A 72,089-nucleotide genomic window follows, 5' to 3' on the forward strand; every position below is an offset into this window, starting at 1 on the left:
AATATATAAATTATAAATATATAAAGTGCAAGAGGATTTCCCTTTCTCTGTATCCTCACCAACATCTGTTGTTTCCTGAGTTGTTAATTTTAGCCATGCTGACAGGTATGAGGTGGTAGCTCACTGTGTGTTTGATTTATATTTCCATGATGATGAGTGATGTGGAGCATTTTTTTCATGTGTCTGTTAGTCATTTGTATGTCTTCTTTGGAGAAATGTCTGTTCATGCCTTCTGCCCATTTCTTGACTGTTTTGCTTTGTTTGTATTGTATTTTAGGTATTGAGTTTGATGAGTTTTTTATAGATTGTGGACACTAGCCCTTTATCTGATAAGTCATTTGCAAATACCTTCTCCCATTCTGAAAACTGACTTTTAGTCTTGTTGGTTGTTTCCTTTGCCATGCAAAAGCTTTTTATCCTGGTTAAGTCCCAATAGTTCAGGTTTGCTTTTCTTTGCGTTGCATCTGGAGACATGTCTAGCAAGAAGTTGCTGCAGCCCAGGTGAAAAAGGCTGCTGCCTGTGTTCCCTAGGATTTTGATGGATTCCTGTCTCACATTTAGATCTTTCATCTAGTTTATTTTTGTGTATGGTGTAAGAAAGTGGTCCAGCTTCATTCATCTGCATGTGGCTGTCCAAATTTCCCGGCACCATTTATTGAAGAGACTGTTTTGTTGTTGTTGTTTGTTTGCTTCCATTCTATATTCTTTCCTGCTTTGTCAAAGATTAGTTGACCGTAGAGTTGAAGGCCCATTTCTGGGTTCTCTGTTCTGTTCTGTTAATCTATGTGTCTGGTTTTGTGCCAGTACCACATTCTCTTGATGATTACAACTTTGTAATACTGCTTGAAGTCTGGAATTGTGATGTCTCCAGGTTTGCTTTTTTTTTTTTTTTTTTTCCAGCATTACTTAAGCTATTTGTAGTCTTTTCTGGTTCCATACAAATTGTAGAATTGTTTGTTCCAGCTCTGTAAAAAATGCTGGTGGTATTTTAATAAGGAGTGCTTTGAATGTGTAGATTTTAATATTTGTTCTTCCAATCAATGAGTATGGAATGTTTTCACATTTCTCTGTGTTTTCCTCAATTTCTTTCATAAGTGTTCTATAGTTTTCCAAGTACAGATCTTTTACCTCTTTGGTTAGGTCTATCCCTAGGTATCTTATGGTTTTTGGTGCAATTGTAAACAGGATTGATTTCCTTGATTTCTCTTTCTGCTACTTCATTGTTAGTGTATAAAAATGGAACAGAATTCGGTGCATTGATTTTATATCTGTGACTTCGCTGAATTCCTCTATCAGCTCTAGCAATTTTTTGGTAGAGTCATTCAGGACTTTTCTTTTTCTACATAGAATATCATCTTGTCCATGAAGAGTGAAAGTTTAACTTCTTTGCCAATTCAGATGACTTTTATTTCTTTTTGTTATCTGATTGTGAGGCTAGGATTTCCAATGCTATGTTAAACAATAATGATGAGAGTAGACATCCCTGTTACATTCCTGAGCTTAGGGAAAAAGATCTCAGTTTTTCCCCATTGGGGATGATATTAGCTGTGGGTCTTTTGTATATGGCCGTCATGATGTTGCTGTATGTTCCCTCTATCCCTATGTGGTGGAAGGTTTTTTTCCCAAGAAAGGATACTGTATTTTGTTAAATGATTTTTTCTGAATCTATTGAGAGGATCACATGATTCTTTCTTTTAAATATTTTATTTATTTATTTATTTATTTGAGAGAAAGAGAGCATGAGTGGGGTGGGTAGAAGAGGAGGGAGAAGCAGAGTCCCTGTTGAGAAGGGACCCTGACAGGGGGCTTAATCCCAGGACCCTAGAATCATCACCTGAGCCAAAGGAAGACACTTAACCAGGTGAGCCACCCAGGCACCCTGATCATAGGGTTCATATCCTTTCTTTTATTAATGTGGTATATCGCATTGATTGATTTGTAGAGTTTGAACCACTCCTGCAGCCCAGGAATAAATCCCACTTGGTCTTGGTGAATAATTCTTTTAATATACTGCTGGATTCTATTAACTATTTTTGATAATTTTTATATGTATGTTGATCTGGGATATTAGCTGTAATTCTCCTTTTTAGTAGGGTCTTTGCCTGATTTGGGGATCAAGGTAATACTGGCCTTAGAGAACAAGTTTGGAGGTTTTCCTTCCATTTATATATTTTGGAAAAGTTTCAGAAGAATAAGTATTAGTTCTTCTTTAAATGATTGGTAGAACCCCTCTGGGAAGCCAACCAGCCCTGGACTTTTGTTTGTTGGGAGATTTTTTATTATTTCCATTTCTTTGCTGGCTATGGGTCTGTTCAGGTTTTCTATTTCTTCCTATTTCAGTTTTAGTCATTTATATGCTTCTAGAAAACATTTTTTCAAGATTGCCTAATTTGGTGGCATAAATTGCTTACAATATTCTCTTATAATTGTTTGTTTCTTTGGTGTTGGTTGTGGTCTTTCCTCTTTCATTCATGACTTTATTTATCTGGGTCCTTTCTCTTTTCTTTTTGATAAGTCTGGCTAGGGATTTATTAATCTTATTAATTCTTTCAAAGAACCAGCTCTTATTTTCATTGATCTGTTCTACTGTTTGTTTTGTTTGTTTGTTTTTGTATTTTTTCTGTATTATTGATTTCTGCTCTAATTTTTATTATTTCTCTTTCCTGCTATTTAGGCTTTATTTGATGTTCTTTTTTCCAGCTCCTTTAGGTGTAAGGTTAGGTTATGTATTTGAGACTTTTTTTGCTCCTTGAAGAAGGCATGTATTACTATGTAATTCCCTCTTAGGACTGCCTTTGCTGCATCCTAAAAATTTTGATCAGTTGTGTTTTCATTTGCTTCCATGTATTTTTTAAATTCTTTAATTTCTTGGTTGACCCATTTTTTCTTTAGTAGGATGTTCTTTATCTTCCATGTATTTGTGGTCCTTCCATTTTTTTTTCCTTGTAGTTATCTTCAAGTTGCATAGCATTGTAGTCTGAAAATATGCATGGCATAATCTCACTCATTTTGTACCAGATGAATCCAGAATTGTGACCTAGTATATGATCGATTCTGGAGAATGTACCATGTGCACTTGAAATGAATGTGTTTTCTATTTCTTTAGGATGAAATGCTCTGAATATATCTGTCAAGTTCATCCGGTCCAGTGTGTCATTCCAAACCTTTGTTTCCTTGATGATCTTCTGCTTAGATGATCTTTCCATTGCTGTGAGTGAGGTGTTAAAGTCCTCTACTCTTATTGTATCATTATCAATAAGTTTCTTTAAGTTTGTCATAAATTGAGTCATATATTTGGCTGCTCCCAAGTTAGGCACATAAATATTTACAATTGTTTGATCTTCTTATTGGTTAGACACCTTTATTAGATATAGTGTCCTCCATCATCTTTTAGTATAGTCTTCACTTTAAAATATAGTTTTTCTAATATAAAGATGGCGATTCCAGCCTTCTTTTGATGTCCATTAGCATGATAAATTGTTTTCCACCCCCTCACTTTCAATATGGTTGTGTCTTTGGGTCTAAATGAATCTCTTGTAGGTAGCGTATCTGCAGGGCTTTTTTTTTTTTTTTAATCCATTCTGATACCCTATGTCTTTTGATCGAAGAATCTAATCCATTTACATTCAGAGTAATTATTGAAAGGTATGAATTTTGTGCCATTGTATTGCCTGTAAATTTGTTCTTCCTGTAGATTGTCTCTGTTCCTTTCTGGTCTTTGTTACTTTTGTTCTCTCTGCTCAAAGAGTCCCCTTTCATATTTCTTGCAGGGCTGGTTTAGATTAATTTAATTTTGGCTATCATGCCTAATACTGTTTTTATCAGTTTGCATACAATCTTGGTAAAACAATGTAGATATTTGGTAAGACTATGTAGACATTTTATTTGATATATATTTAAAGGTTGGAAATTACTATAACCTAGTTTTATGTATATATTCAGTTTTAGTGGTAAAAGTTACTTATTTTTACTTAATTATTTAATATAAACAAATATTCTTATGATATATTGTTTGCTTCAGGAGAGGAAGAGGAGAGAATGTTCTGGTTACTTGGGTCTAAGCTAATTAAATTTTGTTTTACTTGGCTTAAAATATTACTATGTTTTAAATTAGAAACCTAGGAACACATTTTATATTATGTTTTAATTAAATTTTTAATTTTGAGATATAGATTCATATGTGTTTTCAGAAATAATACAGAAAGAACCTATGTACCACATAGCCAGTTATCTTAATGTTAACATTTTGCAGAACCATAGCACAATATCAAAACCAAGCTGTTGGAACCCCTGGATGGCTCAGTCAGTTAAGCATCTGCCTTCAGCTCAGGTCACCATCCCAGGGTTCTGGGATCAAGTGTTGAATTGGTCTCCCTGCTCTGAGGAGACAGCTTCTCCATCTCCCTCTATTGCTCTTCTTTCTTGTGCTCTCTCACCCTCTCTGTCAAATAAATAAAAATCTAAAAAAAAAAAAAAGAAAGAAAGAAAAAAGAAAGAAAAAAAAAGCAAGATACCGACATTGGCATTGAGATATTCAAGGTGAAAATCATTTCCATTACCACAGAGATCCTTTGTGTTCCCTGTTTATAGTCATACTTCTCTCTCTCTCCTTTTCTCTTCCTTACCCCAGGTAATCACTAATTTGTTCCTCATTTTTCTAATTTTCTTATTTTAAGAGTGTGGTATAAATGGGATTGAGATTGGCTTTTTTTTTAAATTTAGCATAATCCCTGAAGATTTATTCAAGCTGTTTGAAGTATCAATAATATTTTCCTTTATATTGTTGTCTAGTAGTATATGGTATGGAAGTATCACAGATTGTCCATTCATCATTTGAAGTATATCTGGGCTGTTTCCAGTCTTTCAGTTATTGCTAAAGGGATATAAATGTTATGAACATTCATATACAGGTTTTTGTGTAGGTAAAAAATTTTATTTCTCTAAGATAAAGTCTCAAGAATGCAGTATGGTTGATGCATATTTAGTTTTATAAGAAACTGCCAAATATATTTAGAGTGGTTGTACCATTTATGTTCCTGCTAGCAACATATGAGTGATCCAGTTTGTGTTGATCTTGTATCCTAAAACATTGCTGAACTTACTTATTAGTCATAGGAATTTTGTTTTGTTTTAATTTATAGATTTTTTTAAGGGGTTTTCCATGTACAGAATCATGTCATCTGCAAAATAGGGACAGTTTTGTCTCTGCCTTTTCAGTCTGTTTACTTTTTATTTTTCTTCCTTATTACAGTATCTACAACTTCCTGTACTCTGCCAAATATGGTAGATACATTTTCTATGTTAGCCTTAGTGTAAGCATAATCAGTCTTCAATCATTAAATATTATATTCACTATATGATTTGTGTAGATGGGTCTTTATTAAGTTTAGGACATTGTCTTCTATTTCTAGTTTGTTTAGATTTTATGTGAAACACTTTTTCTGCATCAATTATTATGAACTTAGGGCTTTGCTTTTTTAGCCTATTGATGTGATAAGTTATGTTGATTGATCCTTGAATATTGAACTAGCTTTGTATATCTGAAATAAATCCCCTTAGTCATGTATCATTATCTTTATACATTGCTAGATTCTATTTGCTAGTATTTTGTAGTTTTACATGTAGGTTCATGAAAAATAATTAGTCTTTTTTTTTTTTTTTTTTTTTTGGTTGTTGTTCCTCCCACCCTCCAACCCCAGTTTTGGTATCAGAATAATGCCAGTCTCATGAAAGGAGTTAACAAGTATTTCCCCTTCTTTTATTTTCTGAATTTTATAGTTTCCATTTATATTGAGGTTTACTTACAACAATTGTATTCTGTACTTCAAAGGCTACATTTTTCTTCCATTGTTTTCTGGTATCGTATCAATTAGTTTTCCACGTTTTAAAAGAACATAGGAAAATATAAGAAATATTGTCAAGGAGAAAGGAATAAAATAAAGGACTCATAATTAAGGAATAATTTCTTTTTCAAGAAGAGTTAATCATTATTTTCTAAGTGTTGAAAAAATAACCTGCATTGTCAATAAAATGTAGTTTCCTATCTTTTCATTTTTTCATTGTGAAAAATATATATAACATAAAAGTTACATTTTATCTGTTTTTAAGTATATAATTCAATCATATTAAATACATTCTTATTATTGTGGGACTATTATACTTATTTAGAGCACAGTCAATCTCTGGAAGCCAAGACTGCACCTAACCCCAAATAAGATTTCCAATAAATTGTGTTCTGTAAATTAGAATTTTAATCCTGCTTGAGGCTGGCAGATGGTCATTGACTACACAAGGTATTTTGAATAGAATGGATAAAAACATCATTTCATTTTTTAAAGCATCATTATAAAAAATGAGGTCTTTGGTTAGATTGTTTTAACTTAAAAATAATTCTATAATAATGTAAATTCTTCTGTCATTTTTAATTGTGTCACAGATGTGATCTTTCCTATTATTTTGGAACATCTTAACTATCCATTTTCTATGATTGTCTTTATTTATTTTGAAAGAATAATTTGGCATATAACCTTGCTTCACACAATTATTATTGGTAGTAAAATTATCAAGAAAAGATAGGAGTCCACCATTGCCATCGTATTGATTTCAATTGCTCATTTGTCTTGTCAGTATTGTAGGTAAAATTAACACCATGTCCTTAATCTATTACTGTACCTTACTCTTAATTTTTGTTCTAACTACCTCTTCAATTCTATTGTTGCTAGAAGCTGGTTTTTATTATTTCCTGAAGGCAGATGAAGTGTCATCATTTATACTTTTTCTTCATTTTATCAGGTCTCATTTTGTTTCTCCCAAATACTTAAAACCTTACCTAAACCTGAAATCTGAAAGAAGATTTGAGACAATTCCATGAATAATTTTAAAAAATATATACATACATAAAGACAAAATAATGGATGAAATTAATATATCGTTTTGGTTGTTGGGGTTGAGGAGAGTGGTAAGGATCATAAGTATTTCCAAAACCCAAGGTTTATAATCATTCAAAAATCTTCATAATGATCCTTGGAACTGCATGCTATCATCTACATTATGTAGGTTCAGATGCAAAAATACAAAGAAAAAAGTTGCCAAAAGCACTTTCCTTTTGAGGCAGCTGGTATTTTAAATTATTTTTATCATATTTAATCAATTCACTTTGTTAAGAAAAAGTAAATCTATAAAATAGAACAAAGTATGTGAAAAACAAAATCTTACTCAGTTGTATAAATTCATTGTGTATGTAAGAAAGTAAGTTAGTGGCTATGTGTGCCAAGATATATATCTCTTTATATTTAACAACATGCTTTATTAGCATTTTATTGTAGAGAATTAGTGTGTTCTTCAATCTTATTTTTTTTTCCTCTTCATATAAGTACATCCATCAATTGCAAATGGATGAAAAAAAGTTTCTTGTCCCTTCTCAGAGTCATTGTAAATTTTTAAGACAAGAACTCTCCTTAATTACAGGGTCAAAGAACAGATGTTATGTTATTCTAACAGTGTGGAGTAGGCCCACTCTGAGCAAAAACTCTATATAGGCTTTTTATTTAAAAGTTGTTTTTCTTTTTTTTTTTTTTTTTTTGGATTTTATTTATTTATTTGACAGGACTCTGAGATCATGACCTGAGCTGAAGGCAGAGGTTTTAACCCACTGAGCCACCCAGGTGCCCCTATTTAAAAGTTTATTTCAGGTGCTTAGAGAGATAAAACAAAAGTGGAAGAAATATGGGACATTATTTGAAGACTGGAGGTCAGAGGTTGGAAAAGAAAAAAAATAAGATCACTTGAGGTACGGTAGCATGAACTATGCTTGAGTATAGTATTCAAGAGACACAAAAATGTCTCATATAATTATCTCTTATAAAACCTTGGACTCTAGAAAAAACTTTTAAGTCCCTATTTCTGAGTTTGGCCTCCAAATTTGAAAGGCCCACATGGAATGAAACTTTGTAGGAAGGTCATTGACTTTCTAAATTGTGGTGGCCAAACTCTGGGCCCTTTCTCAGTGTTCTTCACTATGTTAGGCCCAAGACTCTGGTACAACAGAAATGAGCAACAACTCAAATGAACTCACCAATCTTACTAAGTGGAATTCTCTAATAGAATTTAATTTGCTATTTTTATGAAAACATAAATATCACATGTATTGCATTATTTATAACTTTCTTTAACTAAGAAGATTAAACATAAAACAGTAAGCAATTTATTGAATATTCTCATATAAAAACATGTAGAATGGCAAAATTAACAGCAACTACTGTGATAAAAATTGTAATCAAGTCATTATTCAAAATGGAAACTCAAAGTCCAAAAACTTCAATTACTTTAAAAAAAAGCTAACTCTTCTAGTGATGGTAGCTCCATGAGCCAGAGAAATGTGCTCTAGGTTTTATATCATCTACTCAGTTCCATTATGTGAAAGACAAAAAGTGATGTTACTTTAATGAAATGTAAGAACCCATTTGCTAAAACCCTTTTGTACATGACAGTGTTGTCAGTTTCACGTAAGATCATTTTCTAAAATAACTTTGCATCCCCCCAAGGTAAATGCGCCCGTTCCCACTTCACAAAAAGGCAACGACACTATTGAAGGAAGCTCCCACCTTTCCATTGCTATTATTAATTCAAATGTCTACTGTTATTAATCCAAATACACCATCCCACTTTAAACATTGTGAATGCTTATTGTATATGTCCCATTACATTAATCATCTTTTGTTTCCCAATGTTATGTTTGAGTTCTTTTTCTATATTTTCACTCGTTAGTGAAAGAATAACTCCAGTTTTGTCTCTACTCCCCTGGGGAGTAATTTTAGTATTTACTGTAGCAGATTCAATCTGGCTAGCAATAACTTTCTATAAAAGTTAGTTCTTATCCAAATGGTAATGGCTTATATAAACACTACAAAGTTCTTCATGAGCTGCCCATAGTCTCATCAGATTTTATTTCCATCTTAGCATGTAATTGAGGTAGAACTATAATTACTTATAGATTTTACTTTTTGATTGATTCTAAGTATTTCATTTATGTTTGGCATTTTGTATTTTTTTTAATTAAGGTGTAATAGATATACAGCATGTTTGTTTCAGGTATATATGTATATACACTGTGCATATGTGCATATACTATGAAATGATCATAAGTTTAGTCATCACCATTCCCCACAAAAAGTTAAATTTTGGGGGGTTCCTGGGTGACTCTATTGGTTCAGGATCCGACTGGTGGTTTTGGCTTAGGTTGTGATCTCAAGGTCCTGGGATTAAGCTCCAAATTGAACTCCACACTCTGTGTGGAACTGCTTGAGATTCTCTGCTCTCTCCCTCTTTCCATCTTCCCCCCACACACTCGCTCTCTCTCTCTCTCTCTCTCTCAAATAAACAAATAATTCTTTTAAAAAGTTACATTTAGGGGAGCCTGGGTGGCTCACTGGGTTAAAGCCTCTGCCTTCAGCTCAGGTCATGATCCCAGAGTCCTGGGATTGAGCCCCGCATCGGGCTCTCTGCTTAGCAGGGAGCCTGCTTCTTCCTCTCTCTCTCTCTGCCTACCTCTCTGCCTACTTGTGATCTCTGCATGTCAAATAAATAAACAAAAATTTAAAAAAAAAGTTACATTTAAAAAATTTTTATTTGATGAAAACTTTCAAGACCCACTCTCCTGGCAACCTGAAAATATGTACTACAGTATGTACTATAAATATGTACTAAATAAATAATAATGTAGTCCATGAAAATGGACTGTTGTCATCATGCAACACTATACATCCCCTTGACCCATTCATTTCACAACTGGAGGTCTGCACTACCTGGCCACTTTCACCCATTTCACCCCACTGCCAAACCTCCTTTCTCCAGGCAACCACTACTCTGTCCTCTCTATTCATAAGTTTTGTTTATGTACTTTTTGGTTTTTAGGTTTTTTTGGTGTTTTGGGTTTGGTTTTTTTTTGTTTTGTTTTGTTTTAGATTTCATATATAAGTGAGATTATATGGTATTTATCTTTCTCTGTCTTATTTTATTTAACATAATGCTCTCAAAGTCCACTCATATTGTTGCAAATATCAAGATATCCTTCTTTTTTATGGCTGAATAAATTTCATTGTGTTTATGTGTGTGTGTGTGTATCACATTTTCTTTATTCATTCATTCATTCATTCACTGATGGACACTTAGGTTGTTTCCATATTTTGGCTACTGAAAACATGGCTGCAATGAATGGAGGGGTTCATAGAGCTTTTCAAATCTGTGTTCTCATTTTCTCTGGATAATTGCCCAGAAATAAAATTAATGGGTCATATGATAACTCTATTTTCTTTTCTTTTTTTTTTTTTTTTAATTTTTGAGGAAACTTCATATTGTTTTCCATAGTGCCTGCAACAGTTTACATTTCCACTAACAATGCACAGGGTTCCCTTTTGTCTGCATTCTTGGCAATAGTTGTTTGTATTTTTGATAATAGAAATTCTGACTGGTGTAAGGTAATATCTCATTGTGGCTTTGATTTACATTTCTCTGATTAAATTAGTGATGTCAAGCATCTTTTCATGTGCCTCTTGGGCATCTGTATGTCTTCATTGGAAAAACTGAGACCCTCTGCTTATTTTTTAATTGAATTTTTCTTTCTTTCTTTTTTCTGAGTTCTATGAGTTCACTACATACTTTAGATATTAACCCCTTATTGAACATATTATTTTCAAGTTATTTTTTTTTTCCATTCAGTAGTTTGCCTTTTCATTTTGTTGATAGTATTTTTTGCTATGCAAAAAGTTTTTCATCTGAGGGAGTCCTACTTGTTTCTTTTTACTTTGTTGCCTTTGCTTTTGGAGTCAGATCCAAAAATAAAAATAAAAATAAATCATCAAAATTGCTGTCAGGGAAATTACTGTTGATTTTTTCTTGTAGGATTTTTAGGGTTTCAGGTCTTAAGCTCAAATTTTTAACATATTTTGATTCATATTTGTATATAAGATAGTAGACCAGGTCCATTCTTTTGCATGTGGTTGTTTAATTTTCCCAACACCGGTTATTAAAGAGACTATCCTTTCCCCATTTCATATTCTTACTTGCTTTGTTGTAAATTAATTCACCACAAATGTGTGGGTTTCCTTCTAAGTTCTCTGTTCTGTTCTATTGATATATTTGTCCATTTTTATGTCAAACCATATTATTTTGATTATTATAGATCTATAATATAGTTTGAAATCAGGTAATGGGATGTCTTCAGCTTTCTTCTTATTTCTCAAGATTGTTTTGGCTATTTAGGGTCTTTTGTGGTTCCATACAAATGCTAGGATGGTATGTTCTATTTCTGTGAAAAATGTCACTGTTATCCTGATAGGAATTACATTCTTCCAATCCATGAGAATGGGATATCTTTCCATTTATTTGTGTCGTCTTCAATTTCTTTCATCACTGTTTCATAGTTTTTAGTGTATAGGTCTTTCACCTTCTTGTTTAAATTTATTTTTTAGGTATATTATTATGTCTGATGCAATTTTAAATGGAGTTGTTTTCTTGATTTCTCTTTCTGATAGTTTGTTGTTAGTGTATAGATTGTAACAGATTTTTGTACATTGATTTTTGTACCTATGACTTTACCAAATTTATTAGTTTTAAGACTTTTTTTGTGGAGTTTTTCAAGGTTTTCTATATACATTATCATATCATCTGCAAAGAGTGAATTTTATTTCTTCTTACCTAATTACTCTGGCTAGGACTTCCCAAACTATGTTGAATAAAGGTGATAAGAGTGGGTATCCTTGTTTTCTTGATCTTAGAGGAAAAGCTCTCAGTATGATTTTAGCTGATGTTACTACCTAGGGTTGGTAGCCTGCCAATAACTGTCTTTCCAATTTTTACAGTTCTGTGGGATGCAGAAACACAAGCCCCATGGCTACCAGAGCTGGGTGATCAATGAACATCTCCTGTGTGGACTATGCATGTAGTCTGGCTTTGGCAAGACAGGTTAAGAGTTCAGGACCAGGGCACACCGCTCACTTTCTCTGCATTGCAGGAGGATTCAGGGAAGTGGCATACCTTCCAACACTATCAAGATAGAGCGAGAGCACAAAAATGGTGTTTGCCAACACTTCTGTCCCCAGGAGAGCCCCAAAATTTCCCTGTCCCTTCAGCAGATGCTTTAAGGTTAGCAAATAAATCTCCACATATAGGTTAGGCACATTTTAAACTGCTGCTTTTGCACTAGACCCCAGTGTGAATGAGTCAACAAGCAAACACTTTAAGAGAAGTATCTCAGTACCTTACCAGCACTTTGGGTCTCCTGGATGTGAGACTGTTGGTTTTCAAAGCCAGACATTTTGGAAACTTGTCTCTACTGGAGCTCCCAGATTTTAGGGTGCCTAATGTGAGACTTCCTTAGGAAGAAGTTCTGGACTTGTGAGCTCTAAGATGCCTTCCAGTTGTGGGTCCCAGTGCCTAGCATGGGGTTTGGACAGTTTGCACTTCTGCCTCTCTTAAACATCTCAAGGTGATCCTTTTACTATTTATTGTGAAGAATCTGTTCAGCTAGTTTTCAGGTATTTTCTTTTTTTTTTAACTTGTTTTATTTAGATTCAATTATGTAAAATATTGTGTATCATTAGATTCAGATGTAGAGTTCGGATATTCATCTGTTACGTATAACCCCCAGTGCCCATTGCATCACGTGCCCTCCTTAATGTCCATCATCCAGTTACTCCAAACCCCCACCCACTTCCCCTCTAGCAACCTTCAGTTTTTTCCTATAGTTAAGAGTTTCTTATAGTTTGTCTCCCTCTCTGATTTCATCTTATTTTATTTTTCCCTCCCTACCCCTATGATCCTCTATTTTGTTTCTTAAATTCCACATATGAGTGAAATGATTTGATAATTGTTTTTCTTTGAATGTCTTGTTTTGCTTAGCATAATACCCTCTAGTTTCATCCATATCATTGTAAATGGTAAGAGTTCATCCTTTTGATGGCTGAGTCATATTTCATTTTATATATGTACCACATCTTCTTTATTCATTCTTCTGTTGATGGACATCTGAGTTCTTTTCATAGTTTGGCTCTTGTGGACTTTGCTGCTATAAACGTAGAGGTGCAGGAGCCCCTTTGGATCACAACACTTGTATCCTTTGGTATTAGACCATTGCTGGATCATAGGGTAGCTCTACTTTTAACTTCTTGAGGAACCTCCATACTGTTTTCCAAAATGGCTCTACCAGCTTGCATTCCCACCATGAGTGTAAGAGGGTTCCTTCAGATTTTTTCTAAAAGATATTGTTCCATACATAGTTTTGGTATGTCAATGGGAGGAGGTTGCTTCAGGATCTTACTATGCTGCCGTCCTAGACTATCTCCTTTGTATGGTTTTACATGATGTATTATTAATGGAACAACCTTCTAAAAAAATGCTTTAGAAGTAACAATGATAATAGGGCACCTGGGTGGCTCAGTCGTTAAGTGTCTGCCTTCGGCTCAGGTCATGATCCCAGGGTCCTGGGATAGAGCCCTGCATCAGGTTTCCTGCTCAGCTGGAAGCCTGCTTCTCCCTCTCCCACTCCCTCTGCTTCTGTTCCCTCTCTTGTTGTGTCTCTCTCTGACAAATAAATAAATAAAAATCTTAAAAAAAAAAAAGAAGTAACACTGATACTTATAAAGAAAAATATTCTTCCATCTCCTGAATGAGAATTTAAATACAAAGTAGTTGTACAAAGACAATGATCAATGATGCCTGGAGTGCTACTATGTACTACCCATTTGTGTTAATAGACAAATGCATGTCAAGATTACATGGTGAAATAAAGATGTGATACATTCAGTCAAAATGATGGAGTTTGAGTTTTGTAATTGTGATGAATGAGGAGTTTCGTGTAATCTGTATCTGTTCAACATAAAAACTGGTCTCTTTCTCTAAAAAAATAGAAAGAAGAATATTCATCAGTTCTGTACATTGTCCTTCTTACTCAACTCAGAGTTCTCAGATGGGTAAAAAACAGAAAAACACAGAGGAATGCCATTAGAGGACAACATGTGCCATATGTTCTGCTTAGGGTGTCAGAAGGATTTTTTTAAGCTATGTGAATTTAAGGGCATAAATAAGCATATCATGGAAATATAATGGATTAAAATGAGCCTTTAAAATAGGATTGAGTAATTGCAGGCATAGATACTAAGAATACTGTGCAATTAGTGTAATTGCTCTGATAGAACACAACAACATGGAATGAAAGTAGCACAAGAAATTGAAGAAACCAGTGAACCAAACAGAGAATAAATGGAGGTGGCATATTATATCTGGGCTGTACTGAGGTGGATCGATAGCCTTAGTACCCCAACTCCAGTTTTCCTTCTTTTTAGAGATGAAAAATACTGTGAATAGATATAATTCATTACATCTTCTAGGAAATTTTCACCTTTATTCCAACCTCCTTCCTTCATTAAGTGCATCAATGTATATCTTAAAGTTCATTTTTAGACAGAATATGTTAATATAATCATTATTACATCTTTCTAAATGAGAGAGCATAAGGGGCACCAGGCATAAATTAATTTAAGTTAATCTCACTAGTGTGTTCACCATTACAGAAAAATGTAAAGCTTGGTTTTGTTATTCTTTCATTCATTTGTTAATTCCTTCCTTCTTTTTCTCTTCACTTGTCTTCTCTCTCTCTCTCTCTTTTTTAATATTCTTCTTAACTAAGATAAAAAGCTAAGAGAGATTTATTGCCCACCTATCCTTGGAAAGAGTCCAAGGATAGTTTTTATTCCCTGTCTTGGAGAAAGGAGCATAACTGTAATTTTCTTAATTATGTGAGGTGCCACAAGTAAAAAGGTAGAAGCACTAGCTCAGTTCCCTGTGGGAGCATCCACATCTGTGAGAGTTTGCACAATTCTTGAATTAGTAAGCTTCTCAACAGGGGGGAACTAAGCTTGTTATTCTATTTTGGATCTGAGAAAATGTTTCAAATTTACCACTGGCATTCTGAAAATGCCTTACCAATCACCTAAGCATTGTTGTGTAATTCTGAAATGTGCTGAAAGAATGTCGACAAGATAGATTTTTGAAAAGTAGGTTTGACAATAGAATTCAAATTAGAGGAATTCAAACCTCCTTTTTTTTTTCACTGTACACAATTTTTATAAATGTTCTTAAAAGGAGATGCATAGTTAACTCCATATATGGCATTTGAAAATACATAAGAGGTTACAGGTATTTTTATTTAAATAGGTATTTTATTTTTATTAAAAACTTTTTAATGATAAAGAAAAGGAGAAATACACTTTTTTGTTCTCTTCTTTTCTTATAAAATGATTACTCTGTTACTCTGCAGAGTTTTAAACTGCAGGTTACAGGCATAGAAATTTGGATATGTCTATATTCAGTTCAAAAGAAAAAAAAAAGAAATGTAAAGAGGCAGTTAAGCACTTATCTTCCTATTCATTGTCAAACTACAGCAAATGCAAAATACTGCTTAAACTTCAAGTAATACTGAGAACAAAAAAGGAATCATATATGTTATATCTGTTCAAAAATAAGTTTTGATTTGCTATACATTATTTTTGGGGGGGTAGAAGGAAGTGGAACATGTTTGCAGGTCTGGGACTAGAAAGAGAATTGTTGAAAACTGTGTTGAGTTCAGTGAAAACTGGTGAACCATATCCTCTTCAGAGGTGAAGAGGATAGACACACCCATCAGAATTGTTTTGGGCTGCCCCCCAAAAGAGAAAACGTGCTTACTGTGGGTTAAGCAAATAGGGGTTTATTTTTTCTTATAAAACAGGAATTCCAGAATTAGGAGTTACAGTCATTATTTAGTGGTGCATGGGTGGAAAGACAAAAGTTTTTCCCACAGGGTAGGAAGGTGGGTGCTAGATCCTTAGGCATCCTGTTGACATTGAACAGGAATGAGGAAAATGGCCGCATCTGAATTCTGCTCTCTTATTCAGGAATTGAAATAACTTTCCTAGAGACTTCTCCAGCCAAAATCAAAGTAATGTCAATGAGAACTGGTCATATATGGACATAATTTATGAGGGTGAAAAAAAGTGGGAAATGACATTGTAGAGATTGGTTTTGAACAAACAAGATCATTGTCCTGGCCTTGATGCAAAATCAAGGTCATGTTAGCATGAAAGAAGAAAAGAATTGGGGTAGAAAACTGAGTCCCTAATTAGATGAAATAAGTTGGAGTAATTGTGGAAATGGTAGACCTTAACAATTAGTGGGAAAGCTTTCCACTGAGATTAGAAGTAAGTAGAAATGTTGATCTATTTTTGGTAAAAGGATAGATCTTGAGATAATCCATATCTTCCTATCCTCTATTTAAAAATGTAAAGGAATTAAAGTGATTCAAAAAATATGAAAAAGGGGGACGCCTGGGTGGCTCAGTTGGTTGGACGACTGCCTTCGGCTCAGGTCATGATCCTGGAGTCCCGGGATCGAGTCCCACATCAGGCTTTCGGCTCCTCGGGAGTCTGCTTCTCTCTCTGACCTTCTCCTTGCTCGTGCTCTCTCTCACTGTCTCTTTGTCAAATAAATAAATAAAATCGTTAAAAAAAATATGAAAAAGAGCAATCAGGAGAAAAGGGAGATGTATTGTGTTTAGGAGCAGTGTATGCAACTTAATTCTTAATGATAACCTGAGATTATTTAGTTGGAGACATTGGACTTTCTTCAGTAATTGCACATATAACAGAGTTGACAAATTTTTTTTAAATTTATTTTTTATAAACATATAATATATTTTTATCCCCAGGGGTACAGGTCTGTGAATCGCCAAGTTTACACACTTCAAAGCATTCACCCCAGCATATACCCTCTCCAATGTCCATAACCCCACCCCCCTCTCCCAACCCCTTTCCCCCCAGCAACCCTCAGTTTGTTTTGTGAGACTACGAGTCACTTATGGTTTGTCTCCCTTCTGATCCCATCTTGTTTCATTTATTCTTCTCCTACCCCCTTAACCCCCCAGGTTGCATCTCCACTTCCTCATATCAGGGAGATCATATGATAGTTGTCTTTCTCCGACTGACTTACTTCGCTAAGCATGATACCCTCTAGTTCCTTCCACGTCGTCGCAAATGGCAAGATTTCATTTCTTTTGATGGCTGCATAGTATGCCATTGTGTATATATACCACATCTTCTTTATCCATTCATCTGTTGATGGACATCTAGGTTCTTTCCATAGTTTGGCTATTGTAGACATTGCTGCTATAAACATTCGGGTGCACGTGCCCCTTCGGATCACTACGTTTGTATCTTTCGGGTAAATACCCAGTAGTGCAATTGCTGGGTCATAGGGTAGTTCTATTTTCAACATTTTGAGGAACCTCCATGCTGTTTTCCAGAGTGGTTGCACCAGCTTGCATTCCCACCAACAGTGTAGGAGGGTTCCCCTTTCTCCGCATCCTCACCAGCATCTGTCATTTCCTGACTTGTTAATTGTAGCCATTCTGACTGGTGTGAGGTGATATCTCATTGTGGTTTTAATTTGTATTTCCCTGATGCCAAGTGATATGGAGCACTTTTTCATGTGTCTGTTGGCCATCTGGATGTCTTCTTTGCAGAAATGTCTGTTCATGTCCTCTGCCCATTTCTTGATTGGATTATTTGTTCTTCAGGTGTTGAGTTGGCTAAGTTCTTTATAGATTTTGGACACTAGCCCTTTATCTGATATGTCGTTTGCAAATATCTTCTCCCATTCTGTCAGTTGTCTTTTGGTTTTGTTAACTGTTTCCTTTGCTGTGCAAAAGCTTTTGATCTTGATGAAATCCCAATAGTTCATTTTTGCCCTTGCTTCCCTTGCCTTTGGCGATGTTCTTAGGAAGATGTTGCTGCGATTGAGGTCAAAGAGGTTGCTGCCTGTGTTCCTCTCAGGGATTTTGATGGATTCCTTTCCCACATTGAGGTCCTTCATCCATTTTGAGTCTATTTTCGTGTGTGGTGTAAGGAAATGGTCCAATTACATTTTTCTGCATGTGGCTGTCCAATTTTCCCAGCACCATTTGTTGAAGAGGCTGTCTTTTTTCCATGGGACATTCCTTCCTGCTTTGTCGAAGATTAGTTGACCATAGAGTTGAGGGTCTATTTCTGGGCTCTCTATTCTGTTCCATTGATCTATGTGTCTGTTTTTGTGCCAGTACCATGCTGTCTTGATGATGACAGCTTTGTAATAGAGCCTGAAGTCCGGAATTGTGATGCCACCAATTTTCTTTTTCAATATTCCTTTGGCTATTCGAGGTCTTTTTTGGTTCCATATAAATTTTAGGATTTTTGTTCCATTTCATTGAAGAAAATGGATGTTATTTTGACAGGAATTGCATTAAATGTGTAGATTGCTTTAGGTAGCATAAACATTTTCACAATATTTATTCTTCCAATCCAGGAGCATGGAACATTTTTCCATCTCTTTGTGTCTTCCTCAATTTCTTTCATGAGTACTTTATAGTTTTCTGAGTATAGAATTTTAGCCTCTTTGGTTAAGTTTATTCCTAGGTATCTTATGGTTTGGGGTGAAATTGTAAATGGGATTGACTCCTTAATTTCTATTTCTTCTGTCTTGTTGTTGGTGTAGAGAAATGCAATGGATTTCTATTCATTGATTTTATATCCTGACACTTTACTGAATTCCTGTACAAGTTTTAGCAGTTTTCGAGTGGAGTCTTTTGGGTTTTCCACATATAGTATAATATCATCTGTGAAGAGTGGTAGTTTGACTTCTTCTTTGCCAATTTTGATGCCTTTAATTTCCTTTTTTTGTCTGATTGCTGAAGCTAGGACTTCTAGTACTATGTTGAATAGCAGTAGTGATAATGGACATCCCTGCCGTGTTCCTGGCCTTAGTGGAAAAGCTCTCAGTTTTTCTCCATTGAGAATGATATTTGCGGTGGGTTTTTCATAGATGGCTTTGATAAAATTGAGGTATGTGCCCTCTATCCCTACACTTTGAAGAGTTTTGATCAGGAAGGGATGCTGTACCTTGTCAAATGCTTTTTCAGCATCTATTGAGGGTATCATATGGTTCTTGTTCTTTCTTTTATTAATGTGTTGTATCACTTTGATTGATTTGCGGATGTTGTACCAAACTTGCAGCCCTGGAATAAATCCCACTTGGTCGTGGTGAATAATCTGTTTAATGTACTGTTGAATCCTATTGGCTAGTATTTTGGTGAGAATTTTTGCATCTGTGTTCATCAAGGATATTGGTCTGTAGTTCTCTTTTTTGATGGGATCATTGTAAGGTTTTGGGATCAAGGTGATGCTGGCCTCATAAAATGAGTTTGGAAGTTTTCCTTCCATTTCTATTTTTTGGAACAGTTTCAGGAGAATAGGAATTAGTTCTTCTTTAAATGTTTGGTAAAATTCCCCTGGGAAGCCGTCTGGCCCTGGGCTTTTGTTTGTTTGGAGATTTTTGATGACTGTTTCGATCTCCTTACTGGTTATGGGTCTGTTTAGGTTTTCTATTTCTTCCTGGTTCAGTTGTGGCAGTTTATATGTCTCTAGGAATGCATCCATTTCTTCCAGATTGTCCAATTTGTTGGCGTAGAGTTGCTCATAGTATGTTCTTATAATTGTCTGTATTTCTTTGGTGTTCGTTGTGATCTCTCCTCTTTCATTCATGATTTTATTTATTTGGGTCCTTTCTCTTTTCTTTTTGAATAGTCTGGCTAGGGGTTTATCGATCTTATTAATTCTTTCAAAGAACCAGCTCCTAGTTTCGTTGATTTGTTCTATTGTTTTTTTGGTTTCTATTTCATTGATTTCTGCTCTGATCTTTATGATTTCTCTTCTCCTGCTGGGTTTAGGGTTTCTTTCTTGTTCTTTCTCTAGCTCTTTTAGGTGTAGGGTTAGGTTGTGTACCTGAGACCTTTCTTGTTTCTTGAGAAAGGCTTGTACTGCTATATATTTTCCTCTCAGGACTGCCTTTGTCGTGTCCCACAGATTTTGAACCGTTGTGTTTTCATTATCATTTGTTTCCATGAATTTTTTCAACTCTTCTTTAATTTCCTGGTTGACCCATTCATTCTTTAGAAGGATGCTGTTTAGTCTCCATGTATTTGGGTTCTTTCCAAATTTCCTCTTGTGATTGAGTTCTAGCTTCAGAGCATTGTGGTCTGAAAATATGCAGGGAATGATTCCAATCTTTTGATAACGGTTGAGACCTGATTTAGGACAGAGGATGTGATCTATTCTGGAGAATGTTCCATGTGCACTAGAGAAGAATGTGTATTCTGTTGCTTTGGGATGAAATGTTCTGAATATATCTGTGATGTCCATCTGGTCCAGTGTGTCATTTAAGGCCTTGATTTCCTTGTTGATCTTTTGCTTGGATGATCTGTCCATTTCAGTGAGGGGAGTGTTAAAGTCCCCTACTATTATTGTATTATTGTCAATGTGTTTCTTTGATTTTGTTATTAATTTGTTTATATAGTTGGCTGCTCCCACGTTAGGGGCATAGATATTTAAAATTGTTAGAACTTCTTGTTGGACAGATCCTTTGAGTATGATATAGTGTCCTTCCTCATCTCTTATTATAGTCTTTGGCTTAAATTCTATTTGATCTGGTATAAGGATTGCCACCCCTGCTTTCTTCTGATGTCCATTAGCATGGTAAATTGTTTTCCACCCCCTCACTTTAAATTTGGAGATGTCTTCGGGTCTAAAATGAGTTTCTTGTAGGCAACATATAGATGGGTTTTGTTTTTTTATCCATTCTGAAGCCCTGTGTCTTTTGATTGGGGCATTTAGCCATTAACATTCAGGGTAACTTTTGAGAGATATGAAGTTAGTGCCATTGTATTGCCTGTAAGGTGACCGTTACTGTATATTGTCTCTGTTCCTTTCTGATCTACTACTTTCAGGCTCTCTCTTTGCTTAGAGGACCCCTTTCAATATTTCCTGTAGAGCTGGCTTGGTGTTTGCAAATTCTTTCAGTTTTTGTTTGTCCTGGAAGCTTTTTATCTCTCCTTCTATTTTCAATAACAGCCTAGCTGGATATAGTATTCTTGGCTGCATGTTTTTCTCCTTTAGTGCTCTGAATATATCATGCCAGCTCTTTCTGGCCTGCCAGGTCTCTGTGGATAAGTCTGCTGCCAATCTAATATTTTTACCATTGTATGTTACAGACTTCTTTTCCCGGGCTGCTTTCAGGACTTTCTCTTTGTCACTAAGACTTGTAAATTTTATTATTAGGTGATGGGGTGTGGACCTATTCTTATTGATTTTGAGGGGGTTTCTCTGCACCTCCTGGATTTTGATGCTTGTTCCCTTTGCCATATTAGGGAAATTCTCTCCAATAATTCCCTCCAATATACCTTCTGCTCCCTTCTCTCTATCTTCTTCTTCTGGAATCCCAATTATTCTAATATTGTTTCGTCTTATGGTGTCACTTATCTCTCGAATTCTCCCCTCGTGGTCCAGTAGCTGTTTGTTCCTCTTTTGCTCAGCTTCTTTATTCTCTGTCATTTGGTCTTCTATATCACTAATTCTTTCTTCTGCCTCATTTATCCTAGCAGTGAGAGCCTCCATTTTTGATTGCACCTCATTAATAGCTTTTTTGATTTCAACTTGGTTAGATTTTAGTTCTTTTATTTCTCCAGAAAGAGCTTTTGTATCTCCCAAGAGGGTTTCTCTAATATCTTCCATGCCTTTTTCGAGCCCAGCTAGAACCTTGAGAATCATCATTCTGAACTCTATATCTGACATATTACCAATGTCTGTATTGATTAGGTCCCTAGCCTTCGGTACTGCCTCTTGTTCTTTTTTTTGTGGTGAATTTTTCTGCCTTGTCATTTTGTCCAGATAAGAGTATATGAAGGAGCAAGTAAAATACTAAAAGGGTGGCAACAACCCCAGGAATATATGCTTTAACCAAATAAGAAGAGATCCTAAATTGTGGAGGGGAGAAAGGGGATAAAAAGAAGTTCAGAAAAAAAAAAAGAAAAGAAAAGAAAAAAAAACAATTAAAAAAAGAAAACGAATAAAGAAAAAAAATTAAAAAGAAAAATATATATGTATTAGATAAACTAGTTAAAATACATTAAAAAAGAAAAGGGTAAAAGTTAAAAAAATTTAGCAGAAGAAAAAAAAATTGAAAAAGAAGAAAAAAAATTAAATTAACTGCAAGGCTAAAGAATCATGGGGAGAAAGCCATGAGTTGCATGCTTTGCTTTCTCCTGGAATTCCGCTGCTCTCCTTGGTATTGAACCTGCACTCCTTGGTAGGTGAACTTGGTCCTGGCTGGATTACTTGTTGATCTTCTGGGGGAGGGGCCTGTTGTAGTGATCCTCAAGTGTCTTTGCCCCAGGCGGAATTGCCCACCCTTACCAGGGGCCGGGCTGAGTAATCTGCTCGGGTTTGCTTTTAGGAGCTTTTGTTCCCTGAATGCTTTCCGTAGAGTTCCAGAGGACAGGAATGAAAATGGCAGCCTCCCAGTCTCTGGCCCAGAGGAGCCGAGAGCTCGGGCCCCTATTCCTCAGTGCACCCTCAGAGAATATCGCCCAATTACTCCGGTCTCCCTGGCCTCTGGCTGTGCTCCGACCTTACAGAGCCTGCGACCGGTACAAGGTAACCTCGAGCTGAGAGCTCACTCCTCGTCTCTGTCTTTGTAGCCGGCTTCCCCGTTCTAATACCTGCAAACTCTGTGATACTCAAACACCTGTGATCCTTCTGTGACCCTGCGGGACCTGAGGCCACTCTGACCCCGTGTGGGCTTCACCCCGGTTTAGCCTCTGGAGTGATGTCCCTCAGCGGAACAGACTTTTAAAAGTCCTGATTTTGTGCTCGGTTGCTCCACCGCTTGCCGGGAGCCGGCTCCTTCCCCATAGTCTATCTACCCATCGTTTTGCATTCACTTCTCCACCAGTCCTACCTTTCAAAAAGTGGTTGATTTTCTGTTTCTAGAATTGCTGTTCTTCTTCTCTTTGATCTCCCATTGGATTTGTGGGTGTTTGTCTATGGCCATACCACCCTGAAAGCACCCGATCTCATCAGATTTGTGGGTGTTTGCAATCTTTAGATAAGCTATCTAGCTGATCTCCTGATACCTGAAGTAGTCTCAGACTGCTACTTCTCCACCATCTTGACTCCTCCCCCTCGAGTTGACAAATTTTTGCCTCTTCCAGCTCTACAACACCCTCTCCACCCATGTGAGAAAACATAGGATTTCTTAATTCTGCAAAGATTTCCATCATTTCCTTGAAAATAATATACCATTGATTTTCTGTAAATGTTATGATTCTAGTAAAAGGTTTTTCAACCTTCATAATACTGATCTTTTGGTTGGATAATTCTTTGTAGTAGGGATTGTCCTGTGCATTACAGCATATTTTATACCATTTTTGGGCTTCTGGCAGCAACCCTGGCTTCCATTTACAGGATACCACTAGTAACTACACTTCCCTTTTTCCTCTCCTCCCACCTGCCAAGTTTGTGAAAATGAAAAAGGATTTCCTGATATTGCTTAATATCCTTTAAGGGGTAAAATACCCAGGGTTGAGAACCACTATTATGGGCCCTTAGCAAAGGGATCACCTAGATGCTTGATGCAAATGGAGTCTCTAGGATTCTATTCCAATGCACTGTATCAGAATATGAATTTTAACAAGATATCCCACAGAATTCATATGCATGTTAAAGTTTGAGATACAATGATCTATAACATGCTAACAGACTTATAAGTTCTTTTCCCCTATCCAATCTCCAACATTTATAGTCCATTTGACAGACTGCAGCCAGATTAATCCACTAGTAACTGAACATTTCCTAAAGAATAAAATTGAAATTGTTTCCTCTTCCTGGTTTTTAAAGCTTTCCATGATCAAAACTCTAAATAAGTTTAGAATACAATTTCCTAAGTATTGCATTCAAAAATTGTACTTCCAGCCAAATTCTATTCACTAGTTAGTGCTATCCATGTCCTGAATCTTCTTGTTAAAATAGTATGTGCCACCTAAGGCAACCAAACAGAAGTCCAACCTCCCCCACAAAACCTTCCATTTTCTGTGTACTTAAACTCTTCTCTCTCTCTCTACTCTACATTTATTATGTGTGTGTGATTGTGTGTGTGGTGTGTGTGTGTGTTTGAAGTAGAATACAAAACATTGAATATTGAAGTTAAATAGACTGGGTTAAAATGTGATTCTGTCCCTTAATATGATCTGTGGCAAAGTTATCAATTAGCTTCCTTAAGTTTCAGTTGTCTTGTTTATAAGTTTGGTGTACTATAAGTCTGTCCATCAAGAATTGATTTGACAATTAAATGAGATAATGCATGAAAAGACTGACACAGAAAGTACTGAACATATAATGGCCTTTGCCATTATTAATGATAATAATAAAAATAACATAATTCATACACTTTATTAACTATTAAACAACACAGAAGTGTTTAAATAAAAGCAATGGCTTTTAAATTGTTCCACCATTTCATTCAGTAGCAGAAACTATCATAAAATATTAGTATTAGCTATCATTTACATATTAATTTAGAAGTATGTAATTCATATTTACATCCCCATATATTATTTACACTAGTATTTCCAGCAGACAGAGTAAGCAATTAATAAATATTTGTTGTTGAGAGTATATGCCTTAATTTTACTATCATAATTAGAGCCTGGATGTCAGAATTTCTGTCTCATTGCTTTCTAAAGCCCAAAGGAACACAAAAAGTGCCTGAATGTAGTAGAAGCTCAAGAAATATCTGTGGACCATATACATGGTTGACTAAATGGTTAACTGTGTAGAAACCTTTAAATTAGTGGGTATTCAAAGCCCAAAGGGAAACTCTATCCTGGAAAAATTAGTCTATTTATGTTTACATTTCACTTTCTATTCCTTTCAATGATGAGAAAGATGTTTTTTCTACAACTAGGTGGTTTGTGTTACAAACTTGACAAAATATTTTTCTTTAGCCATCTGCTTTCCCATTTACCACAAATGGAAACTTAATATTCAAGCGTAAACAGTCATCTTGAAGAGAACTATTTGCATCCCCAAATGTTCTTCTCCTGTTATGGATCCCAAGTAAATCACCTTCCTCTCAAAGATACAAACATTATAGATAATATGTCATAATTGTTTTCATCACCAACAATCACTAGCTATTTGCCAGTTGACAGAATACTATTTAACTTTTCCCAGCTGGAAATGTCAGTCAGCACTTGCTCTTGTATTATGTGCAAATGCATAATGACTTTCTATTAAAGATAGATAATTTTGAGGTCTGCTTCAAAGTGCATTATTACTTTCATTTTTTAAAAACTAACTACATTGTTGTTCTCAAGAATCATTGATGGAACCTGCTTTTTAGATGTGGGGAAAAAATGCTCATAATTATTCTACTTATCTTGAAAAATAAACTGCTTCCTCTAGTTATGTTTAGCACCTGTATTCAAAGCATTGAATTCTTTCCGGACATTAAATTATATTCATAGAGCTAAAGAGTTTAAACCTCATCAGAAAAGACGGTTTTTAGGGGAAAAACAGTGAAACTCTTTAGTTTCATCTCCAAAACAATGACTGTTTTCTCTTCAGGGGGCAACACTTTGTACTGCTTGTGACCAAAAAAAATAAGATGACCCAGAGCATTTTGTTCTTCTTTTCCCTTATCAACTCCAAATCAAATTCTGCCATTCGTAATCTTTGTTTTAAAAATTTCCTTAAACTCTGCTTATTTCTGCCTATTTTTGCTATTCAGCTTCTTTACTTTGAAATGCTTTCTTTGGCTTCTAGGCAACATCTACTTTCAGGCTCTGTTTTATCACTGACTCTCCCTCTTTTGTCTTTATTCCTCTCAGATCTTTACCCTCATATTTCCCTGGGGCTTAGGCCTTACATAGTATCTTTTTTCTATCTGCCCTCAATCCCTTTATAAACAATCATAAACATGCATGACACTCAAGTTTATGAACTCAGTTTTCTACCCTGAGCTCCAGATACTTAAGTACAAATTGCTACTCTATATGCCTGCATGAGTTTTTTGTTTTGTTTTATTTCATTTTTTTAAGATTTTATTTATTTATTTGACAGAGAGATCACAAGCAGGCAGAGAGGCAGGCAGAGAGAGAGGGGGAAGTGGGGTCTCCACCAAGTAGAGACCCCGATGTGGGGCTCGATCCCAGAACCCTGATACCATGTCCTGGGCTGAAGGCAGAGGCCCAACCCACTGAGCCACCCAGGCACCCCATGCCTGCATGAGTTTTTAGTAGGTGACTCAAAAGGAGCATGTCGGAAGCTGAGCTTGTGATCTTTTTCCTTAAGCCCTCTCCTCTCATGGATTTTCCAGTCACAGTTTATGGCAAGTCCATCTTTTTAAGACCAAAATTCTAGCAATCATTTTTGACTATTTTTCTTTCTTTCACATCCCACATCCAATTCACTAGTTCATCTGAAGGCTCTATCTTCAAAATATATCTTTCCACCTATTCTAGCCATGTTTTCATTAGTAATGTAACTGCCAATCTGTGTCAAATTTCCATCACTCTTGATAATGTTATTACTGCAGTAGATTCCTTACTGGTCTCATTTCTCTGTGTTCTTCCATTTCCCTCTATTCTCAATGGGGAAGCTAGAGTAAGTCTGTTTTAATGGAGAGATCATGCCAGATCATGTCACATGTCTGCTTAAAACTCAACAGTGAATTCCCATATCACACTAAGTAAATGCCTAGAGTGATCTTTCCCCACATATTCACACAGCAGGGTCCCTCCTCTCTTCAGGCTTCTCAGAGAAACTTTGCCTGAGCATCAATTTAACATGACAACCCTCTCCAAGACTCCTGACTTTTTAATCTTTACAACACTTACTGCTATCTAATATACTGTATCAGTGGTTCTCAAAGTGTGATGGCCAGACTAACTGTAACATCCTCACCTGAGAGCTTCTTAGAAGTGAAAGTGCTCAGCTCTCAGTCCATGCCTACTGAGTCAGAAATGTGAAGAAGGGAGACCAGCAATTTAAGTTTTGTCAAGCCTTTTAGGTGATTCTGATGCAGGCTAATTTGAGAGCAATCTTATATGCTTTCTTCATTTATTGTGTTGTACATATTATTTTAAATACTATATATGTAAGACATAATATTTCTCTTTCCCCAAAGGATAAAGATCATGAAAGTATCATGAGGGAAGAATTTATTTTTATTAACTGCTGCTTCTAACCTGCTGACCTACAGGATGTGTTTCACAAATATTGCCAAATGAATGAGTAAATGGAGGACTTCACATCTCCATTCTCCTCCCCCTGTTCTTCCCTCTGTCTATAATGTTCTTCTTTCTTTCCTTGTCTAATTAAGTCAGGCTGTATTTCTACACTTAATGTAGCTACCATACTCTCCTTGAAATTCCATGACTTTCTCCCTGCAACTTAATCTTTTTAAGCTCTTCGCTGTTTGCTTATAGGAGATTTTCTGTCATTTATTGTAAGATGACACATATAATTAAGTTACCTATTTGAATGTCTACTTTCTCCACTACAAAATAAATTCTTTGAGGGAAATTTATTTTCTACATATCTATGCCATTCCACAATACATGGTACAGAGTAACTCCTCAAACAATATTTCCCAAATTATTGAATTAAACTTGAAAGATTGTCATCAGAGTTGTAAAACAATTGAAGACAACTGAGATGAATGTAATAAAACATTTTGAGTATTGGCAAGATACAGAGTGTCCAAGAAAATCAAGGGGAGGGAGGAAGCCAGGCTTTATGAGGGTCCAGGATCAAGAACCAGAAAACCTTTCTGAAATAAGGAAACTTCTTCTTCTGTGTTGACTGATGTGGGACTGCATGCACTTTACAAACAGAAGTCCTGTCTTTCTTTTGAATGGGAAGAAACAGGAAAAAGACCTATGTGTTTCCCATTTCAACTGCAAACTGAAGACTTACTGACATCACTCTATCTCTTTTCCAATTTTCCAGGTGAGAGAATCTGATCGGTTTGTTCAGTTAGGGACTCACCCTTGATCAAATAAACTGTATTCTTACAGTTTATTCTCTGAGAATGGATGGGAGGAATGGTAGACAATTTAATATACCCTTTGCCTTCACACATACATGCACACACACACACACAATTTTAAATGTATATAACCATATAAATCATTAAATAAATTTATATATGAGATAGGATTCTACACTAGTGTTATTACTATTAGATTGAAGCACTGAAGAAAAACAGGAGACTTTTTGCAATTCTAGCATGGGTGCAAGTACATAATATAAATACAAAAACTGAAGTTTAAAATCTTTACAAAATTGCATATAAAAGGAACTTGTATGGTCTGAAAATTTTCTAGGAACCAGCCAAATCTAATTTGATGCATCTTTCTCACTAAAGTAACAGAAAAATAAAAAAAGATTGTTTCCTTTTCTTTTGCATCTGATAAGTGACATTTTAGGAACGGCAAACCCAACAATTCTCTCATTTATGATAAAATATTTGTTAATTTTGATTATCTTTGTTGTGTCAAACAAGGAGCAGAGATATGCCCTCAACTTGCATTCTGTGTACAGGATATAAAATAAAATGAAAATAACTATAACATGTGCTTGATACAGAAGAGGGTATTGAAAGCTGTAGAGGGTAAGATACTGGTCACACAATTACAATTTTCTTTGGGGTAAAAGAAAAATCTCCTATCACTTGCATACTTTGAAATCACTCTTAAATAGAAAAAGTGGCCCCTAATCCTGCTGAATTTTGTAGGCACAAAGAAAGAACCAGAGACCACAGAATTTCCCCAGAGCATTTTGTATTAAAATGCTATATTCAGCTCAGCTTCCTGGAACTGGTATTGATACAAGCCAATCTTCATTCAATTCCTACATCAAGTGCTTATATTAGGTAGACAGTAGGGACCCCTTTTATAGCACTAGAACCACAGTGCATTCAGGTAGGAAGAAAGCAGGTCAGTAATCCTTTTTTTTTTTTTTTTTTTTTTTTTAATCTTTTTCTACTTACAGTCATGCCTTCTCCCTTCTGGGCAGAGTAAATTTAGAGATCTGGAGCAGGTTTTAGGAACTTCTTTTTCTCTGGGTGTCCATGACAGTGTTATTCTAGTAGTTTCCCTAGCATAAAGAATAGGATCAAGCAAAATATTTTAAAATGTATATAAATTGCCAAATTACTTTCTGGATCTCCTGTCCTGTTAAAATGGTAAAAATAATGAAAACATTTGGAAGACTAAATATTTATAAACTTCTAGATGTATAGTCTAGTCCTCCATGGTATAACCTAAATAAATAATAGAGAAATACACATCTGGAACTGAGCTTGTTGCTTGAATAATTATTTTCTTTTCCCAGATTATCTAGTTTTACTTTTCCCAGATTATCTAGATTTACTTGAGCTTCCTGAGATTGGGGGCCATGCTATAGTTTATCTTTCATGCAAAGTCTAGCCCAGTGCCTATGTACCATGCAGAGCATAGCCTAGTCTTCAGTGAATGCCATTTGAATGGACTCATCTGCTGGGTTATTGATTTACACTCACAGAACTGATTGCATAAAAGATACTCTCTACACACGATAAACAGAGGAAAATGCAATTTTATAACTCTTCGGCAATGAGCTTAAAGTCAGCCATTTCTATGCTTTGTTTTCCAAGAGGGGAATAATAAAATAAAATAATAATAGACCATTCATTTACCTGTCAGTTCTTCTGACACTTTTCTGAGATCATTTAGGTCTAATGCAGTTCTTTTATTTCCTTTATAGATGCTGATGTTTTTAATAGGAAAAAAAAAAGATTCTCTTGAAGTCTATTTGGAGTTTTCTGCTTTCTCTCAGACTCTTTGATGTATTTCAAGAAATATAGCACTTAAAAAGTGCATTGTGTCCTCATGCAAATTACCCCCCTGCAAACCATCATCAAATGAAAGAAAGAAGGGGAAAAAAAAAAAGATAAGTGTGGGGCTGATATATTTAGTTTTTATTTCTCCCTTTTACACTCCTTTTCACAGCCTCTCCGATGTAGACTCCCAGCCATCTCACACATGCTAGGACTTTGAAAATTGTTTTCACTACCATAAAACACTGAAGAAACATGATTCACAGCCTGATGAACTCTCTTTGTGGTTGTGAATATACCTTATTCACTCAATAATTTTCAGCAAGAAACAGTGAAATATGTGACAAGGGAAGGTCCAGGCCTGACACGGCTCCATACAAACTACTTTCCTTCATGTAAAAGTAGCACATTTACCCTTGGCATGACAAGCATTGGAAGAAATCAAGAGGATCCATAGGGATAAAAAGGTTATACTATATCCTTTATTCTTCTGAACATTTTAAAACACTATTTTTTTTAAACACTACTTTAGAAATTTTTTCAGAGCTGTATTCAGCATGGGGAAACTAATATATATATATATATATATATATAAAAAATAAAATATATTTAATTTTCTATTTATGAGGCAATAAATGAACATTTGTCAATGTGACAAGATGTGAAGTTGTATTTTTTTATTAATTATTTTTATTAACATATAATGTATTATTTGTCCCAGAGGTATAGGTCTGTGAATCATCAGGCTTACCCATTTCACAGCACTCACCAGATCACATACCCTCCCCAAAGTCCATAAACCAGCTACCCTCTCCATCCCCCATCCCCCCAGCAACCCCCAGTTTGTTTTGTGAGATTAAGAGTCTCTTATGGTTTGTCTCCCTCCCAAACCCATCTTGTTTCATTTTTTCCCTCCCTACCCTCCAAACCCCCTACCCTGCCTCTCAAATTTCTCATATCAGGGAGATCATATGATAATTGTCTTTCTCTGGTTGACTTATTTCGCTCAGCATAATACCTTCTAGTTCCATCCATTTTGTTGGAAATGGCAAGATTTCATTTCTTTAGATGGCTGCATAGTATTCCATTGTGTGTGTGTGTGTGTGTGTGTGTGTGTGTGTGTGTGTGTGTGTGTATACACACATCTTCTTTATCCATTCATCTATTGATGGACATCTAGCTTCTTTATATAGTTTGGCTATTGTGGACATTGCTGCTATAAACATTCCGGTGCACGTGCTCCTTCAGATCACTGCATTTGTACCTTTGGGGTAAATACCCAGTAGTGTGACTGCTGGGTCACAGGGTAGCTCTATTTTCAACTTTTTGAGTAACCTCCATACTGTTCTCCAAAGTGGCTGCAACAGCTTGCATTCCCACCAACAGTGTAGGAGGGTTCCCCTTTCTCCACATCCTCACCAGCACCTGTCATTTCCTGACTGGTTAATTTTAGCCATTCTGACTGGTGTGAGGTGGTATCTCATTGTGGTTTTGATTTGTATTTCCCTGATCCCCAGTGATGTTGAGCACTTTTTCATGTGTCTCTTGGCCATCTGGATGTCTTCTTTGGAGAAATGTCTGTCCATGTCTTCTGCCCATTTCTTGATTGGATTATTTGTTCTTTGGGTGTTGAGTTTGATAAGTTCTCTATATATTTTGGATACTGCCCTTTAATCTGATATGTCAATTGAGAATACCTTCTCCCATTCTGTGGGTTGTCTTTTGGTTTTGTTGACTATTTCCATTGCTGTGCAAAAGCTTTTGATCTTGATGAGGTCCCAATAGTTCATTTTTGCCCTCGATTCCCTTGCCTTTGGCGATGTTTCTAGGAAGAAGTTGCTGTGGCTGATGTTGAAGAGGTTGCTGCCTGTGTTCCTCTCAGGGATTTTGATGGATTGCTGTCTCACATTGAGGTCTTTCATCCATCTTGAGTCTATTTTCATGTGTGGTGGAAGGAAATGGTCCGATTTAATTCTTCTGCATGTGGCTGTCCAATTTTCCCAACACCATTTGTTGAAGAGACTGTCTTTTTTCCACTGGATATTCTTTCCTGATTTGTAGATGATTAGTCGGCCATAGAATTGAGGGTCTATTTCTAGGCTCTTTATTCTTTTTCATTGATCTATGTGCCTATTTTTGTGGCCAGTAACACACTGTCTTGATGATTACTGCTTTGTAGTACAACTTGAAGTCTGGAATTTTGATGCCACCAAATTTGGCTTTCTTTTTCAACATTCCTCTATTTGGGGACTTTTCTGGTTCCATACAAATTTTAGGACTATTTGTTCAATTTCATTGAAAAAAAAAATGATGGTATTTTGATAGGGATTCTGTTAAATATGTATATTTCTTTAGGTAGCATAGACATTTTTACAATAATTGTTATTCCAATCCATAGTTTTTCCATTTCTTTGTATCTTCTTCAATTTCTTTCATGAGTACTTCATAATTTTCTGAGTACAGATTCTTTGCCTCTTTGGTGAGATTTATTCCTAGGTATCATCCGGTTCTGGGTGCAACTATAAATGGGACTGATTCCTTAATTTCTCTTTCTTCTGTCTTGCTGTTGGTGTATAGAAATGCAACTGACTTCTGTGCATTGATCGTATATCCTGACACTTTTCTTAAATCCTGCATGAGTTCTAGCAGATTTGGAGTAAAGTCTTTTGGGTTTTCTGCATGAAGTATCATATCATTTGCAAAGAGTGAGAGTTTGTCATCTTCTTTGCTGATTCAGATGCCTTTTGTTTCTTTTTGTTGTCTAATTGCTGAGGCCAGGACTTCCAGTACTATGTTGAATAGCAGTGGTGATAATGGACATCCCTTCCCTGTTCCTGACCTTAGGGAAAAGTTCTCAGTTTTTCCCCATTGAGAATGACATTTGCTGTGGGGTTTTCATAGATGGCTTTGATGATATTGAGGTATGTACACTCTACCCCTACACTTTGAAGAGTTTTGATCAAGAAAGGATGCTGTACTTTGTCAAATGCTTTTTCAGCATCTACTGAGAGTATCATATGGTTCTTGTTCTTTCTTTTATTAATGTATCACATTGATTGATTTGTGGATACTGAACCAACCTTGCAGCCCGGGAATAAATCCCACTTGGTCTTGGTGAATGATCCTTTTAATGTACTGTTGGATCCTATTGGCTAGTATTTTGGTGAGAATTTTCACATCTGTGCTCATCAAGGATATTGGTCTGTAATTCTCCTTTTTGATGGGGTCCTTGTCTGGTTTTGGGATAAGGTAATGCTGGCTTCATAAAATGAGTTTGGAAGTTTTCCTTCCATTTCTATTTTCTGGAACAGGTTCAGGAGAATAGGTATTAATTCTTCTTTAAATGTTGGTAGAATTCCTGTGGGAAGCCATCTGGCCATGGGCTCTTGTTTGTTGGGAGATTTTTGATGACTGCTTCAATCTCCTTACTGGTTATGGGTCTGTTCAGGTTTTCTATTCCGTCCTGGTTCAGTTGTGGTAGTTTTTATGTCTCTAGGAATGCTTCCATTTCTTCCATATTGCCAAATTTGCTGGCGTATAATTACTCATAATGTGTTCTTATAATTGTTTGTATTTCTTTGGTGTTGGTTGTGATCTCACCACTTTCATTCTTGATTTTATTTGTTTGCATCTTTTCTCTTTTCTTTTCGATAAGTCTGGCCAGGGGTTTATCATTCTTTTCAATTCTTTCAAAGAACCAGCTGCTAGTTTCATTGATTTGTTATATTATATTATATTATATTATATTATTTATTTATTTTTGGTTTCTATTCCATTGATTTCTGCTCCGATCCTTATTATTTCTCTTCTTCTTCTGGGTTTAAGCTTTCTTTTCTGTTCTTTATCCAGCTCCTTTAGGTGTAGGGTTAAGTTGTGTACTTGAGACCTTTCTTGTTTCTTAAGAAAGGCTTGTATAGCTATACATTTTCCTCTCAGAACTGCCTTTGCTGTGCCTCACAGATTTTGAATGGTTGTGTTTTCATTTTCATTTGTTTCCATGAATTTTTTCAATTCTTCTTTAATTTCCTGGTTGATCCACTCATTCTATAGTAGGATGCTCTTTAGCCTCCAAGTATTTGAGTTCTTTCCAACTTTCCTCTTGTGATTGAGTTCTAGCTTCAGAGAATTGTGGTATGAAAATAAGCAGGGGATAATTCCTATCTTTTGGTACCAGTTGAGACCTGATTTGTGACCCAGGATAGAATCTATTCTGGCGAATGGTCCATGTGCACTAGAGAGGAATGTGTATTCTGTTGCTTTGGGATGGAATGTTCTGAATATATCTGTGATGTCCGTCTGGTCCAGTGTGTCATTTAAGACCTTTATTTCCTTGTTGATCTTTTGCTTGGATGATCTGTCCATTTCAGTGAGGGGAGTATTAAAGTCCCCTACTATTATTTTATTATTGTCGATGTGTTTCTTTGATTTTGTTATTAATTGGTTTATATAGTTGGCTGCTCCCATGTTAGGGGCATAGATATTTTAAATTGTTAAATCTTCTTGTTGGACAGACCCTTTAAGTATGATGTGGTGTCCTTCCTCATCTCTTATTATAGGCTTTGGCTTAAAATCTAATTGATCTGATATAAGGATTGCCACCCCAGCTTTCTTTTGATGTCCATTAGCATGGTACATTGTTTTTGACCCCCTCACTTTCAATCTGGAGGTGTCTTTGGTCTAAAATGAGTTTCTTGTAGGCAGCATGTTGATGGTTTTTGTTTTTTTATCCATTCTGATACCCTGTGTCTTCTGATTGGGGCATTTAGCCCATTTACATTCAGGGTAACTATTGAGAGATATGAAGTTAGTGCCATTGTATTGCCTGTAAGATGACCGTTACTGTATATTGTCTCTGTTGCTTTCTGGTCTACTACTTTTAGGCTCTCTCTCTGCTTAGAGGACCCCTTTCAATATTTCCTGGAGAGCTGGTTTGGTGTTTTCAAATTCTTTTAGTTTTTGTTTGTCTTGGAAGCTTTTTATCTCTCCTTCTATTTTCAATAACAGCCTAGCTGGATATAGTATTCTTGGCTGCATGTTTTTCTCCTTTAGTGCTCTGAATATATCATGGCAGTTCTTTCTGTCCTGCCAGGTCTCTGTGGATAAGTCTGCTGCCAATCTAATATTTTTACCATTGTATGTCACAGACTTCTTGTCCCAAGCTGCTTTCAGAAGTTTCTCTTTGTCACTAAGATTTGTAAGTTTTACTATTAGATGATGGGGGGTGGACCTATTCTTACTGATTTTGAGGGGGATTCTCTGTGCCTCCTGGGTTTTGATGCTTGTTGCCTTTGCCATATTAGGGGAATTCTCTAACATAATTCGCTCCAATATACCTTCTGCCCCTCTCTCTCTTTCTTCTTCTTCTGGAATCCCAATTATTCTAATATTGTTTTGTTTTATGGTATCACTTTTCTCTCAAATTCTCCCCTCAATGCTCTGGTAGTTGTTTGCTCTCTTTTGCTCCACTTCTTTATTCTCTTGGTCTTCTATATCACTAACTCTCTCTTCTGCCTCATTTATCCTAGCAGTAAGAGCCTCCAATTTTTTAAAATTAACATATAATTTATTATTAGCCTCAGGGGTACAGGTCTGTGAATTGTCAGGCTTACACACTACATAGCACTCACCATAGCACATACCATCCCCAGTGTCCATAAAAGAGCCTCCATTTTTTATTGCACCTCATTAATAACTTTTTTGATTTCAACTTGGTTAGATTTTAGTTCTTTTATTTCTCCAGAAAGGGATTTTTTTTTTCTAGAAAGGTTTTCCCTAATATCTTCCATGCCTTTTTTCAAGCCCAGCTAGCACTTTGAGAATCGTCATTCTGAACCCTAGTTCTGACATATTACCAATGTCTTTATTGATTATGTCCCTAGCTGTACAGACTATCTCTTGTTTTTTGTTTTTTGTTTTTTTTTTTTTGTGGTGAGTTTTTCCAGACTTGCCATTTTATCCAGGTAAGAATATATGAACAAGAAAATAAAATAGTAAAAGGGTGGCAAAGACCCCAGGAAAATGTATGCTAACCAAATCAGAAGAGACCCAAAATCATGGGGAGAAGAAAGGGGGAAAAGAAGATTTAAAAAAAACTATCTATATGTCTATATCTATATCTATCTACATCTACATATCTATATATAGATATTAGACTGGTGAATAGAACACAGCCACCCTTGGGGCGCCTGGGTGGCTCAGTGGGTTAAGCCGCTGCCTTCGGCTCAGGTCATGATCCCAGGTCCTGGGTTCGAGCCCCGCATCGGGCTTTCTGCTCAGCGGGGAGCCTGCTTCCTCCTCTCTCTCTGCCTGCCTCTCTGCCTGCTTGTGATTTCTCTCTGTCAAATAAATAAATAAAATCTTAAAAAAAAAAAAAAGAACACAGCCACCCACTTGATTTTGGGTGAATTCTGGCATCTTAGAAGAAACTACCTCCCAAAATTTTAAAGAACAAAAAAAAAAGTCTATACACACACACACACACACAACAATAAGGGTAAACATGATGAAAGGATGGAATATGACTGTAAAGATGAAAATTTAGAAAAAAATGTATAAATGTATTTCATAAGATAAGTTGGTTAGAAAAAGAAAAAAAAGAGGAGACAATGTGCTTAGGGTGGAGACTAGATCAAAGTCATGTGCTAGATTTAGGTTTTATTTTGATCTATTGGAAGAAATTGTATTCCAAAATTTTAAAGAAAAAAATACTATATTTATACAAAAAATAAGGTTAAATACAATGAAAGGATAAAATATGACTATAAGAATGAAGGTTTAAAATTTTTAGAAAGGTATTGTTAAAATAAACTAGTTAAAAAACGTTAAAAGAGGAAAGAGTTAAAGTTAAAAAAATAGAATAAGAAAAAATAAAATTAAAAAAAAACAACTTTGCAAGACTAGAGGATCATGGGGAAAAAGCCATGAATTCTTTGTGTTGCTTTCTCCTAGCTCTGCAGTTCCACTGTTCTCCTTGATTGGTGAGCTTGGTCTTGGCTGGATGTTCTTGCTGATCTTATAGCATAGGGGTCTGTTGGAGGAAGTATCGAATGATTTTGTCTGAGATGGAATTGCACCACTCTTGCCAGGGGCCAGCCTAAGCAATCTACTCTGGTTTGCTCTCAGAAGCTTTTGTTCCCTGAACACCTTCCGTAGAGCTCTGGAGGCCGGGAATGAAAATGGTAGCTTCCCAATCTCTAGCCCAGAGGAGCCAAGAGCTTGGGGCCCCACTCCTCAGTGTGCCTCAGAAGAAAACAGACAACCACTCCTGTCTCCCTGGTCTCCGGCCGCACTTCGAGCTCACCTGTCCTATGACCAATTGTTTCTATATCTGGTGCACAGCCCCCATTTGAAGTCTCCAAACCCAGCAGATTTCTGCTGTGTGTTCCTGCACCACTCCTCCTGGAGGAGGAAGGAGGGGTCTTTCTGGATCTGTCACTAGTGGAGTCCCTGCTCAAAGAGCAGTGGCCCAATTGTGCCTTGGATCTTGGTTTAAGGTAACCCCAATCTGAAAGCTCACTCCTCGGCTCCATCTCTGCAGTCAGTTTCTCCACTCTGATACCTGGGAGCTCTGCCACACTCATACATCCCCAATATTTCTGTGACCCCAGGGGACCTGAGACCACACTGTTCCTATGAGGGCTCCAACCCCCCCTTAGCTCTGGAGTGATGTCCCTCAGTAGAGCAGATTTCTAAAAGTTCTGATTTTTGTGCTCTGCTGTTCTACCACTTGCTGGAAGCCGGCCCTTCTCCCGCGGTCTTTCTTCCCATCATTTCAGATTCACTTCTCTGTATATCCTACCTTTCAGAAAGTGGTCAATTTTCTGTTCCTAGAATTGCTACTCTTCTTCTCTTTGATCGCCAGTAGAGTTTATAGGTGTTGGAATGCTTTGATAACTATCTTGCTGAAGTCCTGCTACCTGATGTCATTTCAGTCTGTTACTCCTCCACCATCTTGCACCTGATACCTATCCTGATAATTTAACCAAGTTTTATTAAATACCTACTATGTTTCAAAAATTATGCTAAGTATAAGAGATGTAGTTTTGAACGCGTAAAACAGAAATTCCGTCCTCTGGGTCTTATGGGGGTAAAATGGTTATTAAGTGTGTGCTATCCCTATATTCCAGGCTCCAACTATTGACAAATATGGCATTTGTCTTTTTCTTGGAGATTTTGTTATTTTATTATATGGAATAAAGATCCCCAAGTCTAAAATGATGTGAGAAATAGCTAATGAGTGTCTATTGAGATTAAATTTGTGGGATACTTATTTCCACAATTACTGATCTAAGATGTATAAATTTTTGCAATATCATATTTATTATAAAATTTGAGAAAATTTAGGATTTTAAATTTTATTTGATCATATGTCTTTACAATTTTTTTTTTAAGATTGAGTCTTTTATTTTCTTCCTTGAGGTGGCCGCAATGAGTAGCCTTCTCCTTTATGCACATAATATGAAACAATTAAGAAATAAGACAAAGGGATTAACACCTAATCTCTGACAAAGGAAGGTTGGATGATTTCTCTGACTTCCATATGCACCTGTTCTGAATGCAGAATCGGAAGCCTTTTCAATCCACCTACAAATAATGTTCGGCCAAGGTAGTCTTCTTACCAGAAAGACCAGTCCCTGTGAAATTGAATAAATGGAGAATATGTAAGCACACACTTCTGTGGCAAAAATATTAAAAAAAAAATCTTACTTCAGGTTTCATGTTTGCTGAAAGCTTTTATGCTCTACCCATCCCTTTGCCACTCTCGCATCATGTCTGAGCAAGCTATTGTGAAAGCCCAGATGCTGCCCTCCCTTTGGCACTGGCAGAACCATACCTGCCGTGGCCTGTGCATGCACAGAGGGAATCTCACTCCTACCCTGCTCCTGACCTCAGTAAAAGCTGAAGGTAGTCACACATCCTGGCTCCCTCAAATCACTGAAGATACTGCTTAGGAACTTCTATTACTAGAAAACTTCATTGTGTGATTTTTTAATACTCTGCATGTTCGTGTGTGTGTGTGTGTGTGTGAGAGAGAGAGAGAGAGAGAGAGAGAGAGATAGCACTAGTCTTAACATTCAAATCAAATTTTATATGGGAGGTCCATCCTGCCTCTGAAGACTGCCACATCAGGCAGCTTCTCCCCAAGAGAAAAATGAAAAGATAAAGAAGTGGGGGTTGGGTATGTAGGATTAGTTCTTCCTTTCATCTAGCATGTCTGGCAAACCATTTCTTCCCCCTAGTGGGTGGAGGCACTGAATGAGTGGTGGGGAGAAGTTAAGAAATATAAAGACTTTTGATGAAGTACTCTATATGGAAGGAAACATCAACATTGGGGAAGATCTCTCACATTTTCCAAGTACTTGGATGCTATTTCAATTCCCTGTTTTTCAGCCCCCAAAATATAGCAGTCCCTGCTGATCTGCAGGGGATATGTTTTAAGACCCCAGTGGATATCTGAAACCACAGATAGTACCAAATTCATATATACTAGGTTCTTTTTCCTATACATATATACCTATGATAAAATTTAATATATAAATTAGGCACAGTAGGACATTACCAGTAACAACTAAGAATAGAATAATTAATATATTATAATAAAAGTTAAATGAATGTGATCTTTCCTCTCACCCTCTCAAAATATCTTATTATAGTATACTCACTCTTCTTCTTATGATGTTGTGAAATGATAAAATGCCTGCATGGAGAGATGAAGCAAGATGAATGACGTAGGCATTGTGACATAGTGTTAAGCTATTACTGACATTGACCTTCTGGCAATATGTCAGAAGGAAGATCATCTGCTTTTGGACTGTGGTTGACCCGAGTAACTAAAACCAAGGAAAGTGAAACCCTGCATAAGGATACTATAGACTTCTCTTGGAATTCTGGACTTCCACTCTCAACTCTGCAGTGTCCCAGGTTCTTGACTATTCATGCCTCCATTCTTCCCAAAAATCTTACTTTTTGGTTCTTTAGATGATCAAAGCTTTTAGCTAGAAAATGATATAATTCATCCATGTAAATAAAAGTATTCTTGCTTCAGAATTAATACATTCATGTTTCTCCCATATTTGTGAATTTCAGGACCATTTCCTCAAGATCGTGTCTCTTTCCAGGCAACAGACTCTCATAGTAAGGATTTTATGCATGCTGCATAATCAGTGTAAAGATCTTTCACTATCCCTCCAATCAAATCCTACCCAAAGGGATTGTTCTGACCAGAAAAATAGATCTTCTAAGCTCTGGGCCATATTCAAAGAGATAAATCAAAAAGCAACTGGTTTCTAAAGTTCCTCATGAAATGAATATCACAGCTTTTTGTTAGCAGTCTAGCAGAGCAAGAAATAAGATACCAAATAAAGTGTGAAAAATAGTTTTAAAATTTTCATATCCCAGATTTATCAGTTTCTGTTAACTATGCTCAAAGGGAGTTTACATGAAATTTTAGTATATTATAAATAACATTTTTGAGACTATTAGGCTTGATAAAACTTTAAAATGCCCTTTTATCATGTCACAATCAGAATTTACATATATCTTTCATAGGCAAATACATCAAATTTCTTTTAATATTACTTTTTTGTAGTAAAGATTGTGAGTCTGTCTAGGATAAGGCATGATACATACAAGTTTTTGGTTTGGTTTTTATGACACGAATGTTGATGCTGAACTGAGCTAAAATCAGTCATTTATTGCTCTTGTGCAAACAATATATTATGCACCCACTTCATAAAGAATGAGCCCTCAAGTGGCTTCTCCAACTCTCCTTCAAAGCATCTCTGATGCTTTTATATTTTCCTTATTGTTCTTTGGCTGTGCACCTCAAAAGAAAGAGAAAAATCACCTCCACTACAAAACACTTGGAATGCCGGTCCTCAAATTGGTTACTAATTATTATCTTGCTTGAAAAGGTTTACCTAGCAGTTGTGTAATATTTAAAGCTGAGTGAAAATGGCTAGAATTTTGTAAACTACCATTTAATTCACTATTTAGGCTTCCACACTCCCCTGACAGCATTTTGTATCATTAGATTCCAAAATCATGTCTTTTTACCTATAGGAAATAATCTCTTCTGCAAGTTTCTTTTCTTCTTTTGCTTGTTCTTAAAATGTTACATATTCCTTGGATTTTCTATTTTAGGAAAGAAGTCCTAGTGTCTCCTGGAAAGTTCATTCTTACCCAAGGTTTCAACCACCACCAACGTATAAGTATACTGTAAACATTTACCAGGAGCTCAGACTTCTAACTTCACAACCCCATATAGAGAGCTTTTAATGTGGAAGTAAAACAAAACAAAACAAGAAACCAGATAGATAGATAGATAGATAGATAGATAGATTGGATGATAGATGGATAATCTCAGTTCACTCTGCACTGCATAATTTTTCTATCTAGATTCCCCAGCCTTCCTTTTTTCACAAGATCATCTTTTAAGACTCAACCCAAACGTCACCTACTTTGTCTCTTTTCCATGTGAAATGCATCTCTCCTCTCTTTCTTTCAGTTAATATTTGCATTATTGTATATGTAATACTTTACTGAGTTTGACTTACCTAAAAATTTCTACCTAATATTTTGGAGTCTCTTAAGAAAAAGGATGTTGTCAATGAAAGCTTTATATGTTTTTGGTATATTTAAAGTTATTTTTTAAAGTTATGGAAGTTATGGATATGATAATATTTAATAAAATGAAAATTATTTCAAAGTGTTGCTGAAATAACAGGTTTTTATTGATGATATGTATTTTTACAATCAATAGAAAATAAACTTCTACTTCTTCATATGGTCCCTTCATATGTTTTATATTAAAAGCCTGAGAATCAATAATGAGGGATTGTATATTTTTATAAAAACAAAACAAAACAAAACAAACAAAAAAAACATTGAGATATGCAAAACCCTCTTGAAGCACATACAATAATACATGGTATATATTATTTTTGGCTTGATTAACATGACTTTTAACTATGACAAAAGGATATAAAATTTGTCTTTGGGCTGTAGTGGTTTTTATTCTGTGTTAGTCCATCCCACTATTGTGTGTTATCTATGAATTGCAATTTTATACCTGTGTGTGTTTTGATGTCATTTAATATTCATATTCTGTTTTTTAGATATTTCATAATAATTGAGCTAGCACGACTTGGCCTAAAAATCCTTAAATATTTTTCTCAAAGATAATACCCCAAATCTTTTCTTTTTTGGGACATATACCTAGAATTGACTAAACATATATAAGATATTGTTAATAGAAATTTTAAAAAATATTTAAGCATTTCTGTCTCCTTTAATAGTTTACAAGTGTAATAATACTTTGCATCTTCATTTGAACTGTTTTTCTTCTTCTTGCCTGGAATGGAATGACTAGTCTTAGAAATCTCCAGCCCTCCTTTATCATCCAGTCCCCATTAATTTTCTTAGAGTATGGCAGGATATTGAAAATAAGATTGCTGGAGTTTGGTGAGAGCTAATTTAAATAAGAGTCTTTTTTTTTAAAAAGGTATATGTGCAATGATCAGGACTTAAATATACAAGGGAAGGAAAAGCTATCTGTTATATTCAGAGGCCTTTACATTCTGTTCTTATTTGGGATTGTGTTCTACAGGCTTGGAAACTAAGAGAAGTTATATCCAGATAAATGAGGTTATTTGTGTTGAATTTTTGCATGGAATCTGGGTGATTTGGATTAAGTTTTCCTTTGCCTATACAACAATTTGCAACAAGAAGTAAACACAAACATATATACACACATATATAATACAGATATTAATATTAATGTGGAGAATTATATCCTTGGTATTAACAAAGAATGTGGCATTTGTAAATTCATTACTCAATAAATTCACAATATTTACCCCCATTTTTACCCAGTTTACTAGAAGTTTCAGGGTTACTTCTGTTATTATTTCCTTTCTGTTGAGAGAATTTTTTTTAATCATTCTTTAAGGGTAGATCTGCTAACAACAAATTATTTTATTAGTTTGTCTGACAACACCTTTATGTCCTCTTCATTCTTAATTTCTTTTTTTTTTTTTTAGGAATTAAGAAATATTTCTACAATATTATTGTTAACAGTTCTTTCCTTTTAGTACATGAAAAACATTTTGCTACTTCTTTCTGGAAGAAGGTGAAAAATCTGCTGTCATTTGATTTGGTGTTCTCTTACAAGTAATGTAAAACTATTCTCTAGCTGTTTTCAAGATATTTTCATTGTCTTCAATTTTTAGAAGTTTAATATGATGGGTTCTATCTTGAATTTATTTGTATTTATCCTTTTTGGAGTTTACTTGGCTTATTAAATCTGTAGGTTTTATTCTTCTGCAAGTAGGGTAAATTCTCAGCCACTATTTCTTTGAATGTTCTTTTAGTCCTATTCACTCTCTTCTCTCATTCTTGGAGTTCAATGATAGAGACTTATCTCATTTGTAATTGTCCTTGATATGGTTTTGTGGGGCTTTTTTCAGGCGAGGGCTCTATTTTCTCTCTGTTGTTCAGATTGTTCAAATCTGAACAAGTCCTCAAGTTCACTGATTCTATACTCTCTTATCTCTACTATCAGGCCATTCAGCAATGGATATTATATTATGAGACTTTGGATGCTACTCAGTTTTCTCTTTTGGCAGGCATTCTTTGTGCTGAGGCGTAGCAAGCCAGGTTTGGGTGTGTGTTCAGCTTTCTTCTGTATCTTACCAATGCTACCTCAGGAAAAGTGGTGAGAGCTGACTCAGACTGCCTTGGGGTAAAAGTTCAGGTGGGCATTTTCTGGTGAAAGTGGGGAACCAACAACACTGACCTGTTGCTCCCAAGGCGGCCGGTGGGGGGGGGGGCGCATAAACTCAGCTTCCCTGTGAGCTGACACCAGGGCAGAGAGAATCATAGGAGTGACTCACACTCCTTTTTACTGCAGGGTGGGGCAGAAGCTTAGCCTCTAGGGCATGACTACTTGTTTCACTTAGGGGACTGACACTACCCTGAAAAAGAGAGAGAAGCATCATCTACTTCCAATGAATACAGGATGGAAGATAGAAATGCCTCTGCCTGTTTCTGTGCAAGCTGGGTGGGGAGAGTGGAAGATCAGCTCTGCATTCAGCTCAGCTAAAACTACAGAAGCAGAGTGTGGTGATTTTTCCATAATGTTTAGCTGAAATAAGTTAAGTGTTGCTAAAAAGGTTTTCTGTTGTGAGGCACATTTTTCCAGATATTTTGACTAGGGGAAAAGAGTTAAAAGGTTTGTTGTTGTTGTTGTTGTTGTTGTTGTTTTTATTTTCTTTTGATTTGCCAATGCTTATTGGTAATTCCAGGTTAGGGACTTCTAGAGCCCTCTCTCCAGGATATACGAAGGGATAAGAAATTAAGGGAATTCATCAGCAACTATGGGAAACCTCAGGCAGTGTGCCTTTTTTTAAACAAAGTATTTTATTTGTTAATTTTGAGAGTGAGAGAGAGTGCATGAGTTGGGGGCGGTGGGCAAGGGAGGAGAAAAAGAGAAAGAGAATCCCAAACAGGCTCCATGCACAGCCCTGGAGCCTGATGCGGGGCTCAATTTCAGGACCCTGAGATCATGACCTGAGCTAAAATTGAGAGTCAGAAGCTCAACCAACTGAGCCACCCAGGTGCCCTGGCTGTGTGCCTTCTTTCCACTTTTCAGAGTGTTCTTGTTTGTGGTGTCATTTCCAGGATTTTGTTTGTGTTTCAGAAGAAGGTGGATCATCCATCCTTATTGCAATAGCTATTTCTGTCTGTCATCACTTCACTCTGTCCACCTTCTACCGATAGACTACATGTCATACTTCACTTCTTCCCAGAATTTTCTCAACTCTTTCTGTAAGCTTCTAGAGGCTATTTCTTAGATAGGTATTCTTAGCTACACACAGACATAAGCATTTTACCTTCCTTTGTCTTCTCTCCAACAACAAAATTATCTGTGAAGCCTTGTAAAAGCACATCCTCTTGCTTGTGCAATTTTGATGATGGATTCTTAAAATCACACTGTGTTAGTTCCATATTGGTCCAAACATATTGTGTTAATTGGAAAAATATCCACCCTTCAGGCCCATACCTGTTCAGGAGGTACCAAAGTAAGTCATGGTGATTTAAAGAGGGTCACTTTCACTTCTAATAGCTCAAAAGATTTTTGTGTAATTATGGTGGGTTGAATAGTATCCTGCAAACATTCATATCTACTCAGAATGTGTGAGTGTGACATTATGTAGAAATACTGTCTTTATGGAAGTAATCAAATGAAGAGGAGGTCGTAGTGGGTTAGAATGGGCCTTAAGTCCAATATGATTCCTGTCACTATACTAGAAAAATTTGGACAGAGAGATACACAAGGGATAGCTGAATGAATTGGACTTCCTCATCTGGACTTGCAAGTCCTAGCCTTGGAGCAGGTTTGTCCATATGGCAGGATGGGGGCTAACCTTTGAAGAAACAGAGGAGGCTTCTGACTCCCTGGAATATCTGATCCTGAGGGACTGAGGGGCACAGGGATCAAAAAACATGCCCAGTACATTTGCTTAGCTTCTACTCTGTGCCCAGAAAAGTGAAGTCTTGAGTTCATAAATTAATTAGAGAAAACAGAAAGCTAAAGCAGAACATAGCAAGTAGATTGTGGTAAATGATTTTCCCTTAACTTTTTCTTAGACAAGGGACATGTATATTTTTATTGAGTTATTCTATGTCTTTAATTTAGGTCAAACTCCAGTCAAATTCCAGAACTCTTTTTTTACTTACTCCTTTGCCTTTTCATTGGTTATACTATTATTTCCTATTTATTTCTGAAGAGCCAAAAAACAAAGCACATGATAAAAGCTAGCACTGTGTGTATTGAGTTCTATCAGTTATGCTCATCAAAGGAACAGTAAATGAAAACCAAAATGGTTCATGTCTGAGTCTGTAGGAGATTTTTTTCTGCATTCCCATGATCCTCACATTCACTGGTTTAAGTACTAAGGTTTTGCCATAATGCCAGCACACATTTCAGAACAGGCTCAACAGCTCTCTGTGGTTTGGTTATTGATAGTCTTATTCTTTTCCTGCCAAGCCTGCCCTGTACTCAGGAATATGATCGGAGTGTCAACTGTGTATCAGAACCCACTGTCAAATGCGAACTGAGGAGAGAACTAAGTTTGAGATTTAGGGTTGCATTTTTAAGAGATCTGATGCCTAACTGTAGGCAAACAGTAACTTCTAAGTACCAGTAAGTTGAGTTGAGGTGTGGGTATGAGATGTGTTCAGGGAAGCAGACTGGCCCAGGGAAATGAGAGATGATGATAGACTCCTAGGGGAGCATAGAGGACATCACGTAAATGATGAAATTGATACATCTGTGATCATGCTATACATTTGTCTCATATGGGTCTATTTATGTAAGAAGGTTTCTGTTTGTGAAGATATTTTAGGGATATAGAGACATTGTCTGGCTGGCAGCAAGGTCAGACCTCATCTATGTTGCTCCACTTAGGCTTGGGATATGAATACAAAATCTCAGAGCACACAATAAGGGGTACTAGCTTTGGGGAATCCCTGCTGTGTTCAGAGTTCAGTGAATTGTTTTCCTTTGCTTGAATACCCATTGCATACTCTGAATTTGTTTTAACACATCAAGAGAATAAGGCTTAGAGACTGTAAAAAAATCCAGGTAGCTTTCATAGAAAATCCCATTTGTCAAACACTCAGAAATAAAGGTCTCTGTTGAATCCTTTCTAACAGAAGGTGGCTGGGTTTATCCGATCCACATAGTGATGATCCTACAGTACCCAAAGCTTTGCCATGTCCCCTGGGGTCTTACATGTCAGACAGAAAGAGTGATCAAACTACTGATGACTCTAATCCTCAGGGTTCACAGGAGAAATGGACACAGCTCCCAGAAATGTTCTGACATCTGCTCTTCCTACCCACCAAAGTGTAAGTCTAGGCCTCTGCACAGTTACTAATGAAGTGAAATACAGGGTGAAAAAAGGAGAGAAAGAAAAGAAAACACAGCTTAAATACATATACCTGCACATAATACCCATGCAAGTGTTGGGATTTCTTTTTTATCTCTTAAATTCACCAATTTCTTTGCTTAGGTTCTAAAGCATTTGAAAGAGAAAACCTAAGAATGGCATATGAAGACCAAAGACTACTATTGATAGAAACCATGCTGGAGAACAGGACTGGGTGATATTAAGCAGGTGAGTCTGCCAGCCCTTAGCTACAGAATTAAGAATACTTCCTCATCTGGACTTGCAAGTGCTAACCTTGGAGCAGGTTTGTCCATATGGCAGGATGGGAGCTAACCTTTGAAGAAGCAGAGGAGACTTCTGACTCCCTGGAATATCTGATCCCTGAGGGATCATATATGTATGTGTGTGTGTGTGTGTGTGTGTGTATGTGTGTTTGTATAATGCTCTTTAGTGTTCTATGTTTTATTTAGGTGTGTCTTCAAGAACTGTATTCTAATTCACCGATGCTTCCATCCAGAGTTTATAACAGTTGTTGAATTTTGCATGCCAGGGACTAAATTTTTCATTTCAAGTATTTCTAACTAACTCTTTTCCATATTCCTCTATACTAATATTGTTTCTGCCTCTATCTTGTTTTATCATTTCCTGTTCACCTTTGTATTACTCTCTCTCTCTCTCTTTTGTCTCTTTTCTTTATACTATTATACTGCCATATTAGAATGTTCTAGTTTCCTTTTCATCTGGAGTAAAGCAGTTCACCCAATGTTTACATAGTTCTTTCTAAACTTTATTTTTCCTCATGGGGCTTGGAATTTTGATATGAAGGCTTACCCTGAGGGGAAATTTTGGCTTTGTTCTGCTCTTCTTGTGTTTAGTCCTCTAATAATGGTGTTTGCCTTTTGATCCCACATGGACCTGAGTCTATAACCAACTCTCATTTTGGTGGAGGAAGCTCCTGCCTCATTGTGTTGAAGATATTGCAGAAATGGTCCCTGAACTACTTGGAAGCCTAGTTCATGTTCCAGCTGAGAGATTGAGTCAATTTCCATCTACCCTCTGAGGTATACATTTATATATAAATTTTAGCCAGAGACAAGAGTAAATTTTAGCTATTTCCAGTCTCCTTTTAGGGGCAGAAGAATCCCACCATAGTCTCTAGATTAAGCAGTGAGATTGATTTGGCCTCTTTTTCTCTTGAGAAAGATTTGATTCCACTTTCAAAGAAGATGCAGCCTGTTGGCCACCTCCATCTGCTCCTAGCTCAGAGCTCCTGCTGTTGACAGCTTCAGCTCTACTCACTGGTTCAGGTTTCCTTCTTCCTGACTAGTACCTTGGAGATTAAGGATCTATGCTTTGTTCCTGGAAGGTATTGTCCTCTCATCTCACCATCTGTATTGACTGCATGGATAAGTGAGAGGAAAACCGACAAGTTGTCTTACATTTCTTTGTTGGTGGAGAGGCCCCATTGTTTTTGTTTGCTGAGTTGTTTTCCATTTTCTTGTGGCACCAGGGCCCCAATCCCAGAGACATTTTTCATGAAAACAGTGTATGTGTTTTTCCTGGGCAGTTTCTATCTTGGTTATATTCTTTCCAGGGAATGCTCTGATATAGTGCTACCCATTAGCTCATATCAAGGGTCCAGTCCTCCAATGCCCTCTTAGAAAGAACCATAAGCCCACTTGGCTGGGAGCTATCTTATCAGCTTTGTGGTTTCAGGTTTTTTTGTTTTTGTTTTTGTTTTTTCACTTCATGATTGTTCATGGAGCAAGGTGAACCACTCTGCTTGCTGAAGGCTCTGAGACTTTTATGTAGGAAGTCATTTGATTTTCTTTCCTTGCATGCTAAACTAATGACCCTACATACTTGTCTGGGTAAGACAGCAAGTCTCCTCTCCATATACATCTCTCTCTGTAGAAGATATTGAATGCTACTCCGTATAGATATAGATATAGATATAGATATAGATATAGATATAGATGATATAGAGATAGAGATGATATAGATTAGCTAGATATAGATAGATAGATATAGATATAGATATAGATATATCTTTGGAGATTTTATATTAATATTGACAACAGATGTAATTATAAACTTCAAATTCCTGGGCCATATTTCAAAATATACCAATATATTTATCACCATACTTACTCTCTTTGATGACAGAAACAAGTGTGATTATTTGCTTCTCAGCAAGCATTCACATGGGTAATAAAAAGTTAGTGTCCCTTCCTTGAGACCCTCTGATCTCTCTAAGAGGTTCTGTTAATGTTCAGGTCTTTTAACTCATTTATCCCTTTTGGTGAAGGTCAAGGTAAAGAGCTATTGCAGTCTTTATGAGGCCAACATACCAAGACTCTCACAGCTGTCTTTTCTTTCTATTCTCTCTCTCTCTCTCCCTCTCTCTCTCTCTCTCTCTCTCTATATATATATATATATATAATAAATAGACTAGAAGTTTTATGTAGAATTTTGATAATTAAAGATAGAAGAAGTAGCTGGGCTGCTTCTCAGTAAACCTGAAGGTGGGAGCTAGCTTCAATTTTTGGTAGAATTTTTAGAATACAGACTTTACTAAAGAGTATTTTATTTCTACTTGAGACTCCATTCAAAAATTCCAAGGCAATGAGAAAAGTTACACTTGATACCTTGTTACCTGCATCTGATTCCCATATATATTGCAGGAAGTTTATTTTATCTACCTTTGAAATACCTTCTCATAGTCAAATGCTTGACAACATTTACTGAACCAGCAACAACTGGTCGAGTGAACACATAAACATGTAAGAAGTGGTTTGGAAATTTTATTATGGGTTTGTCTTGAGTCATTTTACTTGAGGCTGATAATCTTCTATGCATGGATAAAGTAATTATTTATATTTGTGGATCAGGTACTAGAACACAATGCTACAATGAGGTAGCCAGATGGAGCCACTTGATTATATTTATACTTCAAGGTATCCTTATCCTGCCCACAGGAATGGTGGAGAAATGGCCTTTTAGTCTGTTGTAGACACTATGAGAGTTCTTGGTTACAGTTTAAGTTACAAAGAGCATTATGATAAAAAAAAAAAAGTCCAAGTGTATAGTAGTCAAAAGGGAAACATTTTGGATTAAACATCAAAGCAAAAGCTGTCTAGATTTTGAAATATAAATTAGCTGGTAAAAACAAAATGGCAACACTAAATTGCTGACTTGTATTTCCAAGTTCTTGGTGCACATGTTTTAGATGCTAGGGACAGATATATTTTGATATCATGCTTTCCCACCAAGAAATAAGCTAGATCTATATACTCACATAAACATATTTGTGTTGATTATCTATTGTTATGTAACCAATTGCCACCAGATTGAACAGATTAAAACAATAAACACAAATGATTTCATATTTTCTGTGGATCAAGAATACAGGTGCCACTGGGGCGCCTGGGTGGCTCAGTGGGTTAAGCCTCTGCCTTCGGATCAGGTCATGATCTCAGGGTCCTGGGATTGAGCCCCACATCGGGCTCTCTGCTCATCGGGGAGCCTGCTTCCACCTCTCTTCTCTGCCTGCCTCTCTGCCTACTTGTGAGCTCCCTCTCTCTGTCAAATAAATAAAATCTTAAAAAAAAAAAAATACAGGTGCCACTTGGATGGAGTCTATAGCATGGCTGCCATCATGCTGTCAGGAGGAGCTTGTATTTGTCATGGTTCTCCAGAGAAATAGAACTGACAGGAGGATATCCATGGATCTATCTATCTGAGATTTATTTTAAGGAATTGGCTCATGTGATTTCGGAGGTGGAAATCCAAAATCTCCAGGATAGGCTGGCAGGCTGGGGATGTAGGAAAGAGTTGCAGTGTGAGCCCAGTGATCACTGGCAGAATTTTTTCTTACATGGGAAGGTCAGTTATTTTTCTATTAAGGCCTTCAACTGATTAGATGAAGCCGATCCAAGTTATCAAGAATAATCTGCTTTACTGAAACTCTACCAAATATAAATGTTTCTCTCATCTTAAAGAAAAAAAAAAAAAAGCTTAACAAAAACATCCAGAATAATGTATAACCAAATATGTGGACCCCATGGTCCATCCAAGTTGACACATAAAGTTAACCATCACAGGATTACTGTCATCTCAAGACTTGACTGGGGAAGGCTTCACTGTCAAAATCAGACTCTTATGTCTTGGTAGACCCCAACTTCTTGATAGCTGTCAGCTGAAGACACAATTCCTTACCACATGGGCCTCTCTGTATGACTATTCACAACACGGTAGCTAGATTTTCCCACACCAAGTGAGAAGAGAGAAAATGAGAAATGATATCCATCATGGATGCCACAGTACTTTAAGAACCTAACTTCAGAAGTGACATACCATCTCTTCTGTAATATTTTATTGTTTGCAGGTGAGTTAGTAAGTCCAGTCCACATTCCAGGAGAAGGGATTACCCGTAAACTTGAATGCCAGAAATCATGGACCATTGAGGACTATCTTGTTACACACTGCCTACTCGAGTATCATTTAGGATACACTTTCAATGGCAGAACATGTAAATCCACACAGTAAATATTTTTCTTCACTAACTGTTTTCAATATCAAAATAACAGAAAGAAAAATCTTGGCTTTTTCACACATCCCACTTCTTCTGCATCTTCACCCTCTGCACGCTCATTTTAAAGTACATTTAATATCCAACTTATGAGTCAGCAATGTACAGCCTGGGGACCACATTCAGTAGTGGCCTGTTTTTTGTATGGCCTTCTTGATAAGAATATCTCTTATGCTTGTAAAGTTTTTTTGTTTGTTTGTTTGTTTGTTGTTTTTTTTTAAACAAAGCAACATAAATGAAAAAACAAAAACAAAGAAAAATACAAATGCAACAAAGTTTATATGTGGCTCTACAGAGTTTATAATATTTACTATCTGGCTTTACAGAGAAAAATTTTGCCAACTGTAGTCTAGTTTTATGTCTCACAAAGATAATGAATAATATATAAACTTTATTACAAAATATAATCAACCAAATTTCACTTTGAAATTGAAATTAACATGAAATGGTAGAAGGAAAAAACCTCAGTTTTCCTCCTGCGGCTTTTTCTAAGTGATACAAATCAACAAATAATCCACAATCCTACTTTTTATATACAATAGTACACTTAATTTATTAACAATCATATAAAATGGTAAACGATTTCCAGTTTGATATCTTGAGTGTATGGAATGGAAAGGACAAAAAAGCTAAACCAGAGAAATCCCAGGGTAAATAATAGCTGTTGATATGTGGACTGTACTCAGAGGAGACTGGATTTAGACATTTGTTCCTGCAGGCTGCTCAGGTTTTGACACATCACAGTAGGTAAAACCTTCCAAAAAGAAGACGGGGCTCAAGTCAGTGGCTTTCTGAGAACTGGTTTCAATTAAACCCCTACATCTTGTCCATGAAGAGGGGAAAAGAGAGGAAGTTAACAGTTTACAGATTGCTTCATATCTGCTGAGTAGTTACAATCACAGCAGACCTGAGATACTTTTGAACAAACACTGTATTTAATGAAAAGATTTTTGAAATCCTGCACCAAACTCTGCCTTCCACTTCAGGCCCATCCAAGCTCCATGAAGCTTGGGAAACCAGCGATCTCCTTCGTCTTCCTCTGCCATTCCTTAAAGATGAAAATTTGGGGCTTGAGAGTAAACAGCAGAGATATCTTTTTCATCTGTAGGCTATTCAGGATTTTAAAATCATAAGACCCACAAAGAACAGTAAAGTTAGCTAATATTTGTTGGGTTCCCATTATGTATTAGGCATAGTGTTACCATAGGGGACAGAGCTGGTTACCAGAATCCCCACTCTTAAAAGCACCAGAAAATACTGCTCCCCATGGTGTACCAGGAAACATGCCTTACAGGCAGCTTTAGGGCTTTAGAGAAAGAATCGGGACTTGAAGTTTTCAGATTTTCATTACATTAGTGCTGTTTTCCTTTGTTGCTATGCTCTTTCCTGTCCTTCCCCTTTTTTCTTTACCTGAAAGTTCCTTTCATTTTCTGGTTAAACAGTACCCAGACTACACAGTTATTATACAATTCTTATATTATTTTCTTCTTTTAAAATTGAATTCAGATTTATCTTAAAATTTTAAATGGTAGAATAATATTATTTTGGAGCTAAAATCAGCTTACTTTATCTTTTCTAGAGATTCTAAATTCAAATAGGAAACTAAATCATCCACTTTCCTCATTCATTGAAAATGCTAACTGTGCTTGAATCTACTTACTTAACACTAAAAAAAAAGTAAATGTATAAGTTATTTTTTGAAAATTTATTATCATACTGTATTTTCAGGTAATGCTATATTTAAAAGATCTACCATTTGTTGAATATATATTATATCCCATGATATAAATATCCCATGATATAAATTTAATTTTTCTAACAACCCAATAAATCAGTACTTTTTATGCCTGTTTTTCAGTTGAAGGGTATTGAGGGTTAAGTAACTTATACCAAAAAGATTCCAAATCTATTCTATTATGCTGTTTCAATGTTAATCAGAACATAGCTTTATATCCATTGCCTATTTTATATTTGTAATATGCACTGATTCATGTAGCTTTTCTTGTTCCTGGTAACTGAAGTAAATGGGACAGCTGTTAATAAATACACCTTTATGGCTAAAAAAAGGAATACCTATAAAAGTCTTACTGACTTAGTCAGAGTGACCTGCCAAACCTGGCAAGATCAGGAGAAGAACTTCAGTCCCTTGAGTCTAGTCCAGTGACCTTTCCCCTAAACTGAATTATACAGTTATGTTTATTCAGTGGAGACTCTCAATTTATGAATAAAGTCAATTACTTCAGCTACGGTGCTGAAGTAAATATTTTTCACAGCGAATATGAAAAACGCTGTATCTTCAAGAAGGAGAAAATTCAGTCTTCCTCAAACAGGTTTAGGTTTCTTTGGGACCCATTAGATTCACCATAGTTTTCCTGATGATTTTTTTCTTCAGGGGATGCTGAAAGCTGTTTGCAGTTAAAAATGAAGGTTCTTGAGTTGCTTAAAGGCAATCCAGACTGAACAAGAATTTGACTATCCTCAACAATTTCTCTTATCTTTACTTAGTAATGGCATTTTTTAAAAAGAAGAATATTGCTTTGGGTATCCTAAAATTGATATAATTTAGACAACACAATTTTTATGATGCTTTCATTTTATATCTTATGATGTTATAAACTGCTTATTTACTATGATCTAGGATACATTTTTATTTATTTTTATTTTTTATAAACATATAATGTATTATTAGCCCCAGGGGTACAGGTTTGTGAATTGTTAGGTTGACACACTTCACAGCACTCACCATAGCACATACCCTTCCCAATGTCCATAACCCCACCACCCTCTCCCTACCCCCCTCCCCCCAGCCACCCTCAATTTGTTTTGTGACATTAAGAGTCTCTTATGATTTGTCCCTCCCAATCCCATCTTGTTTCATTTATTCTTTTCCTACCCCCCCAAACCCACTTTCATCTCCACTTTCTCATATCAGAGAGAACATATGATAGTTGTCTTTCTCCAATTGACTTATTTTGTTAAGCCTAATACCCTCTAGTTCCATCCACATCATCAAAAATGTCAAGATTTCATTTCTTTTGATGACTGCATAGTATTCCAGTGTGTGTGTGTGTGTGTGTGTATGTATCAAAATTTTTTTTTTAAGATTTTATTTATTTATTTGACAGACAGAGCTCACAAGTAGGCAGAGAGACAGGCAGAGAGAGAGAGGAGGGAGCAGGCTCCCTGCTGAGCAGAGAGCCCAATGCAGGGCTCGATCACAGGACACTGGGATCATAACCTGAGCTGAAGGCAGAGGCTTTAACCCACTGAGCCACCCAGGCACCCCCATACCACATCTTCTTTATCCATTCATCTGTTGATGGACATCTAGGTTCTTTCCATAGTTTGGCTATTGTGGGCATTGCTGCTATAAACATTCGGGTGCACATGCCCCTTTGGATCACTACTTTTGTATCTTTAGGGTAAATACCCAGTAGTGCAATTGCTGGGTCATAGGGTAGCTCTATTTTCAACTTTTTGAGGAACTTCCATGATGTTTTCCAGAGTGGTTGCACCAGCTTGCATTCCTACCAACAGTGTAGGAGGGTTCCCCTTTCTCCACATAGGATACATTTTTTTAATATGGTGATAAGGAGAAATTGTGGACAGAGGTTTAAGTCAATGAATGAATAGTTAACTGGAGAGGCAAGAGGTACTTGTTTGGTAGAAAAATAAATGATTGTATATCTTTTACTGTATAATTTGGTTAATTGAGTATCTGGTTTGTTTGTGTAAAGAAACATTTAATTATATCATCTCACATATGATAAATTTTGTGACTACAACAGTAAATAAGACACCTCCCTTAACCTCAAAAGCCAATAATCTAAAAGAGGCAAATTAGTGAACAAACTTCCATAACAAGAACAGTTAAATGCTATCAAATCTGTATGAGGTGTGATGAAAGAGCCCAATAGAGGCACCTAACCAAATCTTGCAAGAAAATGCATCAAAAAAGCTGCTCTAGGGGCGCCTGGGTAGCTCAGTGGGTTAAAGCCTCTGCCTTCGGCTCAGGTCGTGATCCTGCGGTCCTGGGATCGAGCCCCGCATCGGGCTCCCTGCTCAGCAAGGAGCCTGCCTCCTCCTCTCTCTCTGCCTGCCTCTCTGTCTACTTGTGATCTCTCTTCGTCAAATAAATAAATACAATCTTTAAAAAAAAAAAAAAAAAAAGCTTGCTCTAAGAAGTGATGCATCAATTGAATATAAATCTTAAGTGTCAGTTAGTCCTTAAAATAGGGCAAAAACACTGCTAGTGCTCACTGACTTCTTGCTTTCCTTTTTTTTTTTCAGGAAAAGGAGTTTTGATGTTAGATAAGGCTGTGTGATTTGTTTGGCCAAATGAATATAGCCAGTGTGAATGGAAATGACAAGGCTTTATCAGTGGACAAAAGCACTCAAGGATGGGGTTGAGTACAGTATTCCATGTTCTCTTGCCATGTCTCAATGAATCCTGAAGACTCAATTTGCAATGAGAACTTTTACAATGGTGGAGTCTCCATCTGCCTGAGTCCCTAGTGAGTACAATGAGCAGAACATCTTTCAATGTATACTGGACATGTAGCACAAGAAATAAACCTTTGGTGTCATAAGCTACTGATATTTTAGTGGTGTTTGTCAATGTGGTACAACTTATCCTGCATTGACTGATACATACACAATTTTTTTTTTTTTTTAGTGGTAAATAATTCAGAACAAGGAGGTAGAGTGACAATAATGTTGAGATTCTAGTAAGTATTTAATTTTGAGAGACTTTCTATGCTAATTTTAAGTAATTCAGATTTTATCTTAGGACTAGACACATTACTCAAATATAAAATTTGATGTATTATTAGCATAGAGCAAGGTACTACAGCCTTGGATCTACTGACATTTTCGGCCAGCTCATTCTTTTTGATGAAGACTGCCCTATGCATTAAAAATGTTTGGGAGCATTCCTGGCCTATACCTACTAGATGACAGTTGTACCCTCTTCCGCACCCCTAGTCATGAAAACCAAAAATGTCTCCATATATTGCCAACGTCCCCCAGAGGGCAAAAATCACTCAGAGTTGAAATGATTGACATAGAAGGATGGGAAAGTGGATGTAAGCAAAACAACCCAGAACAATAATCATAGCTATCAAAGACCATTTACGTTTTCTAAATTGGACTATGTATCATACTATTTAAGTTTTAGAAAAATATGTCAGATTATAGTATTGAAAGTGTGTTGAAAAGGGGCTATATTGATTGTGAAGATACCATCTTGTAAGGATGTGGACATTATTTGGTTGCTGAGGAACTCTAAAAGTTGAGTTTGCTCCCTAACTGCTTTGGCTTTTATCCCATACCTGCCTGGCCAATGCACATTAATAAAGGTTGATTGTCCTAGGATTTCAAAACAATCTAGTGCTCTGCGTTAAATGCAATATTTTATATAAATATTGTACGTGTACATGTACATTCTTATGATTATATAATAAGAACATTAGACTTTGATGGGTGAATGATCAGTGAAGAGATCCAGTGCATAGGACTAGCTGGAAATATAATACATTCTAAATTAACCCTTTGCTGATGTAGCTTGGTGTAATTTGTAATTTCAAATGGGTTTAAGAACTATGGATCTTAGTATTAATCTTACCTTGTGTGTACTGCCTTCATGGTTTATATCAGGATTTTACCCTAAGTTTTAACTTTGTTATTTATATAATAGTGCTAATAACATTCTGTCTTATGATTATTCTAAATAGTAGATAATGGTATGATTGAAAAAATCATGCCAAATTGAATAGAAATACAGTTGCTTATCTGTAAGTTTCCTGGAATTTTCAGAGATAATCACATTATATTTCTTCAATACTTAAGTGAAACTAGATCTATCAGTTTTCTTATTTTGCAACCTGTTTTTTTCAGGTGTTTGCTTTCATATCATCAAAATATCTGGTTTCTAAAATACCTTCTTTCCTCTAATCTGTCGGAGACTTTTCAGCCTCCTTTCTCCTCCTTTCGTAAAGGTACAAGGATGCTATATGTTTTCAAGTCACTTATATATTTCTATCAGATGGTTTCAGGTAGCATAGGATGATCAGAAGGAGTCATTTCTCTGGGGATATATGAGATAATTCTTTCATTTTTAGAGATAGTGTTTATAGGCTTCAGGATATTTTTAAAAAGTACTTTGCCAGATTTAAAGATATTTTAAGGGAAAAAAAACACATGTGTTCACATGTACATTAATCAAATATTCACTGAACATATATATTAGAGGTTTACACCTATCATAGTGCTGGAGATACCAATATGAACATTCAGACACACTTCCCCCACACTGAAATTTAGATCCAAATGGGTGACATGGCCAAATAACACAAAAAATTTCATCAAATTGTAATAAATGTAATAGAAATCCAGAAAGTATGAGAAGTGAAAGTATAGATGAGAAACGACTTTAGTCTGTGTTGGGTACTAGGGGCTTGGAGGAGGTCTCCCTGAATTCAAAGATTTTATAAAGGCAAAGAAAGATTGAAAGAATGAAACCAAAAGTGTTTCAAATAAATGTAACAGCGTAACAAGGCCAGGCCAAAGGAATGAATGATTCTCTGGAAAACTGAAAGTATATCATGTGTCTGGGCTGTGGAACATAAGTACAGGAATAGCAATAGATTAGAAGGCAGATCAGGGAGAGTCTTGCAAGTCATAGTAAGACATTTGGATTTTATCCCAAGGGCATTAGGAGATAACAAGGCATTGAAACATTGCAGTGGAACAAAAAGGTTAAATTAAGAGGATGATTTGGGATACATAGTGGAGAATGAATTGGAGAGTACTAGGACCAAGGCAGGCACCTTAGTTACTGCATTACTATAATGTATAAAATAGTTGCTGCTATTTTATTAGGTTAATGGAAAGACCCCTGTGAAATATAGACAGAATTATGGAAGATTCATCTTGACTTGGTGCTTGATTTGATGGGTAGGATGAAGGAATGGAAGGAATCGATGATGTGTCTAGAGTTTGCTGACTGACTTAGCTGCATAGTGATGTGTTGACATAGAGAACTCAAGAGAAGAAATAGGTATGGGAAGAGAATAATGAAGGTAAATGTTAGAATTTTATTGGAATTTCAAGTTGGATTATCACTTAGCTATTTAGGACTGAATCTTAGGTAAGAGAAGTAGCCTGGAGATACAGATCAGAAAGTCATTAGTGTATTGAGAGATTGTAATATTAATATGTGAGATTACCTGGACCAAGTGTAGGAAGTGATAAGGGAGGAGAGGTGCTGATAGAAGAAATTCTGAAATTTAAGATGCAGCCAAAGAAGAATGCTGAATAGAGATGGGAAGGTAGAAAAGAAAAACCAACATGCTGCTACATTTTAGAGACCAACATTAACAACCATATTTTTAAAAAGGAAAATAAAAATCTGAATTTAGAGATTGTAATATAATAGCATTAATCATGAAATAAGTATATTATTCCTTTCACAGAAAGAAAGTAACTTCAAGCAAAAGTCTTAATGGCTTCCTATTTAGAAAGTATCATCTCTCTTTAAATTATATTTGGAAGTCCAAGATAAAAAGCCTTAGAAAATTTTCTGCATTATACTCTTAAACCATCTCAATCTTAAAGCACTTAATATCTTTCCATGAACCAAAGGCATTGAATTAATAGTCAGGTTTTAAACCAAGGGAGGGGAGAGATCTTAACATCCTTGTAATGGTTACATATTCCTTGTTCTTGAAAATCCCTCACTTTCTCAGTATCTAGGAACATTGTACCATCAGCCTGTCTAATGGGGACACATTAAAGTGATCCTTTTTCCACATTCCACCCTGTCTGGGTCTTCAGAATGAAATAACAGTTGCTAAAGATCCTGCACAGGATCCTTTTAATGCTAATGGCCCAGTAAATTGTAGATAGACAATTTAAATATAAAGAGAAGCTGTATCCTCAGAAACTTTGTGAAATGGGGTAGGGGAAAGGTAGCAAAAATGTAAATATAGACTGAAAAGCTCACTAATGATGTTTACTTTGTTACTTAGCTGCTATTATATAGATTGGGTCATTCAAAAATAGAATTTCTGTTCAGCTTTAATAACAGTCTTTGTGTTCCTTATTTTATTGTAGGCATGGTACAAGAGTGGCAATTTCACAGTAAGCAGCTGGACTGATGCTATTCATTAGCAATTGTGCAACATATCACAGGAAAAAGTAATGTTCCATTTAAGTATGAATTTCAAAATCTTAAATCCCTAACTGAATGTCTGTTTTACCCACACAGTATATGCCTAATGCCATTATTTTTCATTAATAGGATAAGAATGAAAACATTTAAATAAATTTTAAAAGTTAGAGATAAACTTTTAAAAAGACAGCTGTGTGAAATCCTGTATATTATGCATAACTGCTATAGGAAAGAACAATCCGTCTCGTTAGCTAGATTTCCTCCTCAGCCCAGCTGGGCCATTCCAGTGATCTAGGGAGTTGAGGTGATCATGAGCCAATGATTATTCATTTGTATGAGCCGCCAGCATAACCTGCCAGTAATAGTTACCCACATTCAGCATCTGTGCATAGACACTGATAGGGGTAATTGTGATGGCAGCCAAAATGGCAAATCCCAGCATGTCCTGTGCTTGAACACAGCTATTCAAATGGAAGAACATTTTCAAATTGCCTGAACTGGAATAAATTCCTCAGTGAATTTGACCTATATAGTCAGGGGCAGAATATGGTTCCAAAATCTGGCTCAAAACTCCTCCAGATTGACTAGCAATTAAATTAAGAAAAGTTGTATTAAAAAAAATAACTAATATAAATCTGGGACATATAAGCAGCAGACAAAATGTATGCCGTTATACCAGCAATTAGTCTTCTGGAATCACGCACACTGTCCATTTACTTCATTAGAAACGAAAAATGTCTCTCATATACATACATATGTTTATTACGTATATATATATTTATAATAAATACTTATTATGCATCGAATGATTAATCAACGAACTTAAAACTTTATAATTATATACATTACAAGTTATCTAATAATACACTTTCACTTTTTTCTGGTAGCCTTGATTACATCAAACTGTCCTCTATGAAGTAATGACATTCATTCATTTATTGAGTAAATCCTCTATAAAAGGTTTAAACAAGGTCAAAAATGGCTGACTACTCTCATGGATTGTATACATTGGGTGTCTGTGACTGACTTCATATGCAACATATTTTTAGGCTGCAGTATTCATGAGGTAACTTCTTAAGAAATATCTAATTTGCTTGTTAAAAAGATCTATTTCTAAGCTCTATTGGAATAGATACTAATTCAGTTCTTCTGAAAACCAGTCTATCTGCCTCTTTAACATGTATTCTTAGATGACTGTGATGATTATTACAAAGATCATCTTTTGAGAAGCACTGATCTCACTAATCAAACTATACCATCAAGGAAAAAAAAAAAAAACTATGGAAAGAGAGAAAGAGAAATAAGTCTGGAGAGAAAATACTATAATGATATGACTTTGGGTATTTGAAATTACATCTATCACTTCTCTTACATCCCTACTCTTCTCCTTAACAGGGATACCCACTCAAATGTATTTAGTAGACCCTGAATAAAAAGTTTGTTTTGTATTTGTTTCCATTTACATAATGACTCTGTTACAGATTCCGTTTGTTTCTTACTTCTTCACTCAACAAGAAAAACAAACACATATGTTACTTGGCTATTCAAATCATTTCTTTGTTGGCTTCTAATACGTTTAATTTATTCATTTTATTGGTGTGGACCTCAACATTCTTTAGCACCAACAATGTTACAATGAGCATGTCTTCCTTCCAGAGTAACTGGGTTTGTTGGTGCAGGAGGAGAACTGCTGGTTTGTAAGGTATCATGTGAGTTATCTGTTGTGTTTAGCAGTATTCTCATTCAGGGGAGAGGACTGATGCAAAGTAAGTGCAAATTCTTATTCATTTTGCCACCATTTATAAAAAAGTAGCATTTAAAATTGTCCTTAAAAGATAAATAGAACTTTACATTGTTGCAAAAGAGAGAAAAACTTTTTAGAAAAGAAAAATTCCATATACTAGGGAGGGAAAAGTAAAAGCTCATGGCCTAAATCTCTAACAGGTAAAAGTGCATTTATCTGAAGGCTGCAGGTGGTTGAGCTTTCAAGAGATACAGTTAGAAACAGGTTGAATTTAAGTTCTAAAGAGCCTTGTAGAAAATAGGCATCCTTCTAAGAATTTCCAGCAGGAGACTGTCATAATTTTATTTTTGTTGTTAGATATTATCCCGAGCAGAGGCTGGACTGGATGGAAAAAAGAACTGAAATAAAAATAAGAATTACATTTATATATGATAACAAGCATAACTAACATTTATTGATCTTCTACTGACTCAGTGCCTATGCCGGGCACGTACAGTGTATTATCTCAATTAATTCTTACTCTAACCCAGGCACTTATTATTATTCCTATTTTACAGATGAAGAAACATATTCAGAGAGGTGAAATGATTATATCCAGGTTGTTGTGGGGCTTGTACATTTTACAATGTGAGCGTTCTTTAGATTAAAAAACAAAAAAAAACTACAAACACACAATTAGGTCAAAATTAATTACTATTTCAGATGATAAAATTAAACAAAATAAATTATAAGTTTTACAAAGTTAACATATAGACTAAATACTCCCAAATCAGTCAAAAAATACTGTTTACATTGAATTTCATGCTCTCTTACTAAATGCAAAAATATATACTGCTACATAACCCTTTCTTATATTTTGGGAATACATAATCTACTTTCACTTCAAATGACAATTTAAAAATATTTCCTATAAAATTAAGAACAATATATTAGATTTCCCCTTTTGTATAATTGTTCAAAATATTTTTTATTTACTAATAGAAGAATTTTTTGGTTGTTTTTTGTTTTTTTGTTTTAAAATATTTTATTTGTTTATTTATTTGACAGATAGAGATCACAAGTAGGCAGAGAGGCAGGCAGAGGACAGAGAGAGAGAGGGCTAATGGAAGAGAGTTAACCGCTTTTTTCATTTAGATTGCATATTCATTATATCAGTAATCATCTGATAATATATTTGTTTTTATCAATAAAAATTAAAGAAAGAAAGGGAAACTATCATGCCTTGCTATGATAGATTAGATGTTTAGGTTACTACATGTATATCTAAGGAGAAAGGACACTGTCTCTGAAATCTCTGTAAATTAGTTTCCAACTACTCTATGACCTTGACTCAAGAACACTTTTTGGGGTGCCTGGGTGGCTCAGTTGTGTAAGTGTCTACCTTAGGTTCAGTAATGATCCTCAGGTCCTGGGATTGAGCCCTGCATTGGGGTCCCTGCTTAGTGGGGACCCTGCTTCTCTCTCTCCCTCTGCCCATCATTCCCCCTTGTTTGTGCCTGCATTCTCTCTCTCTCTCTTTCTCTGTCAAATAGATAAATAAAATAGTTTTTAAAAAAAGAACAACTTTAAAAAAATTATGCTGCCCATTTTATTTTGCTGTAATTTTAAAATATCCAGGTGACTCATAAATATTTTGGATTAGTTCTTGATTAATTCCTTATTTATATTTTACCCAGGTGAGATCCCTGGTACTCAAATTATGGTCCACACTTAACAGCAGCATGAGCATCAATTGGGGATTTGTTAGAAATGCAGAATATCAGGTCCCACTCCAATCCACTGAATCAGATTGTGCATCTGAAAAAAAAATACCTAAGGGATTCTAGTAAGTATTAAAGTTTGAAAAGTACTGGCTTTGATATGCTTAATTACTTGAACTATTTTGCTCAACCCCAAGGAAAGTTTGGTCCATCTTATTTTCTCTTTCACTTTCTACCCAAATTCTTACTTAAGTATACATTATGCTTTCGGATTTGTGAAGTACTACTCTCAGAAGTGAATAATCACGCAAATTTGGAGCTTTACTGTCCTGCTTTTACATATATAAGTTTCTACTATTTATTGAGTCCTCCTAATCTTGTTACAAAGGTACTTTATTTTCATTATGGAAAGTATGGAAAACACAAAAAAAATAGGACAATTAATATAGAAATTATATAGTAAGTTAATAGATAATATATGATTATACCTCATATAATGTGAATGTTATAGACCTATAAAATCTTACTACCTACCTAAAGATATTTGAATATAAATCTTCTGCTATTGATGCTTCAGGGACAGGTATGTTATATAGGTCTGATAGTCTTCTTTAAACTTGACATTGTGCCACAAATATTTTTTTCCATTTATTATAAAGTCTTTCTAAACAGTTGCAGTGATTATATCATAGTCCAGTCAGGATGTGCTATAAAATTCATCATAACTATTTCCATTTTTTAAAATACTGATATGATTTCTAATTTTTCTCAAAAAATAACTGTACCATATAAACACATAATCAGTTTGTTTCTATGTTTCAGTTTATTTCTTTTGAATAAACTACTGTAGATAGAATTTCAGAGTGAAGAAGAAGGGAATATTACCAGTGTCCTGGTATAGATTTTCCTATCATTTTATTTAGTTCATTTTCTCTCCTATTCTTCTCAAAAGCCATTTTAAATATTTACCATTCACCTCAAGCCTTCATCTGTAACCTCTGCCATATTTATACACAGGAGATGACACTGCAACTAATTTTCCAGGGAAAGCATTTTCTCATCAAATACAAAATCTTGAGAACTCACACTCTCTATTACCCGTATCTTCAACTATTCATATTTCTTTCCCTGTAATCTCAAAAGATCAGCCACCTCTGCTCCTATTGAGGATACAGACCCTTGATGCCATTATTTGGTGTCACCTCTGGAGTCATGGTCCATCCATCATGTACTTTTTCTACTTATTTTTAAAATCTTAAATAAATAAACCCTTCCATCTCCTCAAATCTAACGTGCACCTCTAGTGAGCATCACGTCTGTTCTTTTTTTTTTTTCCTCCCCCACAGGCAAATAAAAAAAACTAGACAAAAATCTGCCTTAAATGTTTTCACTTCTTTCCTATTTGTTTCTCATTCTGCTTAAAATCAAACAATTGCCTCCAGAACCACTGTGAAAGTAATCTCACCATGGATCCATGGGTAATCTAACTGCCAAAGGCACTGATTTTGCTTTCAGACTCCCACCTTGTTTGAGTATCTTAGTTCTACTTATCATTGTGATTTGTTCCAGTATTTTCTACTTTGGGTGTTTTCTGTATTGTTGACTGGCTCTTTCACTATACCTTCACTGACTCTGACTCTCTCTTCACTATAAGATCCTTTACTAACTTTTACAAGTTTGCGTGTCTCCTAAGCTGGAAGATCCTTGAAGATGAGGACTCTCTTATTCCTGTGTCCGCAATGCTTCATCCAGTTCCTGCACAGCAAGGCTGTTCTACAAATGTTGAATTGAATTGGGCTCATTTTTGGTGATCTGCAGGCATGAGGCTCTTTGATCACTTGAACTTAATTTGGCTGTTAATTCTCAGTCCTGGTTTTTCTCACACTCTGCAGAGCATGTCCCCTGTATTACTTTCTAATAGCTACAAGGTGGTTGCAGGATCATAAGCAACTGATAAGGAGAGATGCTTAAGGAAAAGAAAAAACGTAATAGACATTATAATTATTTCAGTAGGTGTTAGCTGGATTATACTACAATGCAGGTCACTGGAAAATTAGGGTGGCTTATAACAGTTTATTTCTAAATATCCAGTGTGAGTCAACTTCTGTTTTGCTCCTTGTCATCTATGCTCTTGGAGCCAGACAGAAGGCAGCCTCTGTTGGGAGCATGGTTCTCATGAGAGAAGAATAAGAGGATGTGGCAAATGATGTGCTGGCTCTGAAGTTTCTACTCACAAGAAGCACATCACTTGGCCAAAGCAAGTCAGTCTCCAAGACCGATGCCGGATAGGAGCGGCAAGTCTTGTTGAAAAGTAAAACACCACAACAGTTGTCTCCATACTTTGCCTATAAGAATATAAACTATTGAAATGATTAAATAATTCTGACCGATGGCGTTTAAAACTACACTGCAAACTCTACTATCATGGTACATAAGTCATGACTATCAGGCAATTAGCCTCAAAATTAGGTAGAATTTTATTGTTTGAAAATGAAAAAAATAATCACTATTATTTTTTATTTTGGAAAAATATATAGTTCTGAATGTTAAAAGAAGTTTGAATATAGCTTGTAATTATCATTATTTTAAAAACTCTCCAGTCAATGTTCATTTATACTTGATAACTTTGTAATGAGAGTAACAGCAAATATATACTGAAAAAGAACAGTGTTCTAGTTCTTATGCTAAAAGCCTTGCCTTTCTTTTATCAGTTTATCTTCACAGCATCTTTTTATAGTCAACATGACTGCTATCTTCATTTGATAAATGAGCAAACTGAGCACATTGATGGAAAGTAACTTGCCCGAGGTTGCCTTCATACAAAGTGGTGAAGAAATGTCTAACTTTGGGGCTGAGGACTTACAAAATCACTGCCATCCCTCCTGTTACATGGAGGGTTAATACCTTTTTTCATATAAATGAAATTTGCTTTGGTTTGCTTATGCATGCTCTTGCTTCAAAGAAGAGCAGTAATTACGGTACAGGGTGGTTTTAATTTATTTTTCCCAGCTTTCTTCAGGTATAATTGACAAATAAAATTGTAACATATTTGAAATATACAAAGAAATTATTTGGTAAATGAAGACATGGTGAAAAGATTCCTGCTGTGAAATTCTTGAATACATCTATCACCTCACATATTTACTTTTTGTGTGTGTGAGAACACAAGTTCTTCTCTTGTAGCAAGTTTTAATTATGCAACCACAGGTTTCTTGTTATACATTAAATCCTCAGACTTTGTCTCATAACTGGAAGTTTGCACTCTTCCACCAATCTCTTCCTATCCCTCCCACTCCCCAGGTTGCTTAACAAACAGGATTCTACTCTGTTTCTATGAGCACACCTTTTTTTTTTTTTTTTTTAAAGATTTCATGTATAAGTAGAATACCATAAAGTATTTGTCTTTTTCTTTTACCTCACTTAGCATAATGCCCTCAAGGTCCATCCATACTGGTTGGATGGCAAGGATTTCCCTCTTTTTTGTGGTTGAATAATATTCCATTATACATGCACACTATATTTTCTTTATCCATTCATCCATTGAAGGACACTTAGGTTTATCCTATACCTTGGCTATCATGGATAACGCTGCAATAAACATGAAAGTACAAATATCTTTCCGAGATATAGTGATTTAGTTTCCTTTGGATATATACCCAGAAGTGAGGTTGTTATACCATGTGATAGTTCTATTTTTAATTTCTTGAGGACCCTCCATACTATTTTCCATAGTGGTTGTAGCAGTATGTATTCCTACTAAGATAAGAGTACGTAAGGGTTCCCTTTTCTCTACATTCTTACTAACTTTGTTATCTCATGTTTTTCTTAATGGACATTCTAACAGATATGTTAAATGTCTCATTGTGGTTTTGATTTGTATTTCTCTGATGGTTGGTGATGTTTGAGAATCTTTTCATGTATAGAATCTTCCTGACTTACAGTGGGGTTAAATTCTGGTAAAGCCATCACAGGTTGAAAGTATTTCAAGCCAAAAATGCATTTAATACACTTAAATATGGAATATCATAGCATAGCATAGTCTACCTTAGGTATGCTCAGAACACTTACATTAGCCTATTCTTGGAAATATCATCTAACACAAAGCCTATTTTATGATGAAGTATTGAATATCTCATGTAATTTACTGAAAACTATACTGAAAGTATAAAACAGAAGGGTTATATGGGTACAAAATGATTGAATGTGTATCAGTTGTTTATCCCTGTGATTGCATTGCTGACTGGCAGGTGTTGCTCACCCTGCATCAGGAAAGGTCATCTTACTGCACATTGCTAGCCTAAGAAAAGACTGAAATTCAGAATCTGAAGCATGGTTTCTACTGAATTTGAATCACTTTCATGCATTCATAGTCAAAAAAACATAACTCAAACCATTGTAAATCAGGGACTGTTTATATCTGCTGGCCATCTGTATGTCTTCTTTGAAAAAATATTTAGTCAGGTCTTTTGTTCATTTTCTAATCAAGTGAATGATTAATTGATTGAGATAGTATAGTTAGTTGCTGAGTTTTATGAATTCCTTGTATATTTTGGGTGTTAAGCTCTTATTGGATATGTCATTTGAAAATGTTTTCTGCCATTCCATACATTGCCTTTTTAGTTTTGTAATGGTTTCCTTTGCTATGTGGAAGCTTCATAGTTAATGCTGTTTATTTTTATAAATATATATATTAATATATATTAATGCTTCATAGTCCCGCTGTTTATTTTTGCTTCTGTTGCCTTTGCATTAATGTCAACTCCCCACAAATTATTGTAAGACCAATGTTCCTGTTTTCTTTTAGGAATTTTATGGTTTCAGGTCTTCAAGTTTTTAATCCATTTTGAATTAATTTTTGCGTAGGAATTAAGATAGGGGTCTAGGTTCATTCTTTTGCAAGTGGATACTGAGATTTGCTGATTATTGTACAAGAAGTGGCTTTTTAAAATTAAATATTATTTACCACTGGGTTCCATAGGAAATTGATAATTCCCCATTGTGATTCCTGGGAGAAAGAGACAGACATTCAGAATTGAGCTATCCCACTATATTTCCAAATAGCTTTCTCTTCGAAATTAAGTATTGCTTGTTATACAATGGTTTTATTTTAAAACTCAATATGGATAATTTCTCATGGTGATTGCATGATCTTTTCCTTCATCAGTGGGGTATGGGTTGACATATGAGCAAAATATAGGAAGAGCTGATATGTTTTATGAAAATATCTTATTTCAGTGCAATGCCATTCTGTAATAATGAAATTAATTGATTTATGTTATATATGTATATTTCTAATTTTACAATTTTTCTCATAAGAAGATGGTATGATTTTTATATTTTTTGTTAGAGTGAATTTCATATGCTTTAAAAAGACACATAATTCTTTAAAATGTATACATTATTTAAATTGACCTTTTTCTTTAAAATGCTGTTCTATTTATGATTCAATTATTTAACCCTTTATAATTTCTCATTTTATTTGATTCCTCCAATTATCTCTGAGGTAGCTCCCTAATTTGCTAAAAGAGTTAAGAAATTCTTTTAACTTTATGACTTTTAAATATTTAATGAGAGCTTTAAAATTTAATATTCTCTGTATTAAGAAGGATGTTTTTACCTTTGAAAAATAGTTTGCAAATTGGTCCTTTTTCTTTTATAGCAGGTTTTATATTTGAATCATTAATGTACCCATTTGAGGATAATTTATTCTGGAAGGCTTTTAGATGTTAATATCAGATCTGTTTAACTATAAATATTTTGGATAAGTGGAGATATATGTAATTATCTCTCCCTAGTAGTACAAATATGCTTTGCATGTGCTACAAAGGCAGTCTAACTTAGTGCTGAGACACATGGATTAAAAATTACCATTTACAAACTCTCTGACCTTGGACAGTGTTTTAACTCTCTAAGTCTTAGTTACATCATTTATAAAATTGAGATGGCAATAACCACATGGCTACACAAAGGTGCTATGAGACAAATCCTCAAAATACTTAGCCAGATGTGCACATAGAATGTTCTCAACATAGCCCAATTGTCTTTATATGTATATATCCGATTTTAAATGTTAAAGGCAACAAAGGAATTAGCTGACAGCAATAGAAGAATGTGAGCACAGATATATTCTATCAGGAAGGGCTTTTTTGAGGGACTGACACACTGACACAGACCGGGATCATCCACGAGGGTAGGTAGATTAATCTTCTACACAGTTGGTCCCAGGGACTGGAAGATGTTAATGATATTGAATATTAATGATCTTACCATTCTCTCTGTCTCCCAGCACTGCTTGCTTTTCTGTTACCTTTACTCTTCAGCAGTCTTGCTCCACCCGGTACTAAGATGGCCCCAGTACTTCAAGAGATATATGGTTCTTCTTGTTTAGTTGGTAATTTTCCTCTCTCCTCTAGAATATATAAGTTTGTGTCCCTGCTGGTATGCATGTGCATGCATGTGTGTGTATGTATATATAAGTGTAAATAATGTAACTATATGTACACACATATACACATGCACGGGCTTGTGTGTGCCTGTGCTGCTGTGGGCGTGTGCATGTTTGTGTGTTATAAATTACCTGGCTTTGTTTGAGTCTTTTGTTTATGGTGTGGATAAATAACCGATAGGGATAAAGTGGTTTGTGTGCCTCAGGGGACAGCCCTATATCACAGAGCCACCCTTACATCAAGGACACAAGCAGCTGATATGACTGACACCACCATCAATACCATGTGTGTAGGGATGGGGAAGTTTAAGAATGGCATACCTTCCCTAAAAATATCCCATTTGCAGTAGTATTTGCAAATCAATAAACTTAACTCTTAAAAACTTGTTAGCAGAATTATGGTTAGTCTGAGTATTATTTTCTAACTCCAGAACATTCATTTTGACACTTATGGCCCTAAGGGTCACCTGAGATCTACAATAAAAAGGCAAACTCTGATTCCTACATCAAACTCTTAGGAGGAGGTATTGATATAATGCCAAATTCAAGTGTCAACTTCTGTAGTAGAAGATATGTACTTTGCAAATGACCCACTTTCTTAAGCTATATGCAAAAGGTGAAATTCAGAGGTATTTATTCATAATATGACCCAAAGTCACCTATTTTATAACTTGGCTCTATTTCTTGTTGGTTCATATGAAGTTGGAGTAGGACAAGTTAAAAAGGAGAATAGCTAATTTGACATGAATGCAGAATCAGAATTTATCACTAGGTACCTGCTGTGTCTTGGGTATCTACTCAGGTCATTTCTTTAGGATTTGTGAAAGGCCAACTGAGATTTCTCTTGAATATGGTGTCATTCTTGAAAGGAAAAAAAAAAAGTGAATTTGTCAACCTGAAGGTGAGGATAATATCCAAATGAAAACAAAACAGCAAAGAAAGGCTAATGTGGTCTGCAAAGCTGAAAGACTCAAGGTCTTTAAGGTTGCAGAAAATTAACTTTCTCGTGTCTCCTAGTTTTCATTATAGATTTTCAGCATTTTTTAAAAGATTTTATGTATTTATTTGAGAGAGAGCACACACGAGAGAGAAAAGGCAGGTGGGCATGGAGAGGGAGAGGGAGACTCCCCACTGGGTGTGGAGGCAAGGCTCAATCCCAGGACACTTACAATATGACCTGACCCCAAGTCAGATGCTTAACCAACTAAGCCATATAGACACCTCATAGGTTTTCACCATCTTTATTGATAAGGGCATGAGATTATGAGTGGGTAATGGGATGTATGTGGAGGAAGCTTGAAATTGGGTTGTAAGGTAAAGCCATCTTGAGGAGCTTTGGACTAATGTAAGGAGATCATCAGTTGTACAGTTTTCTAGGTTGTTTTTAGGGGAAGAATGCCATGGTAAAGGTAAATGTTACAAGGAAGGAACAACTCAACATATTTAAGAACTAAAAGAAAGCCAACATCTCAGGAATTAATTGATGAGGGAGAAAGGGCAAAATATAAGGTCAGGTAGGTAAGCAACTGACAAATTATATAGAATCTTATAGGCCAAGAGAACTATTGTGGATTTTTTTCTATGATACACAGAAAATTTTACAAAACTTTAAGTAGTGAAGAATCATACACTTACTTACATTTCTTAAAGTTTCCTATCCCAGATATGTAGAAAACTGATTGGGGAATAGGGACAAGGAGGTGAGGGTGACTTGAGTGAGTAGGGAGGATGGAAAAATTACAAACAGCTGGGCTTTGTTTTGAAGATATTGTCATCCTGCTGTTGGAGGGCTTATGAGGAATGAAGGAGTATAAGGAATGAGGAAATCAAGATGGCATTTTTGTGTGTGTGCTATTGAGCAAGAAGTGACACCACTGGGAGAGAGACAGGTGGGAGGAAAGTAAAATGATTGTGTTTGAGAGAACTAACATAGCTAAAGCAGAAATATCAAGAATTTGAGGAGACATTTAGGATAAAACCTGTCTGTACAATGGTTTAGATGGTATTGTGCCTCATGAGAATGGATTGTTATTACTCCAGAATAGAAGCAAGTAAAGAAGAGAAGTTGGCTTGGGGCCAAGCTTTCTAGTATTCTGAGTTTGTTCAAAGAAGAGAAAGCTAACAAAGTAGACTGAGAAGGAGAAACATCTAGGGAGCAGGGAAAAAAAAAAAAAGAATGCTGTTTAGGAAAGCCAACCAGTACACTTCCAAGGTGATGGTAAATAAGCTATCAGATGATACAAAAGTCATTAGTCTCCTTAAGAAGTGTGCTCAGGGAAAAAAAGAATGTGGAGGAAAAGTCTACAGACAATTGTTGTGAGAATATTTTTTCTGAAATGGGGAGGAAAATTGGAGGATAGCCATAGGGCCCAAAAGAGTACTTTTTTTTTTTTTTTTTTTTTTTTTTGGAGTAGGGAGCATTCTTTATACTGATGGGAGAGAGTCAAAAGAGAAGAGAGTCGATAAGGTAAAAAGAGGGTTATACAAGAAGGAAGCCTACAAGAAATGAGAGAATATATAATTCAAGCAAAAGGGGATATGTTGAAATTATTGTAGGAATTGTACATCCCTGAATTCCCTGCTTTACTGTAAGGGATGTAGAATTTTATAGATTACTTTAGCATAATCCAAAGTAACCAACTTATATTGATGTTTCCTACTCCAGAAAAATCTTTCTATAGGAAATTTGAGAAATGTTTAAATCTCTGCTTG

This window comes from Enhydra lutris, unplaced genomic scaffold (assembly GCF_002288905.1).
Source record: "Enhydra lutris kenyoni isolate GAN:26980312 unplaced genomic scaffold, ASM228890v2 scaffoldscaffold21, whole genome shotgun sequence".
NCBI lineage: Eukaryota > Metazoa > Chordata > Mammalia > Carnivora > Mustelidae > Enhydra > Enhydra lutris.